The 63417-nt window shown below is 35.3% G+C and overlaps 2 protein-coding genes across 3 annotated transcripts; both read left to right on the top strand.

Moving 5' to 3' along the window:
* Positions 1–357: 357 nt before the first annotated feature.
* On the top strand, positions 358–27200 carry LOC115631424 (calmodulin-lysine N-methyltransferase). Of its 2 annotated transcripts, none has more exons than XM_030528152.1 (2): positions 358–606; positions 25014–27200. In XM_030528152.1, exon 2 carries the CDS (start codon positions 25083–25085, stop codon positions 26562–26564), a length of 1482 nt encoding a protein of 493 aa, XP_030384012.1. In that variant the 5' UTR covers positions 358–606; positions 25014–25082; the 3' UTR covers positions 26565–27200. The 2 variants fall into 2 exon arrangements, with proteins under 2 accessions (XP_030384012.1, XP_030384013.1); XM_030528153.1 differs by lacking the exon at positions 358–606 and adding an exon at positions 737–945.
* Positions 27201–35047: 7847 nt separating this feature from the next.
* On the top strand, positions 35048–45841 carry LOC115631268. The gene is given in 7 exon segments (XM_030527980.1): positions 35048–35297; positions 40813–40885; positions 40997–41236; positions 42737–42957; positions 43065–43320; positions 43430–43989; positions 45579–45841. Coding segments are annotated over 7 exon segments (1863 nt in total).
* The last annotated feature ends 17576 nt before the right edge of the window (positions 45842–63417 follow it).

The raw sequence follows: 63417 nt of genomic DNA on the forward strand, positions 1-63417 counted from the left end.
TTGTTTCATTTACGTTTGCAGCAGTGCCAGCATCCAACAATAACAGCAACAACAACAACAATATCGAGAATGCGTTGACGCCTTTGTCTTAATTTCTTGTGATAAGCCAACGCAAAAACTCCCCCTCTCCGCCCACTCCTCCGCTCGCTCACACGCAATGCAAACGATGAACTTTGCGATCCCGTTGCTCGCCCCAGCAATACACCCGCACAATACTGGCTACAACATGTTGCAAGCGAACATGTTCGATTAAGTTTGCACACGTTTTGGTGCTTATTTGAATCGGCAGCACATATCTGCTCGTCAGTTTGTCGTCGTTACTCATACGCAACGTTGGCCGGCCGCGTCAAATTCTCTTCAGTTGCTTGCCGTCGCTTTACGCGTCGTCGTCGTCGTCGTCGTCATTGTCGTTGTTCTTCATTTGCGTGTGTGTGTGTGCGTGCAGCAAAAAAGTGTTTTTGAAAAGGTGGTATTATGGCAATTTTGAAATCTTCGGCAACCGCAGTGGCAGCAGCAGCAACAACAACAACATTAATAACAGTTCGAATTTGTGGCACTAATTTTTAAAAAAAATTGTAGAAACAATCGAAGACACACAACTCATATGTAAGTGGTTCATAAATTTTAAAATCAAAAACCTCGCTCGCACATCAATAATTCAAATGAAATTATGAAATTATGAATTAGAGGAAAAACGAAAAGAAAAATTGAAATATTTGTAGAAAAACGCGTCAAATCGCGCCAAACATTTAGCATTCATAAATAGGCAGAAGCTCATGTGCCATAAAAAAACCACAACAGCAACAGCACCAACAACAAACATAACCACATATCCATATCGTGCTCTTTGGCTCTTTTTGAGCTGCTTTGCACTTTGCCTCAATTTGGAGCGATAAAAAAATATAAAAAAATAACGTTTGCAGTTCATTTGCCGCCCAATTGCTGGTAAGCATGTTAACATATTTCTGTTGTTGTTGTAAGGCGTGTTGTAAACAAATTTCGTTTTTACGGTGTGTGGTGTGTGGAATTAAATTAATTTTTGCGTTTTCTTAAGTCTGCATTGAAAGCGATGATTGTGGCTTTTGATTTTTGTTTGTTTTTCTCGAAAAGTTTGTTTGTGGCTCAAAAAAATTGCATAACTTTTTGTGGTTAAAACTATGGGAAATATAATTAAATTAGCAAATTCAATTGAATAAGTGCAATAAAAATGAATGGTAGATGCACAAATTCAGAGCTACTGTTGAACGCTCTTTAGTTGTTTCTATAAATGGTATACAAGTATACCCCAAGTAGTAGTTATCGACGATGCTCATATTTATTATCATCTAGTCTTGCTTATTTAAGAATTCTTATAAACATTTAGCAGCGAGTATAAGCAATAACATTCTTTAACATTCCTGCGATGAGTAATGCAGAATGTGTAAGCAATCAATATTGTTTATGGCAATGCAATTATTGTTAAGTAGTTGTATACTTATGAATGGAACCAACAACCAATTATGAGTACAACAAATTCAGAATTCGAGTTTCTGTAAGGTAATTGTTAATTATTATAGAGGAAATAAACTATCTGTTTAGGTTGCTCTTACCACTAACATTTATGAATAGTAGCGAATATTCCGGCCAACGGTGGCATAACGAACTAAAGAAAAGGTAAATCTAATATTTATGTACAATTTAATCAATATTGTATTCCAATTACATTGCTATTTGTGTTTTTAAATCATGGAAATGAATCAATAGCTATAACAAGCAGTTATGTTTAATAATTAGCCTCAAAAGACAATGCAAATAATTTAAGATGTGCATTAAAGTTGGCAACCAAGATGAACGAAATTAATAGCTTTTAAGGTTTCACGCATGTTGCTGGCATTGACGGAATTGTAAATACAATCAAGTCACCATTTAGTGGGATTCGCTTGATTTCATGCATAGTCACCATAATTAGCTGAAACCTTTAAAGTATAGTAAGAAAATGTTAAAATCATTTAAAACTAAGCTAAGAGTTTAAACCCTCAAACTGATTTGTGCTTTTACTGAAATAATACTCGATAAACTAGATTAAAAATATTTGTCTACATATTTTTTCTCATTCTCTTTTGATTATAAAATCCTTTAAACTTGCGGCCCCCTAAGCTAACCCAGAAACGTCAATATTATTTTTGCTTTTTGTTCGAGCTTGAAATCAGTGCTCAGCTATTTCTTATTTTAAGCTCCTGAAGCACACAAAATGGCCTGCAAAACTTCTGCACTTTTATCCAATTATCTCTGCCTTTTCTTTTTAACACCAAACAGTGCATCAATCTATTTGAACTCTGCACTAATTACTGTTAAAGCTTTTCTCGCTTTCCAATTTGCTGCATTGTCACTCGCAAATGATCGCCCGAAGATGCAATTACATTACAATAAAGCAATGCAATGCAATTTATTAAAAAAAAAAAAAAAATAAAGAGAGAGAGTGAAACAAAAAATGCTTTGAGCCAATTGAGTAATTATGCAATCTTTTCCAGTGACAATTTTCTCAAGAACAAAAGCAGGGCAGCAACACAAATTTTTGATAAGATTCACGAAAATAATTAAAGTTTTTGTCGGTGATATGAAAATAGCTGAATTAATTGTATTTAATCAAAGTAGGGTAGTGATAAAAGCAAATATCTGTGGAGCTTAGCTTATCAGAATATACTTATATAGAATGACAGCGAATATTTATCATATTGAAGACAATATTTACATTTAAACATGTGGCATTGTGGCTTCAAAAACTCTGTACGCAACTCATTAGTTTGGGCAATTCTTTATAGAATCAATAAGCATAAGGCCACTAAACAAATTCGATAGTAATTTCCTACTCTATACTTGTTTTTTGTGGCTGTCAGGACCGCAAGATATTGGGGGAAACCGTACTGCACACAAGCATGCATAATTATTTCTGAGAAGACCACAATGGGCATGTTTCTGGTGATCACATAAGTAAGTAAGGAATCGAAATGAGAACCCTGAGGAAAATTACGTATGCCACGACTCAGCTCAGGTGGCCCATCCTCAACAATAAGTACACAGCAATGTTCTTCCAAAAGAAATTGGCAAACAAAGCCCTAATGTGACACTTATAGTCAGACATGCAGCAAGACTAGAGTATAATTAAATGCAATGAAAAGACACAAAAGCCAAATTTGACTTTCAGTTGACAATACGGACAAACATATTTCGACGACTTTCTAAATACTTATTTCTAAAAAGCAGCGGCAAATTGTAACTGTTCCCTTTTTGTTTTATAAAATATAAATTAAAGGTGTTTCCCCCTTCAATGCTCGAGAAAACAATTGCATTTGCTTAAAACATTTATTTCCGTGGAACTCCAAGGTCAACAAAACCAATAATTTTACGCTTTAAAATGCGGTCTTATTCGGAAATGGGATTTGGAGTAATGGCCTTTGTCTGCAGTTATAAGAATGTTGTGAATATAAAACAAAAAAATTGGACAAGGGAAACAATATCAAATCACAAATCAGATAAGTTGAATTCGTTGGGAGCCACTTCAAGGTTAGAAACAAATAGTTTCAATTTTCCAGTGTGCGACTTTTTCCAATTCATAAACTTTTTAGCTTGTCATCCAATAGCTGATTATTTTCCAATTACGTAAATATATTTATACTAACGACCCATTCAATTATATATTGTTTCATATTAACTAAGTCTTAGTGCAGATATCCTACAAAATTTTTATGAACATGCAAAACAACTGCAAAAGTGCTCAACTGTTATATTCTTTTGCAACTTAGAAGTAGAGAACTTTATAGCCTTAGGACCTTTAAGTCTTCAAAATAAATAATAAAATACATATATACAAGTATACATGTAAGCATGGCTTTTGAATGATTCTTAATCTTATAAACAGACATTGAAACTCATTGTTTAATTATTTGCTGCCAAATGTGGCAATCCCAAGTCAATTGGCTGCTGTTAAAAAGCATGCAGGGAAAAGTATTGATTAAAATATTGCAGCAACTAATAACTTATCGGAGATTATTTATTGATATCAGTATTGCTCATTTTGTCAGCAGAACCGTACGAAATATAATAGCGAATTCAATTTAAATTAGTAAATAAATTTAAATTAGTATTTAAATGTATTCTATGCAGATTTTTTTTTTTTGCTTTTTGTAAGCGATAATTTAAATACTTTAAAAGCAACATATTTCTATAAGTTCTTGATGTTCATTTTAAAGACAATTGTTTCCAAATGTATTCTATGCAGAAATTATATTATTTGCTTATTATTATTATAATCTGGTTAGTTGTTAGTAATTATTTGAAAGCGATTATTTAAATACTTTAAAGACAACATATTTCTCATAAGTTCTTGCTGTGCAACATTTTAATTCTAGGATAATTGTGTGTGTGTGTTTTTTCTCCTCGCCCCAGCACTCGGCTTCATTAAAAAGTTTGTAAGTCGCTTAACAATGTGAAAGCTCTCACACTTTAGTTTAGTTATTGTTTATCTGCTGTGAAAGAAAACAAAAACAATTAGCAAACATGCATATTTATTGCCTACAGACGCGACCTTTCCACCATTTGAAAATTATCATAAAAACAAATACAGTCTATGGAATACAAAGGAATTGTAATTCGAACAGCTTGACCTTTTGCCCATTGTTTTAAATGCTTTTATGCTGCAAACAATTTAATCAAGTGATCAGAAATCTGCCCAAAGCCTCACATACATAATACCCACCATTCCCATTGTTCACAGTTTGTTAACCCATGACAAGGGGTCAACGAAAAATAAAAGAGTCCGGCAAAGAGTTGCAACAACCCAGCATTTAATTTGTTCTACACGGATCGTCGACTTTCAATTTATATTGCTCCACTACCCATCGTACCCCATAGATTGTACATTCATTCGTTGGCCGGCTATATATTTATTTTATTTCTAATAAACCGTGACGACAATTTAATTTATTTTTACTAGCCATTATAGTTCATTGTTGCCGTTGCTCGCCTCTTTTTTGTTTTGGGTATGCGAATATATTTTTACGAGCAAATTAAAGTCAAATGTCGCAGTCTATTCCTCTTTTTTGAACTTCTGCCTCGACTTTCTGCGTTCCTGTATCACAAAGTGCCATAAAAGATGCATATAAATTTTTATTTATTTATTTTAAAGTTGAAACGATTTATTGTGCCAACTTTGTAGCAACCTGGGAACAGAATTTGTTGCTTTTTTCGTTGTTGCCGTCGCATGCTGCTGACACTGGCAATTTATGAGCAATTTATTGATAAAAGCCGGCACCAAAGGCTCAGGCAATGAGCAAATGGCTTTGATTATGCACAATGAAGTGGCGCCTATGGGAAGGGGGTGTGTCAGGGCTACGTTGGGGGCGTTGTCAATGAGTTCATGTGGGGAGGCGAAACAATTGGTCGTGTGCACGTGTCGTCCTCAACGGCATCGCTCGTGCCTTGAGCCTTGACAGACGCTAGAAATAAATGACACTAATGTCACACTGATGAGTATTAATTGAGTACGCCCAAAGACACTCACACTCACATATATATATATATACACATATGCATTCAGACTTGTATATTGAATGCTTTAGCCACTCAACCACCTGCAACACACCACAAGCTATCCAAAATGGATTCCCACACGTACCCTCTCAAGTCCATATCTTTATGCCATAAATCTAACAAACACTAAGCTGGCCCAAAACAGAACGATTCTCCAATACTGGTATGGACTCGGCTTCGACGCAGTTCTGATGCGCTTCAGAAGCTAAGCAGTTCACATTTGTTCTTACATTTGATAATGCTTTATTTTTCAATTTTCTTTTGAGTTGTCTCATGCTTTATTCTTGTTTTAAGTCATATTTATTTATTCATTTACTTTTAGGTGTTTTATCTTATTTGTATTATACTCCAAAAGACTTCTCAAAGCATATGAAATGGTGGTTTTTGAGTCGTCCTTTCTATTTGCTCTTAGCCTAAATTCATTTGGACCATTTGGGTTCAGTTTTTTATTTATTTTGTGTTTAAAATACCTTTAAAGCATGGTTTATTAAACAAAAATGTACTATCTAGTTCCTCAGTAGGTTGATTTCTACGCTTCCAAGAAAAGAATTTTTTAATCTTCTAGGAACATCATAGACAACCGACATTTTCATGACATTTTTATAAAAAATCTGCTCATTAGCTAATTTCCTCTTATTACCCTACAGGCAAATTGTTTAAGTCATTTAGAGCACCTAAAGCAATAACTTAAGCTACCAATTAGTCTATAAGTTGAAGCGAGATTAAGTAATTCACAAGCTAAAACCATACCCCCTAGGCTGTTAAGTCCTGAAGAGAGATTTCCCTCCTGTTTGTGTGCCGTGCTCTTTTGCCTTGAAACTATTTTACTTTTCAAAGATTCTTCTCTGCTATCCAAATTGTTATTTTCATGACAACATCAAAAAGTAGAGACTATTATTTTTCATTTATGGGGTAAAACCCAGGAAAGCAATTACTCAGAAACCCAAGCAGTTCGATTTACATATATAATTATTTAAGCTTTTAATGAACTATTTAAAACGTAACAATTCCTAAAATTTACGATTTGTAATTGAATTAAATGGTTCTTAAAGAGCATTTAAAAAGCATAGCTGGCCGCTTGGCAAATAAAATTCCTCCACCGTGTCGGATTCGTTATTAGATATTTTTGTCATTTTTATAGGCTTTTTTATTTCTTTGGTTTAAGTTCTCTATTTAATTTTTTATATATTTTTTTCTTTTTTCTTTTACATAAAATAAAAATAGATATATTTGTTACTTTAGCAACAATTCGAAGAGTAGAGCTCAAGGCAAGCTAATGAGTTAGTTTATCAATTTGTCGATTATATAGTAAACACAATCGAGCAAAGTAAGTAGTTGAAAGACAGATTTACCCATCAAGAAGTGAGGAAATTGCTTTACAATGTGGAATATTGTACTGCGAGTTATATATATATATATATATTTCAATGTAGCGATGTCAATTCAGTTGCCAAATATAACTACATGCTTTTCTAAAGGGGATCAGCTTGAACCACACACCTCATCGCCTAGCCCCAGCTACTCTACTGCCCTCACATGGCCGACACACTTGGCTAAACTTTGCGTATGTCTTTGGTTCTGTTTGAGGTTCTGTGACTTATGTTGCTGGGTAGGTGAGTGTGTGCTGGCCATTGTCCTTTGTCCAGCACAGCTCACATGTCACACAACCATAAGCACACACACACCTACACACACACACACTCACACACAATGACATGGACATAGACATATGGCTCGGGGGTTAGAGAATAGACGCCCACACTTATTCACATGTTGGTCGGGTCTGCTTTCTATTCTCCTTTTTCGTTGTTTTTTTTCGTATGTATATATATGTGTGTGTGTGTATTGTACATAATTAGTGCAAGCACAGCTGAGCACATGTACATATGTATTTAAACAGTTGGCGTCAAAATTATAATTGAAATGTGCATCAAAGTCATAACAGCCGCACAGCATGTCATAATAATGTGCTTGTGATTGCTGTTGATGTTCGTTTTGTTGTAATTGTTGTAACTGTTGTTGTTGTCATTGCAACTACTGTTGTTATACATGTTGTTGTTTTTGTTGGCATTTCTGCCGCCTAGTGCGTACATGCCATCTACTTTTTGATTTATCAGGCATATCCACTAGAAGGCGACCCTCTCCCTCTTCCTCTTGCACTTTCTGGCCAAAAACCCAACCAACTGCCAGCCACCAGCCACCAGCCGCCCATTTTGACAGCGCGTCCTTGTAACTTAATTGAATTTTTATTGCCAAGTTTGCATAATGTGCCAGTGCCTGGCCTGGCTATGAAGATGGTGGTGTTGCTGGGGCACCATGCGGCGTATACGTAATGCAAAAATGTTGCCATATTACGCATACGTTGTCGCGTCAGCATTTTGACACCAAAATGCATTGCCGATAGCCCACAACCACACATATATACACACGTATGTACATATGTGTACATTCATAAAGTAGCGTGCAGGACTCACTGCAAAATGAGTATTAATTTTCCTCTTTTGTTGCTATTGGGGTTGTTTATGCGATTGACAGATAAGCATGCATGAGGTGCGGTTCCTTTTGCTGTAGTTGTTTCTATTGTTGTTGTTGTTGTTGCTACTGCAGTTGTGGTATCCACATCGCTCTCTATCAAGCAGCAAAATCTATCTAAGGGCTTAACAGTCGACAGCACTTGTTGTTGAATGAGCTACAAAGAGGAACCTGAAACAGCTTTGGAACTTTCAATTTATCAATTCGAGATTGACATCGAAAAACTTTTCATTTCAGAAAGATTGTTATTAACCGTTTTCCAGCATGGACTTTTCAATTGAGTTCACTCTTTTATAAAATCAAGATGATAAGCAAGAAAGGGAATTTTTATGAAACAAAAGAACTAATTTTCCATAAAACAATGTGAATATATTTAAGTTAGGTAAAGGTAATGAATGGAAACACTGTGCTGAATTAAAGGAACTGTTTTCTTTGGCAAACTCGTCTCCCTCTCTAACCCATACAAAGTCTAAGAACTTCAGCTTTGTTGTAGAAAGGAATGAGAATATTCGGAATAGATGGAAAACTTTTTTTAAAAATTATCTTATTGCTATATTTAATTTCATTTTGGTTTAGAAAATGAATCTATTAGTAATCTATAAGCTAAATAAACTGAATTGATTGAAAAGCTGTTTTGAACGTGCTTCTTAATATATATACATGACCTTCGATTGGAAAGAAAACTTAGTATATGAACTTTGGAGTTTTTGCACTGTCATTCAATTTAAGACTATAGTTCATCGAAAATTCAGTTGAAAAACAATTTCAGAATTCCACCCTAGTTAAGCGCCAAGGCTTGTTTCACCAACCCACCAACATGATATCTAACAACCTAACTATAATTTCAATAAGAAAATAAGTTTATATGGAATGGATGACTAACTGTTTTCTGTATGAACATTACTTTGTGTTTGAGTAAGCAGGGTGGATGTTTAAAATGGTGCATGAAATTTAATTGCTGTTTCCAATTGGTCCAAAAGAAACATTTGGATAACTTAACAAATTTTATATTCAGACTTGCAGATAAGAGTATTTACAAGTTTAAAGCTTCACTGAAAGTCGTCTTTAAAACTTGCCTAAAACCAATAATAAGATCTGGCATATTTCTTACAAAAAATGTAGTTTCATGTATTTGCTAATTCAATTTATTTATATTCTTTGAGGCCTCGTAAAAAAGGCACTTCAATCAATGCTCTAAGCTCTGCCAATAAAAAATCCATTTGAAATATTAGTTATACTTATGTATCAAAATATTTTAGTATTCGATTTATATGCATATGACACAACAGCACTACAATAACAATAACAATAAAACGCAAACAATTCAATTCAATAAAAAAAATACACCATGACAACAAATCTAAGCGCAGTCTGGCGAAAAAGGAAAAAATACCATTTGCTAAATGGCAATCGTGCTGCAGTCGCACCATTGCCGGCACCCATCAGCATTTCGAACAATATTTCTAATGAACTTTGACACGTGCATGCCTTCTGCAACATGCAATGCCGTCCCACCCTCCAAACTGACCCACTCTTGCCGCATAGACTCGCGTGTGGCTGTCAAGCTCGAGTGCAGAGTGCGATACGAAAAAGCGCAGCACCAGAAATAGAAACGAAAACAACAACAATTGTGGCAAATGCGTTGCCACTGCAACTAGTACTGGCACTGCTGTTGCAGAAAACAACAAAAAAGAATGAGAAACCAAAAAACCCAATGCTACAATGAATGAGAAATCAGCTTGACGCATGCAATTCCAAATGCCCATTGCGTCCAACTAGGCGTATGAGCAACGGACTGGTTGACGAACAACCGACTCGTTGACGTATGAAGGCAGCAATATTGTGAGTGTTTTTTGTTGCTGATGAGGGATTTCACAATTTGTTTAAGCCTTTCCTCTGCAAACTAAAAACCAATTTAACAAATCAAGCCAGGGATTTTTTTTAAGTACATTGTTAAAAACAAGCTTCTTTTTGGCAAACAAACTTTGCTTTGGCCGATATTTCATAGATTTATAAAACTGTACAATATGGTGTGTCAATATAAGAAATTATAATAACCAATAAATAAATAAATAAATAAATAAATGAATTCACATTTTATCAATTGAAAAGCTAATTCATTATATTTAAGAGAAAAATCCAGGATTAAGTCACCAGAAAAAAACATGGAGCCACTGAGTACAATGAATTTGTTTAAAACAATACAAGCAAATAAATATTATTTCATTAATATTTTCATTATTACATTTCATTTCATTATTACATTGCTAAGCAATTAACTAGTCGATCCTTACTTAATTTGAAAGAAAAGCAATGAAAGGAAAGCCAAATATTGTTAAATACGTTTTATTATTTTTAATAAATGGGAGCTGATACTTTAAATATTAATAATTATTTATCTGTAACATTCAATACCTTACCTAAGGTCAAAGGAAAAGTATTTCCTTGGGGATAAAAGTATTTCAATTGAAATTTATATTATATTCTATTTAGATTTATATAATATTGTTAAATTGTGTTTTTAGTTGGGAGAAACATTGAATTGAAATTTATATTATATTCCATTTAAATTTATAAAATATTGTTAAATTGTGTTTTTAGTTGGAAGAAACACATTCACTTTTTATTGCTCTTTTAAAGAAGGAAAATTATTTTTCTATGACTCTCCTTCCCTTAAGACTTATTTTATTAGAGTCTTCTCCCAACTTAATGCCATATTTTGCAAGCTTTCGTAAAATTCTGTAAGCCTTTTTTTTGGTGCCATATTTTGAACTCTATATACGAGTATTTTTACATCTCATTGCATGCCCAACAAACTCGGCAACTTTTGCTTTTAACCCAACGCCATCAGCGCGCGACAAATTGTAAAAGTTAAGAAATATGTAAAATATTTTGCTGAAATTTGCTTTAACAGGTTGATGGTGGGATCGGGGAGGCTTTGCGTGATATGCCAGCAGCCAAATTATGTATATCATATGCATAAATAAAACAAAACTGACCTTTTTAGCAAAACACGCATACATACTTAACTGGCAGAGCGAAGAAGAGAAAGAATTTCTATAAACCCACTGCTGAGCTTCACTCTTAATCATATCCATGTATCTAGCCAAGAATTTAAAGCTGGCAATATGGACGCCCTGGCGAGGCATTAGCATTAACAAATCCATATGCCAAAATACAGAGCTCTCGGCCAACAGCAGAGTGTTTGCATGGAAAAAAAATCAAATAACACAGCAAAGAAAATGCTAAGCACACCAAAAGAAACAAACAAAAACAAAAAGCAAATGAAAAGAAAATATTGTACATAATACGAAACATTTTCTCTAATCCACTTTCCTAATATGCGCCAAGCAACCGAGCAGACAGACACCCCCAAAAAAGGCATTTCCCGCCCAAAAAAAAAAAAAAAAAAAAAAAAAAAAATAGAAGAGAGACCGGCACGTGGCGTTTTTAAACCAATTAGTCTACCTGTATGGCAAAATATTTCACTGCGGCTTCATAATAGACAAATATTTAATGACACATTCGACTGCACTGCGAACAGCTGTGGAAAATGCAGGAAACTCCGCGAGCGACGCGTGCCTAATGCAAATAAATAAATTGGCATGCCTATAAATAAATAAATAATTGGAAAACTAGTTCCACAAAGAGGTGGACGTGGGCCGTGCTCACGACCGGGTCTATTTTAAACAGCTTAAAGAAGCAAGCTGTTCAAACCGCATTCATTCACAGACCGATTTGTTCGCTTATTAATCAATGCATTTAAACTTGTACACAAGTTTTTATTTATTTTTATTTAAGCTGAAACATTTAAACCGCAATTAGGTGTGCACTCAAAATAATAATTAGTAATTGCTTAACTTACCTTTGAGTTGTGGCAGGTTTTGATTAGTAACCATGGTCGGCTTATTGTTAAAAGCATTAAGGTTTGCAGGGGTGATAAAAATAAGTATACATGAAGGAGCTTAAAACAGCAAACTGCTCGAAACGCAATCATTAATCTATTAATCTATTAATTAATTGTGGACATAGTTCACATTTTGTGGTAAAAGTGCGAATTAAGTTGGTTGCGATCAGCAAAAAAGATTAACTTATACTGTCGAGAGCAAATGAGTATAGAGAAATAATTGTGGAGTAATAGTTTTTTGCAAGACAGTAAAGTGATTTAAACGCTTCAAATTGTATTAAACAATATTTCTTTAAAAGTGCGCTCACTAAATATTTCATTAGTTTTGTTAGACAATACAAGCAATTTATTTTTATTTTATTATTAAATCATGAAAGCCGTTGATATAGATTTCAATAAATATATATTATAATAGAACGTTATATTTTCAACTTAAAAGATAAGAAAACCTCAAATAAAAATGAACAATAATGTCTTATAGCGCCTTTAAGGTTTGATTTAAAAGCGTAACTTTTTCATATCATAGCTTTCTGAAGTGCTTAATCGAGAGTCAAAGGAATGTTCTTTTATCTGATTATTCTTTCTTCTTTTTTTTTGAAAATTTAATTTATAAATTTATAATAAAATGCTATCTCATTTGAATATTTCAGTTGATTTTGAAAACTTAAAGGCAACAAAGCTGTAGCGATTTAATGGTTTCGATTGATATTTATATTTGCAATAATAAATGAATGAAATAATGAAATAAATCCTTTTGGACAAGAAATAAGCACTTGAAATCAAACATACGTAAGCCCCGTTAATTGAAACTAATCCAGTAGAAGGTCGGTAGTAATTGGCATTTTCCGCGTGTCACGCGCGCAGCTCTAGTGGTAAGGACACACAGATTTATTAGACCCAAACAAGTCAGTAATGCCAGCAGGAAGATATCGACTATACTCCAGTGCTTGTCATCTATAAATAGTCACCAGTTTGCTTTCGCTTTGCTGTTCCTCGAATGGCATCGATGTCGCCTTTGGTGTGTAAATAATCTCAGGTATGCTTGAGCGCTCCACGGGTATAGCATGTTGTTGTTGTAGTTGTTGTTACCAGAGGGTTACCAGAGCAACGAACTAAGCAGTCCAGCTCTGTTTTAGCAAAGAAATTTCGAGTGGAGGAGTGGAGGAAACTGCTGCGTGCCACATACATAAGTGGTCCTTTGCCTCAAATAAAGCTGCTATATTCGTATTATGGCAAGAGACGCAGACATCGCAATAAAACGCAAAATAAAATCATATATATAGTACATACATACTTACAAGTATATATACACACACTTGTGTATATGTGGGTGTTGTAATGGGGGTTGTATGTTAGTGTGTCTGCTGCTTAAATGCTTTCATCATTGAGTTGGAAACGCACGCCGAAAAAGTGAAGCACACACACACACACATATATAGACTAAACCCGTATACTAGTACGTATACACCCCGGTGTGTGGAAGTACCTTCAAGTTCCATACGGTTGGGCTGCCTAAATAAATATCAATCTACAGGCACCAGTTTATTAAAGGCTTGCCCTTTTTCTTTTGAGGTTTTGCAAGTCAATTCTGGAGTGGTTGCTACCTTCCCCAAATTCTTGTTTACATTATATATTTTGCATAGCATTTGATTGATCGTAAATATTTGCCAAATACATATCTACATTCGAGTATAGTATATATGTACTTTGTATGTACGTATGTATGTGAGAGCCCCAGCTTATGGCTTATCAATTTTTGTTTCACTTTTGAGTGCCTCGTCGGTTTTATTTTCGTGGCATTATTGAAAACGAGGAATTTTTATGTTTTTATGACTGTCATCATTATAAATGATTGTTGTGGGCATGAATGAAAAGTTCTCCTTGGTCAAAAATCATAATGGGAAGGTAAGTGGTATATATAAAATGTTTGTAATCAATCAAAACGTCACGGCGCTGCGCGTAAATATGGCTCATGGCCGTTGACCATTCAAATGGACTTGTTAATGGGTGTAACGTAATACAAGAACAGTGTACATACATTTATGTAAGTGCGAGCTGCTTTTATCAATATTGTTAAGGCCAATTATTAAATTGGTTTTCATTTCTTGTGAATTTAAAAAAAAAAAATTACATAAAAGTTTTGCTGAAGCACTGAGATTCTCAATATCCGCTTATTTTTTATAAGCAGAAGTGTTGAATAAATAATTTTAATAAAACTTTAATCAAAAATGGAAAAATTCATTAACATTTTAAGATAATACAAATTTTGAAGAATAATTTATTAAGTAAAGTACTATTGAAAAGCAATCAACTGTATTCAAGACTTGCATCAAAATATAAAGCTCAGTAAAGTTTTTTTTAAAGTTTTATGTAAATGATTTATTTTCGAAGCAAGAAACAAATAAGTAAAATAAATGGAACCAAATATTTCCAATAGTCTATTACATTATTTTATATTTAAATCACGACCATGTCGGGCAAAGGGAGGGTTCGCTTGGGCCATAGAAAACCACAATAAAAGAGTCTAAACAAATATTCTGTTTGGGTTTCGAACCATTTTCAATCGGAATCTAAGTCAAGCATTACAACATTAAAACTCATTAAATTGTTACAACTTTTGAATGGATTGTACAATTCGTTTTCTCCAATCCAAAAATGTCAAAGATAAGCAATAAATCAATGCTATGCTATCAAAATGAGCATTCCGATTAATCTGTTTTATATCGTTTGACTATAAAGGAGTTTTTTTTTTCTATTCTTAATATTCTAATTTCAATTTGTTCACATTTCTTACAAACATTATGAATTAACAAGTGAGGTAAGGACAGCTTAACCTTTTCTACTAAAATGTTCAACAACAATCGACAGTGTTAAGCGGGAAGAATAAAAAAAAAAGATAAAGCTTAATAACTTAAACCTAACTTAATACAAAACTAACTTATACAAGTTCTTTAATATTTATAAATTATATATTATTTATATGCAAGTATGTAGAGTACATACATCGATTATTGAATCTAACGTTTAGACGAGCAATCCTTTCTGCAACTAATTTCTATTCCAATTTTTGCATAGATATTACGTTATGCTAAACAGCTTTTGTAATTTCGTTTAATCAATTGCTTATTCCTCTTTCAAACTTACACAATGCGCGAAAATTGTTCGCAAGTGCCAAGGCATTTTGTTCATACGATCACGCACACACACACACACACACACACACACACACACACACACACACACACACACACACACAAACACCCACACAAACAACAACCACCTCAGCGACAACACCGCACTTCCTTGAACTTTGTGTGAATGTCAATGAAAGTTTTCTTACCCCAAATGACAAAGCCACTGCGCTAAGCACATTTCCCATTTTCATTCCCCAACGTCTAATATTATCTTAAGGCACCAACTATGAAGTGACAAGCAATAAAATCGCGCACAGTGGGCCGCCGGGTGACACACATACACATACATACATATACTTGTAGTATGTACAAGCATTCCACCTATGTATGTGGCTGTAACCTGTAACTTCCGGTTGCTCACACGTTGGCTGCGCCGGAAGGAAGTGGAGAGCACAGGATGGCAAGTGAAAAAAGCCGGAGAATCAAATTGGAATGAAATGAAACAAAAGCAATATAACTGTGCGAGTTGCTATGTAAATACATAATTTAATTAATATTTCATTTATTTCGGCAATGGGCAGCGACAAGACAGTCAGACAAGCGAACACATGCTCGCATATACATCTATGAGACTGTATATATATACTCGTATATATAAAATGCAATGTCACATAAGCTTCTGAGTTGGCACGTGAAATTCATCAGTCGAATAAAAGCGTTGACTTATTTTCTTGCACTTGCTTGAACTTTGGCAGCACAATATACAAAAAAAGCTTCGATTGTGCTGCGCTGTTTGGTAAATAAATGAATATAATCTGATGCATATAGAATGTATATATATATATTTATATATATATATACCTACGTATCTATACAGGGTAATACGCCCAGACCACTTCTGACCTTAATGGATTGAGGTGTGTAAATATTTCGTGCAAACTTTAAGTTGAATTACAGGTACAATAGATGCAAGCATAACTAAAAAAGTAACTAATTTTTTTAAAGCAATAATAATAATAATGGGTTGGTGGTACACTGATAGAAAATATGGTTGATTTCATATCTGGCCTTAATGGATTGAGGTGTGTAAATATTTCGTGCAAACTTTAAGTTGAATTACAGGTACAATAGATGCAAGCATAACTAAAAAAGTAACTAATTTTTTTTAAGCAATAATAATAATAATGGGTTGGTGGTACACTGATAGAAAATATGCTTGATTTCATATCAAAGCGTACTTTAAATTTAAAGTACGACATCTGTTCGATCGTGCCAATACGGGCGTATTATTCTCTAAATAAATCCCAAAAGATAGAGGAATTTTGATATTGATTTTACTATTTAAAAGACAATTTAACTGTGCAATCTGAACAATTCAAATGTTGATTTTAGTGTCAATGAATAACCTGAATGTATTGCATTTTTTTTAGTCGCTATATAGTATGTTAACCCAGAAGCTGCCAAACGTCGACCTTGAATTTTCATTCAAAGGCCAATCTTAGCTTAATATCAATACCATATACTAATATTAGCTTAGTTGTCGATATTTTAGTAAATTAAAAAAGGTCCGTATGGGTGGGACATTATTATTTCTACTACACTACTACAATCAAGGGCGTACACAGGATGGAATAGGGGGGGGGGGGGGGCAGAGATTGGGCAGGGGGGCCCTTACCCCCTACAAAAAATTTTTCTATATAAAGTCGTCCACACGTTCATTATTATGATGCACTATTTTCCCTTAAAATGGAACTGAGTTGGATTTGTTGAAGTTTTTTCATTTTATTTATTTTTTATTAAGTTAGCTCTTAAATAAATAAATATTTTTTAAATGCATCGTGCATTATTTAATCAAAATTTTAATTTTTTGGCTCCCCTTTGGTAAAAGTTAAGTACGCCTCCGACTAAAATAATTTAAAAAGATTTTAAGACCTTGAGAAAGACTTTTAACAAGTTGTGCTATGACCTGAAGCCATTATTTTTTCATAATAATTTTTTTGTCAATATATTATTAATAAAAAGTATTATTTTGTTCGAATTCATTTATTTAACTGCTGCTGTATGTTGAATTGATGACAACTTTGACTAATGTTGCATCATTTGTACGGTTTTTGCGCCTATTTCAAGTGTTTTTATTCTGTCAATTCAGTTGCATTTAAATACAAAATTGCAACCACAAACGCGTCACCCTGTTTATGCAAGCGCTGGCGTTTTGGCGCCCACTGCACTCATCGAGGAATACAGAAAAAAAAGAGGGAAAATACGAAATCAAAATACATAATGAAAAGTTCAGCAGACATCAGCTTATTACGCTTGTAAATCTGCGTGAATGTTTAGTAAACAGTAAACAAATCGTCATTTTTTTTGAAATGCTGTACACTTACCCACACAGACGCACATAGGCGCGCGCACACACACACACACACACACGCAGACTAGTGTATGGATAGACGCCCACGCCGATGCTGCTGCTTTGCTACTTCTTCTTCTTTTTTTCCGTGCTGTAGGGTTTTTTTTATTTTTGTTTTTTTGGGTAAGGTCATAAATTGATGCGGATTATGTGTACTAATAAAAGTTTAAGACGCCGGCGGCGGTACAACGTGAAAAATGTGCGCATTAATTCAAAGATTACGCATACGCAGTGTATGCAAATAAACGTGCTGCTGTCTGTTGAGTTGCTTACCATGTTTATACATGAACTGGAATTCATAACGCTGTGCAAATTAGAACATAAAGATGTCAAATTTTCTTTTTGCAATTAAAAAGGTACAACAAATTTGAATTAAAATGTTGTTTCATTCTGGTATATTTATGGTCAGCATGATGGGATGAATTCAATTCTTCTATTCTTTCTAAGGAGCTGCCGTAACTTTTCAACAGAACGGTTAGAGACACTTATTGTGAAAACTTGTGGTAATCACTCTAAGAAGAATACATTGTTCATATATGAAGATATTAATTTATTTCGCATAGGGCCTGAAGCTTCAACAAAAACGGGAAACTACGGGATACTATATAAATGATTGGCACAACAAAGTTTTCAGCGTATCCAAGAGTCGGGCTGGCACGGCTTTAACGTTTTACTCGTTTTAGATAAGTTTGGGAGGAGTATTTAATAAACAACTTTTTATTGAAATTACATCTAACCCTCATTTGTTGCAAATCCAGGCCACGACTACTTCAATCAATGCATATTTTCTCCTAAAAGGCGAACTTCGAACCAACTTTTATAAGTTTTTTTTATTAAAAAGGGAAAAGCAAGCTTAAAGACTATTCAGACTATTCAACTCTTTTTTGATTTGACAAAATATGCTTTAGGGGAGCAGTGACTTGGTTAAAAATTGGGCGACCCATTAACATTGGACACTACCAAAAGACTTTTTCAAAAGCTACTTCCCACCTCTTACTGAGAAGATTAAAATATAACACTTAAAAATATCACAGACTGGCTATCTTACATCGATTTAATTATACAATTACTACATTATTAATAAAAATTACCTATTTGGTTTTTTTTAAAGGCAAACAAGCTGTTGTTCACAGAACTGCATTCGTATTTGATAGATTCGCGAAAATTTGTCACAAACTTGTTATATTTTCAGAAAGATTTTTCATAGATGCGTTTGTTGGTTTTTAAGATCGATAAATAAAATTCATAAAATTCATTGTTTAACAGCTTCATAAATTAAAGAGATATACATGGAGAAAAGTATGGCCAAAGTATTAAAATATTAATTTATTTAATGAATGTTTCATCACTTTTATAATTTTTGATCCCATTTGAATTATTATTGCAAATAAAAAGCACAGTGCACAGCCGATATAGTGAACTCAATAGTAAGTAGATAGATATAGTATAGTAGTAGTATAATAGTAGTACAGTATAATAGTAGAGTAGTATTAGTAGTATAGTACCAATATTATCGCTAGCTATTTATTAGTTATTTTTATTAGCTTGCTAATCAAAATTTTGAATCTGAAAACATTGAATGAATAATAATGGTTTGAATTGTCTTAGAATTCAGGTGTAAACTGGATTATATTACAATTGCCTTTTAAAATAAATAAAAAGTATAAAAGATATAAAAGATAAAAAAATTTGCAATAAATTGCAGAGTATATATCTCTGGCTGAGCATTGACTGAATAATAATGGCTCCGTTTGTTATAGAATTCAGGTGTAAACTGGGTTATATTACAATTGCTTTTTTAAATAAATAAAAAGTAAAAGTAAAAAATATATAAATAAATTTACAATAAATTGCATTTAATTACATTTATTATAAAAACTGATATGAAGAGTATATACAAGTATAACTGCCTGAGCTGCCAATCTCTGTTGTTCATAGAACCCAAACAACTTTGCTTTTTTTTACAAAATAGCTCGCCTCTAATTTGTTATTTATTTACAGTAATTATTTAAAAACAAAGTTGAATCTAATCTGACGAGGTTTCATTTAGACGAGGATTGACTTTTTATAGCCCGGGCACTTTAACCTTCGTGTAAACCTTCTGTCTCTATGTGTGTGCTTATTCTTAAGCCTTTGTTTATTAATAATTAAGTTACGTTTTATTATCTAAGTGGCGGGCTAACCGACTGACTGGCTGAGTGTCTGGAATTATTGTAGTAGGTGCCTAAATATTTAACCCTTGCCGGTTGCTTATCTGGCAGCTTGTCTATGGCCACAAAGCACGCACATATGTACATACATTTGTTCATCTGCAGATACATATGTATACATACGAGTATTTATGTATATGGAAGAGATATGTATGTGTTGACAATATGTCTTCAAGGTTAAAAGCGTCAGCACAGCGAAAATTGCGAAAAATTTCGTTGTCAAAATATAATAAATAATAAATTATAAGAGTTTTTATACTCGCAATGAGGCGCGCGGCAAGGCATGTAAATAAAAGTGTGTAAATACATACAAACATATGTGTATGTGCATATACATGTGCGCGACAGCTTTGCGTGATTCTTTGCCGTTGAAATGTATACATACATACGTGTGTAAACACACACACACACACACACAAAGACACACATCGCCACGCACAACAATTGACGAGTTACTTGCCAACTGTGCGTCACGTACGTCACTACAAAGGACAAAGCTGGTGAGACGCTAGAGTGGAAATAGGGCAGCCAACCAGTCAGCCAGTCAGTCAGTCAGAACAACCCACGCATTTAGCAACTTTTTTGGCAAAAAAAAAAAATATATATATATATAAAAATGTGTAGGAAAAGCCTTAGTTGTTGTTGCTTTGCCGCAACTTTTTGCGCTGACGATGCTGCTTGCGCCAACTTTTTTCAAGTGATTGAATTGAATGGCTAAATTGTTAAAGAATAAAACTTTAAATTACAATCAGTGGCTGGCAGCACGCAACTTCCACGCCCACAATTCGTTGCTCACCTGGCCCTGCGGCCACACTTTGTGCCCACAAGATTGTGGGCATGCTGTTGCATACTTTAAGGCGCTCACTAATCGAGCGAGCCCGAGCCTGAGCCTTAGTCGGAGCCAGTGAGCTTGGCTCCAGCATTGAGCTGCAGAGGTCAAAAGTTTGCGCCCTGTATTATGCAAACATTTTCGGTTTTATTGTAGTTGTTCGGCGCGGCATTTAAAGTTTATACGAAATTCTGGCGCTTGTTTGCCGTGGGACTTAGTGGATTTGTTTTCTTAGGCTTTTTGGATGAAATTGCGGCTCATGGCGTTTTTGCGTTGGTGTTGGTGGGGGGGTCGGTGTTGGTATTGGTGCGGCGGTTCACGTGCCTCAACAACTTCAGCTGACTGCTCAATATTCATGTTTTTAATATGCAAATCAGTTGTGGGCCCAGCCAGCGGTTTCCTCGGCATTAGGCACAAGCAAGTTGAGTCTGGAGAGACTGTCGAATGTCGAATAGTTTCTCAAGTTGGTCAACTTGTAGGCTTAAGTGTTAACAAATACGAAGGCTAAGCACAGCTTAAGAACAGACAGAGCTGTTGGCCAATTTGTGGTACAAGGAATAAAACAGAAGACAGAAAGTGGGAAAAAGTTGCACAAACTATGAGTTGAGCTGTTCCTTTTGGTGTGGGAAATAGTACAGCGTTCAGTTTTAATCAGAATTGTTTGTCAGCACTACAAACAACCTTAAAATTAATTTATATCTGAGTTTAAATAAATATTCGACTAATTAAGTGCAAAGCATGAAAATAAGAATAAAAATAAAAATGAACATTAAACGAGCTTAGACAGCTTTAATCAGGTTGAGCTTTAGATGTTATTAGATATTTTTGTCATTTTTATATGCTTTTTTATTTCTTTATTTTTTTTTATTTAGTATATAATAATATTTTAGTATATATAATATAAATATAGTATAATATAATAAATAAATAAAAAAGCACAATTTGGATCATTTATAGTCCTTTATCCTTGAATCTTGAATCTGGTTTTCTAATCCGTATATATAAATAGTATGCCGAATTAAAAACTAATTTTCCGGTCAATCTTTTAACAAATTCCATATAGAAATAGGCATCTTGTACGAGCAGATGATTGTTTTAATAGTCGAATACAGTTATTTTTATAAAAAGAACACTAATTATAACCCAATATTTTGCATGTTAATGTTAAGAGCAATGGGAAGAAACAAATGAATTTATTAACAGTTATATCTCTTCATTTATTAAAGACTTATTAAAAAGAAATATTGGTTAATATTATTCTTTAAAAACAGAAATTAAGCTATGCAAAAAAAAAATACAACTGTGATAACCTGATTTAATGTAATTTTAATTAAAGACCAATTAATTATTTCTGTTAATAAATTAATTGTGAATTTGTGCAGAAAAGAAAACCACCCACAATATGAGTATAAGCGACCAATAAAAGGGATTTTCTTTTTGACTTGATTTATAAGTCACTGAAATATTCAAAATCATTTTAAAATTAATTTTCAATTTTCTTTTGCATATTGAATACATGATCTAAAAAAATAATTATAAATAAAGTCAGTTAAATGAAAAAAATAATTATAGCCCACGAACTAATCTTAATTGACGAACTATTATATTTAATACGTTAATCACAGTTGTTGCTTTTTTTGAGAAGACTACACAGCACATTCATTTGGCCATATTAGGCAAAAAAAAAAAAACTATAAAAACCTTTTGACTCACATCGGCAATTTACTTGCCTGTTTCTCCACATGAAACCATTTTAAGTAACCATTTATCGGTCGTAAAAATATAATAAAATAGTTTTCTTTGCACATATAAAAAGGAAGGTGCCAAAAAAATGTTGGTACCTCCATCAAGGTAACGCCCAATGATTGACGTTCAATTACTTTGCATTCCCACTCCCCTCGCCTGCCAGCAAGCAATAAAGACACAACCAATAAAGTTTTATTCGGTAACAAAGCTCTCATTGCATGAACCAAAAAAAAATTCATGAAGAGCATGTCAATACGAACATTTTGAGGCCCCTGCCCCCCTCCACCCATTGTGATATGTGGGCTGTCTAATGTGGTCGTGATTTGCTGGCATTGTGGTTTTGAATGCCTGACATTCTTCTACGAAGTCATGACCGCATTGCGCCTCCACATCGATTCAGCAGAATTTAATTACGAGCCTTTGATTACGCACGCATGCCAACAACAAATAGACCGCCCACTCCCACCAAATACAGAGACAGAGACCCTCCATGCGCCTACGCAGGATAAGGAGGACATACAAAGGCAGCATATGTGCGCTGTCTCTTCGCCTCATCGCCTCTTCGTCCTACTCTCTCTTGTTCTCTACCCCTCTGTGCCGGCCTATGTTTAAGGCGTCCTGGGTCGTCTGAAGTTTGCTTAAAAGCCCCTGAGCGTAAAATACTCATACAAATTGCCAGCACCTGCCCACATTTACAGTCGAAAATACATACACACTTACATACATACAAGTGCACACATACATACATACATGTATGGCTGGATGAGGAGAGTGGCATGTAAGTGTGTGTTTGTATGCGCTGCCTGTCTGTTTATATTTACACGTCAGCACAATTAACATTTTTATGAGCTGTAAAATTTCTTAATTTTGATGAATTTATACGTTAAGGCCAAGCCAAGCCAAAAGAAAAAAAAACAACAAAAACAAACATAATATACAAACAACAACAACAGCGGCAAGAAAAACAAACAAGGCGGAAGATGTGAAAATTTTTAATAATTTTTATTATAAACGCGTCGCTTGGTGTTTTTAAAATGTAATTAGCAAACCAAACACACACACACACACGCACACACACACACAGATTAGCTGGGAATATAATCATTTTTAAAACACATATCCAACGATAATTGCTTTATAATGATCGCTGTTGTTTAACAAAGTAGCGGGCCTCATTTAAATAGTTTATTTCAAAAGTTTAATGCTTGTGGTTAAGGTTTTTTAAGGCAGCCACAGGAAAGTGGGGATTGTTCATTAAAAAATTATGAATGTAAATATTAATAACAAATGTATTTACGAAAGAACTTGTTATTGCTGTTTATATAATAGAACTAGAATTTGTAATGTAATGGAAAAAGCTTTTTCTGGACATGCTTTCGATAATTATATGTTGATTCTTTAGATTGTTGTTTTTATTGTTCTGAAAACATTATCCTCACATTCCCAAATCTGCAAACACAAAGCCATTTCAGTTTTCAATTGTCATTGCCCCATAGATCGAAGTGATGGCGAAATATTTTAAAATTCCGACAAGTTATTAAATATTATTTATATTAACAAATGCATACTCTACCTATTATGTTGAGCAACCATTTGTTGTGATTTTTTTCCTGCTTTCAGAATTGAATTATCTTAATGGCTAATAGTTTTTTATTTTAATGTCTTTAAGTAAACAGCGAGGTAATTTGAACTTCTACTTTTATTAATATTTATAAAAAAAAAATGGTTCGAGACCTTAAAGAAAATTCACAAGCGTGTAGTTATTATTTTGTCAATATTTTTAGTAATTATTGCAGAACTATTTGGCAGATAACAGAAAATTTTTTCTCAATAAAAAATATGTTTTTTTTAACCCCTTAAGGATCACATTTCGCAAGGCCACTTTTTTAATATTTTAGTTCCCTTGCGCTCAGCAATAATTGAAAGGTGATCCTGATAGCATAAGTTTAAGAATATTTAAAAGAAAAAGAAGTATGCTCCCATTTCCCACATTTCGGGTTTGCCTTTTTTTTGAACCCATGTGAACTAATCTTTGGCTGTTCCAACCACCGCTAAATGTTATTATTTACAATCAGAATGATTATTTTTTCTTTTTCGAAAAACTTTTACCATTATGCAAACGGCTTCGAAGAAACTCTACAGCAATTAATTAAGCACAATTTGTGAAATTATGAAGGACATAGTTTAAGGTTTTGAGTTTTGTCCTACGAATTATCGATACTCTGTTTGGTAATAATGTTAGCAGATGGATCGACTGATATACTAAAAAAGTAAAAGTTGCTTTGAAATTTATGACCTGATCCACTTAAAATTGATATTATTTAAAAGTAATCGAACATGTTCCTAACTTATGAATGTAATTTATAAGAACTATCTTTCTCCAATGGGTATTAAAGAAGTTTTATTAAAATAAAGAATATCTTTGCTCTGCGGTATACGCTCCTTTAATTTGTAAAAACAATTACAATTTGTTTGAAATTTAGCAACTAAGAGAATTCGAATTAAGCTATAGATTTTTTATCAAACAAGAATTTGAGTTAACAAATTTGCTTGTTGCTACTGCAACATATTAAAAGTTATGTATCTACATGATCGTCTTTTTTAGCATTTTTTCGTAGCTTTAAAGCCAACTAATTTCTCTCTCTTTCTTTCTTTTCTCTCTCTGTTTTTTCCACAGCGCCTGCAAATCTGAAATGCTATAAATACTGAAACAAAAAAGAGAAATTGAAAGAAAACTAAGGAGAAAATGTCAGCCACATTAGTACAAAAATCGACAGATACTACACTCAATTCCGATACACAGCAGAAGCGGCAGAAGCAGCAACAAAGACGTGAGGCTACTGGGAGCGCGACAGCTGGGCTCTCAGCGGATTTGGAGGATAACGCGACAATAGAAGCAGGAGCGACAGCGGCAGCGGCAGCAGGACACTTGGCGACCATTTCGCTGCTGCTGCAATACGATATCGACAACACGCTGAATGCGTTCAAGGAGCACAGTCGGGCGCAATTGATGAAGCAGAATGCGCTAATGGAGACGGCACAGGCCGGGACGGATGCGGCAGCAGAGGAGCAGAGCGCAACAACATGTGTCAGCGGCGGAAACGGAAACTGCAGCGGCAAGGACAACCACAGCTCGGGCGCGGTCATGCAAGCGGATGTGGAGAGCAGTTGTACGAGACAAGCTGCCAATAAGCAGTTGCTGCAAACGCAAACAAGCGGCGAGATATTGGAACTGGAGGTGGCCGATATTGTGGCAAAAGGGGGGCAATTATCAGCGGGTGGTGGTTGTTGCATAATGCCGCCCACGCCACCGGCCACGCCCAATTTGCAGAATACAGCGCAAAAGCGTTGGCGCATTCTGGCCAAGGTGTTGCGCAAGGACTCTGAGGAGACGGTGAGCTCGTCCAGCGATGAGTTCAGCGAGGAACAAACAGCGTCGGTGCGTAGATTTAAGAGCTTTGATTTGCTGCGTCAGGACAGCTTCGAGGATCATGTGAGTCTCAATTGTCTGGGCAAGACAGAGAACTGGTACAAATATTGCATGCAGCTGCACAACGATGTCGAATACTCGGTGAATATTCATCATATGGAACGCCAGCTGACAGCCAACGATCTCATGGGCTTTAACAACACGGGCAACATATGCGTGTGGCCCTCCGAGGAGGCTCTGACCGCCCTCGTGCTGTCCGATTTGGGCGCCTATCGGGGCAAGTGGATTCTGGAGCTGGGAGGCGGCTTCACCTCACTGGCCGGCCTCATGCTGGCCAAATACGCCAAACCCTATGCCGTACACCTGACCGATGGCAACGAGGTCTCGGTGGAGAATGTGAAGAAGACTGTCTGCCTCAACGAGCTGAGCTGCTATACGAAATGCTCGGTCTTAAAGTGGCAGGAGGTGACCAACCGTTCGCCTGCCGAGCAGGCCAAGTTCGAGTTCATACTCTGTGCCGACTGTTTGTTCTTCGATGAGGCACGGTCGGCCCTGGTCGATACCATCTGGTATTATTTGGCCCCTCATGGCATGGCTCTGATAATGGCGCCTCGTCGGGGACGCACCTTGAATGTGTTTCGTGAGGAGTGCATGGCCCGTGGCTTCCATGTGGAGCTGGCCATTCGTTACAATGAAACCATCTGGCAGCGTCATCTGCAGCTTAAAGTCGATTCGGCACTATACGACGAGGATCTGCACTATCCGTTGCTGTTGCGCCTATTTAAGGTGCGCAGCTAGAAGTCCCCGCAGTGATTTCAATTAGAATTTAGTCTATTTTTTTAGTTCGTAGCAAGCAAATTCCAGTTTACACAAACACACATCAACACACCTCAACCAACACACCACACACAAACACACACATTTTTTCAAAACGAGGCCATTTTGTTTGCTTAAAACAAAGCAAAACGAAAATAATCTAATACCAACAAAAGCTGCTTCACGTGCCTGGGTAGCCACAGACAACTGCCAGAATGTGGCTGCATGCAGCAAGGATAACCAGAATGCAAAGAAAAGGCCTCACCAAAATTCCTTTTCCCACTTTGCAACCATGTAGCAACATTTTGTTACCTAGGCTGGTGCTTAAAACTAGCGGTTGAAGCAACTCAATTGGAAAAACACAAAAAAGTAATTCAGCACTGAGAATATGTTGTTTAAATCTTTAATTCTCTTAAATCTCATGATAAATCAAGCATTCGAATTTTTCGCTATTTAACGTCCCTGCAAACATTTCAAAATTTTTACTAACAATATCGATTCCATCTCAGTGTATTTCTATTTTATTTTGAGCCACAAAATTCCAATACCATGAATGAGACGAAAGACAAACCACTTCTAACTAGTTTTGAATAAAATTCGGTTGTTTCTACATTTAAAGTCAATATATTGCTATCCAATAACGATTTAATGAATTGTTTTTAAAAATATTTTCGCACATAAATCGCATCAATTCCGATAATGTTCCCTAAACCTAATTCTAGAATTTTTCCTTTTGTTGAGAATGGAAATGAAAGGAACTTAAAAAACTGATTATTTCATGATATTTTGCATACATTTTTTATTTCATTTTTTCCATGCTCGCGACTTTAATGACAAATATTTTTGAGCACACAATAACTTAAAAATTTTAAAATATCAATATAATTTGTAAACGAGAGAACTAAATAGAAAACTATTTTAGTTTCGCTTTATTTTGAATTTCAAAAAATGTTTAATTTTTATTATGATTTAAATTTTTAAATAGTATAAGAAATAAAATCATCACCAAGCAGCAAGGCCATTTAATTTTAAGCACCAGCCTAATACTGAAATTGTGAATCGTGTGTTGTTGAGTTACAAATTCCTTATATGTAAATTTTATTTGCGTTAATTCCAAAGTTTTTTAAACTATAAAAATACTCCTTCTACTATTTAAAGCTACCTATATGTATATGTATATGTGTATATCCAATGTATGTGCAAATGTTTGTTATTCACACACACACACACACACAAGTATTATTTAAATTTAATTTACATGCTGTAGCATACTTTTAGGCTGCTTGTTTTAGACAACCAACAACAATTTCCTTATACAACTTTAGTCAGAATTTACCAAAATGGAAATGAAAAACAAATAAATATAACGTTGCCAGCGCTCGACCAATTAATTATAGTTAATTAAATTTAGTTTAAGTTTGGAGCACGTCTGTTAATAGTTAAACGAATAAAAAGATATAAACACAGTATCCAATGCACACATACTTATATAAGCCTGTATAAATGTATGTAATTGTTTACCTATGTCACCAACAATTAAGACACAAGACAAGCGAGGAGGAAGAGGAAGAGAGAGAAAGGACAGTAACAACAACAACAGAAACAGAGCTGGGTAATTATATACATATACGAGTATGTGAAATGTGAGCGAACACTACTATACACTATGTTTGTCATCCATAATTAACGGTCGAATACTATACATACTATGCACATAGTCAACAGTTATTGTTCTAGTTATATATTAGCAAATACAGTGAGCGATAAGTGTGTATTAAAGAGTAATGAGCGATTTTATAATGACACTGTGTGGCATTAATTACTTAAATTATGGGTTGGCCAGCAAACGGTTGAAGGACATGCGATACATGTGTGCCTGCACTTGAAAAATATTTGTAGCGCACATTTAAGATATTTGCATTCAAATTGAAATTGAAGTTTAGGTTCGTTTTCCTTGAAATGGTATTGCCACAAAGAATGCAACTAACTAGCAAACACTTTGCAGGCGCTTGGGAAAGTGGACGTGATTGTGATGTATTGTTGAAACGTACGAATTATTCGGTTCATATATATATTTATATATATACAGTGAAAACTCTCTGGGTCGGACACACGCTGTCAGCCAACTTTTGTGCGCCTAAGAGGATACTTAAATGTATAGATATTAAATGATTTATTTTGTTGAAGAAATAAAATGGGCTCTTTACAAATTTGAGGAATTAAGAATTATCCTTTTAGGCTTTTTACAAATATTAAAAAAAAACAAGCTATAGGAGCTTGAGCTCTTGAAATAAAATAACACTTCTTAATATTATCTTTTTGTTCAACTAGTACCAGATTATCTTAAAATTAAAACAATGTCTAAAGAAAATAAAAACAAATTGAGAAAGAGCAACAGAAACAATGAAAAAATACAAAACATAATCTGATAGAAATCTTTTAAAAAACAGTTGGAAAAATAAAGAAAAATATAAAATGGAAAAAATAGATTTATTTTGCGTCTTATAGAAAATGTTTCTGGGCTGAACTGGCAATTCTTAATTGAATTTATAAACTTACGAAAACTTAGCGAGAGTTTCATAAACAGGTAGCTATCGTTGTTCAAATATTGCATTCAAATCATTGGAAATTACTATATTTATTTCTTGGAGTGTACAATTCTGACGTCGTCAGTGTCCGCCGGTGCCTTTGTCATTGTCATGTTTGTTTGTTGAAAAATCAAAAATAAAAATAAATCTGATAAGCGCAAATTACAAGGCAAGCAAACTCAATCGCGCACAAGTTCAGGAACACAGACGCTCGCCCTTTTTAACTGCCTACTTGTATATGTATTTGTGGGTGTGCGTAAGGATGTTTGTGAGCGTGCGTGCGTCATTAACGAGGTCATCGGTAAGTAAAGCTTGTTTGATGTGCTCGAGACATGTAATCCGTGCGCCAAGTTAAACAAACGAAGCCTGACAGGCAGCCAGGCAGCCGGAAAGTCAGTCGATAGGAATGTTGCGTATACGCCACGTTGAGCATACGCCTACATTGTCAGCGTTTGAATGTAAATTTTGTGGCAGAATGCTGACAGCGGTTCTTGGCACTTGCCTGTTAGTGACATGTGCCGTCTGTTAGGTAAATCTGCGACTGACAACAGAGACTAGAGCGCCTCTGACAGTTTCGACACGTCGACAATGGCCGCACGAACAAAAGGAACTCACGAAACGACCAAAGTGCCTGCCCTCCTGCCTTCCCAAAACTACAAACTTACAGAAACATATGCAAATTAGCTTACTTAGCAACAACAATAACGATGAAAGTGTCGAGCCACTCAATTATGCGAGCAAACGTTGTGATAAGATGCTTAGATGCGTTTACATGCCGATGAGCTCACAACACACCTTAAACCGCTACGTAAAATACAATATTAATATTTATTGTACTTTCAATTACTTAAAAATAGAATAAGCACACAGAGCAGTTGAAAAGCTAAACAGGTTTTACATAAATTGTCATTTAACGTTTAGTTTTTATTAAATAAAGGATCTGCACTCGCTCGATTATCTGGTTGTCTGTCCTGAGTGCGAGTATTAAGTGTCTTTTATAGTTATATAGTATCTGGAGCTGGTTCAGAATCAGATAGATCTATTATATTCAGTTCTTAATTCTCAGTTCTCGACTCGAACTCAAAGATTATTTTATTTCTTTCTCCTGTTGCCTAAGGTTTAATGCTCAGCAGTTTAGTGAAATTGTATATAAATGCAATTCAAATGCGAGCATATAGCTGAAGTTCGAACAGAACACAAAAAAGTTACAGAAACAATAGTCTCAATTCTTGCATATTTAATAAAAATAAATACATTAAAATAACATAAGAGACAAGTTTGATTTGTTGCATTAAAATTTAAACTATTGGTCCATGTGAGAGTTATGGGGAATCGATGCCTTACCACCTTCTGCCTGCAACTCTAAATAAATAACTGCAGATTGATAATCGGCCTACTCAGAGGCTAATGGAAAGGCCCAGAAGTGGGGCATTACAATAGACGACAGATTCAGGGAATGCTAGGTACAAAAAGCGGTCGCAAAAAAATAAACTATCGAACACAGGCTTACCTAAAATTCAGCCATATTTTCAGATGAAATCAAGTTCATAATAGGGTTGTAAAAAAATCTCGTTTTTTTGACGTCGTCGATGTTTTTTGAACGCGATGCATCGACGCTCATGTTTAGGCCAAAACATCCAAATATTAATTTTAAAAGCAATTTAAAAGGAAACGCAATCTTGTTGGAGACTCAAGGGCTGATACTAAATAAAAATTTCACATAATTACCGCAAAATAAGTAAATCGATGCATCGATGTTTTGTCGCAATTTATCGAACTACAATCGATGGCACTTGACGATAGATCGATTGTGTGAAACATCGACTCAAGACTCAAGGGTTAAAACTAAATATAAATTTCACATAATTACCGAAAAATAAATGGACCGATGCTTTGTACTTTTTTTCCAACCCTAGTTCACACTACGTTATGCCAAATTTTTTTTTTTTATAAAAACATTGTTTACAATTTATTAAACTAGTATTCTGCTACCAATATGGCAGCTTAAGCTAGTTAAAAATTAAATTAAATTAAATTAAATTAAATTAAATACAAAAATTGTCCATATATCAATTGTTATATATCAATAGCACATACTTAAATCTAATATGCCATATAGTGGTTGAATTCCAATTCATTTTGTCAATTGCCGTGCAAACGCACCTTAATGTAAAAGACCGCTGCCTACTTTCAGGCGCACACTAAAAATTCACGCGTCACCAGGCACTTGGGGAAACTCAGCAAGTCTAAGGCGACAACAAAAAAGGAATGAAAATTAACGCGAAACATACATAAATAAAACCAACGAAATCGAGCCGTGTGAAATCGCATTCCGTTTTGTTATTTGTGGCTCTGCTCGGAGGTTGACCTTTGGACAAAAGCATTGTATAACTGGCTGAGTGACGTTTTATTTTTATTCCTTTCCTTGGCCTGCTGGGTGTGTCAACTGATTTGCGAGCGCGAACACAATTCAATTTCCACTTTGTTTGCGTCGCTGGCCTTTGCTCGTTTTGGTCGATTTGGGGCGGCTATCCTTAAAGCCTCCTGGGAAACTTGCCAAAGAGTTACATTGCGCTAACAGGTGTTCCAATGCGATGCCCTTTTGTGCTGTGGGTGCGTGACAGGGTTCTCGTTATTTTTAGTTGAAAGCCTCATTAAATTTTTAATTAGTAAAATTATAAGAATGTGTTTTGAGTGCACGAAACGGCTGTGCATGTCAAGGGATTTGCCGCCGTTATCCATTGGGGAAACAACAACAATAAAAAACACAAGTGGATGGTCTCTTCGCCTCGATGTTCGAGTAAGTGGCGGCAGTTGAGCCTTCGATTCCACTCGTCGCTTTCATCGCATAGCTGAAATTTTAATGGATTGTGCCGGCATGCGGCTGTGTTTGCACTCATCCGTATATATTATATAGCTTTATATATATGCTGGTGTGTGTATGTGTTTGTGTTGCTTGCGGTCAGTGTCCTTTGGGCTGTGAGGGTATGTGAGGGCATGTAAACCAGAAGTATTTGCTTGAGCCCTTGGTTTGGGTCAGTTGCCTTTAATTACAGAGGCACCTGAAGCTAATTATATAATGCTCGAACTGCTGACGCAATTAACGTGCAATATTGTACAGAAAGATTGAAATACATATATTTAGTTGGCATATAAATGAGCAAAAACAATAAAAGGACCCTAATTATGCCACAGGAAATAACATGCTGTTTGATAAATTAGCAAACTGGCAGGGAATTATCCAAACGGAAATGATATAATGCTCATAATATTGTAATGGAGGGTAGAGTTGTAAGCACAAAATTGCCTTGCTTACGTCATCAACATATTAAACGTAATTTGACATTGAAAAAAATGCAAATGAAGGTTCCTAATTGCAAAGCTAACTCCCTTTATGGTCATTAGTTCCATTCTGTAACCCGCTGGAGAACTTGTTGTGCTTTTGCTTATAATAGCTTGATTCCTTTTTATAATAAATGAGGGAATTGCGCTAAATTGTATATTAAATTCGACGCAAGGTCTCGTTTTAAATTAGCATTTAAGATATTATGTGACTAAATAGTTTAATATTCTCGAGGAAAATAGATTATTTCCCAATTCTAATTTCCCGCTTCTAATTGTTTTTTTTCCAAACGTAGTTTAATTCAATTTTTATTTTGAATGGACATATGTATATGTAATGTAGAGGGTCCTTGTTTGAATATTTCCTGGAATCCGTTAATATTAATAATCGATATAGTAATAAGCATTTCCGCTTCGAATCGGATTCGCTTTAAAATATTATTGTAATTATTTAAACGTATTTAGACTTTTACTTTTTAAGCTCCCTTTGTATTTCGAAAGCTATATTTGCTGATAAATAAATATAGAAAATGTAATCGATGTTAGTATTAGCTGTACATGGTGAGTGTTTAAGAACAAACACGTTTTAATTATACGTTTATTTGTGATATACACATATTTTTCAAATCGAATAAAATAAAACCTAAAAACAATATATTCTAATTACAACACCAAAATGGAAATATACTCGTACTGGCTTATAACTTTTGTACGGATCGGAACGGACTTTTCTGAAAACTTAATTTTCCAAAAACCCAAAATTGACCATCTCGATAGGTGCAGTCAATCAAATACTCAAATTTAGCTGGAATATTACATTATATTATATATTACTTTAATATGAAGTATGTAAATTTTAATAGTTTCATGAAAATATTTTCCTATTTATAATTTCCACCATATCGCATACAAATAAAATATTTGATCAGCTACCCATTCCTCTTTTTGACAAGAAGAATAGGAAGCTAAATTTGGTACGAGCTTATAAAATAAACAGATTTAAATTCTACAGTGGCGTTTGGTTAAACATTAAATGTGATATAACATGTTTTATTCCCTTAGCTACTTGAATAAATTCAATGTTTATGTTAAGTTGCCTTTTTGTTTGCAAATAGGCGTGTAAATATTTTCACCTTTTTGCCACAGCTCCAACACATATTTATATGTTTTTTAATAAGGTAACTGCCATTTTAATTGTATTCCATTGTTGTCAACAAAAACGTTTTAATTATTGACACCTTCGAGCAAGGAGAGCAATAACATGTTGTGTATCAGCATCGTAAAAATAGTTTTATTGCGCAATTCTCTGCTACGTTATATTTTTATTGCCAACATCATTATTATTCGAGATCTTTGTGATTCAAAGCCACTGCACCAAATTTCTTTATTACACTTTTTTGTGGCCATTGATGAAGTGAAACGCATTGTATTATTTCTAATTGGTTGTTTAAAAGCGACGAGGGAATACTATTTGCTATAATGGCTGAAATTCGAATCATGAATAATGCAGTACAATATTTGCCGCTATACGAATACAACCACAACAACAACAACGGCAATATAATAATAACAACAATAATATACTTGCTGATTAAGCATTAATCAAAGACAAAAGCAACAACAAACGCAATGGGAAAAACAATAAGTGGCCAGTGCCAAAAGGGAAAGTGATGTGTTGTTGTTGCTGCTGCTGCTGCTGTTGCTGTAAAATATAACGGCCAAACGGTAGCAGGCAAGAAGAAAAGCCAATCAATGCAAAACTATTGAAAACGCATTAAAAATCCGTGGGGTCGCCTTTAATTATATAAAAAGGTTTCTTTATTTTCTCATGAGGCGTGTGCGCGCGCTTATTTATGGATTTTTAATTCAGTTTTCTATAGCATTCAAATAAACATTTTCCAAATGGCCAACAATAGATAAGCGACGCCTGATAAGCCACTAAACATTTTCAAGGCGCACATATTACAACAACAACAACAACACAACGACGCTGACCAAACATTGTCTAACATATGGCCAAGCCGCCAGAGAGATAGCGCAAGAGAGTGAGAGAGTAAGAGAGAGAGCGAGCTTTTTTGAGACCAATGTTAAAAGCTCGCGGCCTTGGCATTGCACTGACGTCGACGAACAGCTGTTCTCGCCAAGTTGGTTGAGGCTGGCTGCCACATGCGATTGCTGCCGTTGCCGCTGCTGTTTTTAGTTGTGCGGCGCAGTTGCACGCGTGCGGTTCGCAGTAACGGTTAACTAACAATAGAGTGCGATGTTTTCATCTATTATTTATATTATTTAAAGCCTAATATCTAAATCGGAGTGACTACAAAGCTCATTTGTGCTGATTTAAATGGAAATTATAATACTAATGTGTTAAACAAAAGGCTGACCACAAATGAAAATAAATAAACAAAAACTTAACAACATTAAAATAGAGTAACTTAATCAAAGGATATTTAAAAGATTTTTAAATAAATCACCTTATTAGTGTTTACACACAATTACGATTTCAATATGTTTTCCAAATCAATGCAATTTTGCGGCATGCTGCTACTGTTGCCATTGTTGCTGCCGTTGCATGAGGCAGCCACACCAGGCGCAGGACTAAATCGACGCGCTAGAATAACAGCCAAAAACAACAATAACAACAACACATACAGCCTGCAGCAAAACTTGACACAAACGGAGGCCAAATCGCTGCCAGCAACTAGCAGTGGCATCAATGCCGTTGTGGACAGCACATCAAAGGCAACCAAATTGAAAACATCTGCAGCCAATGTTGCAAGCAAATATGGTAAGTAGTAGTAGTGGTTGTTGTTGTTACTGATGCTGCATGTACAACAAGCCTGGCAACAAAAACCAACAGCGCTTTGTGCTGTACATAAGCATTGTTAGCGCCTAAGAGATACCCTAAAGAAAAGTTTGGCGACACCAGAGTGCAGCAGTGAATGAACAAAAAAATATTTTGATAAAAACATTAAACTATTAAAGATGTAATCAAAGTCTGATATTTCGCTACAAAATAATATATAAATAAATATCTAGAAAATATAACTTTAGTTCGTAAATAAAGCAGGAAAAATGTCGTTTCAAGACACCCTCTCAAATAATAGCAGTTCTATATCACGTGTTTACCAGATTAAGACTGCCCTTAGACATCGACATGGAAATCTTGACAACATTTTGGGGCAAATAATAGATTTATAAGTGTCACTAAATCGAATAGACTCTGGGATATCAAAAAGACAGAAGATCAGGTTGCTAGAAAAGGATCATTTAATCCATGGTTTTTTCAAAATAGTCCTTACAGTTTACAAACCATATCTTGGATAGATTTAATTGATAGCTTACATTGTTAATGGAATAAATCCACCAAGCTGTTTTTAGTAAGGTTCATAGCCAGTTCTAAGTAGTTAGTCGTATAGCGGTTGCTGTTGAAAATAAAGATAGACGACCAGCTACATATACGCAAGTTTCATTTTTCACAGTGACCTTGAGCCCTCTCTTGACATTCGAGTGGGCCAAAAGAAAATTTTTTTGTCGCTACACACTGTCTCTAATGATAGCTCCCTTGCGACATACCCGTTTACCCTTTTATAGAGCATTCAGCATTTTACAGACAAGCTTGTGGTTTGAGTTGTCTGGCAGTTATTCCTTAGCTGCGTCTGTTCAGATACTTGTTAGCTCCCCCAATGCAGTTTTTTGTTGTTGTTGTTCTGCTTCTTCTTCTGCCCAAGCTACTGCTACCTAATTGCATTCAGTCACGATTTTTGCTTTTCAACGTGTGCACTTTGTTTTTGTCCCAGGCCTCGTTTCATTTTGCAAAAAAGGGCGGCTGCAGTATTGCCCTTGGCAGCAAAATTGTTTCACGCTCGGCTCACAAAATGTGCCACACATACACTCACACATACATTGAGTGGCAAACAAAAGACTTAGGCAACGAACTAGCGGTTGAGACTAGGTTGGACGACAGTAAGTGCCAACCGTGTTCGTGTGTCTATAGTACTAATTTTTCGCCATTTAAAGCCAATCAAATGCATGAGGGAAATGTGCAGACATTTCCTGCCACAGTCAGGATGGTGGCACCGGTGGTGAGGCCATCCCCTGCAGTAACCGCAAAACCAATCACATCTGTGTGGCCAAGAACCAGAACCGCAACGGAAATTATTACCAGCGTAATGCATTTCGTTTCAGCTGCCATTTGAGGTCGCTGCTGAGAGCAAAAGTGTCATTAAGATATGCAAAATGTCTATGCCTCGACTGCTGCTCGGTGTTCTAAAAGCAGAAGAAACAGGTTGAATCAGACAACAACACTGTGCAACAGGACATTGTTTGATGGGAAAGATGGATGTCCATTCTGAAGTCAATTTGTTGTATTTCATGTAACTTTTTAAGTATATTTCAAAATGTGCTTCCCTAAGGCCTATACCTTCCTAGTGGGCAAATGCTTGTAGATACAATAAGAAGTTTACCGACTGGTTTCTACAATTATCAGGCAGGATTTCCAATAGTACCGACAATTCGGGTAAACACTTTTTTGGTTTTTCCTAATTCTCTTTTAATACAAAAAAAAAAAGAATGCAAGTTAATATTAGTTTGTGACAGACTATTAATTTTTGCAAGTTAATTTTTTTATTTAAATAAATTAATAAAAAGTATTCCTTATAAAAAATGTACCAAAAAATATCACAAACAGCAAACGCCAGACGATTCTTTGCTTGTACATATATTTTTATAAGCATGCGGATTCTAAGCCCAAACTAAATATTTGGTTGCTTCTGCCCGAACAAGATTAAATTTAATCAATTATATAATACATAGTATTGTGTAATTAATAGGAGAAAGCTGGTGATCAATTCACTTCTCTTGTTAGTCCTCTAAAGGCAATTTAAAAAGTCTCATAAATTTATTATTTGAATTTAGTTTCCATTACAGCTCAAAGAAATACTCGTAAATCATACTTTTTATGAGATCATATCAGCTTTTTTTGTAAACATTTACATATGTATGTATGTTATCATAAGACCAAGTCACTACAGCTAGGTTCACCTTTTGTTTAATTAAAATTTTGCTTAATTAAATATTTAAATTGTATATTTTGTCGGATACAACCAATTGTATCACAGTCCTCTTTGTTTTAAATTAAAACTTTCAATTAAGGCTTAAACGTACCATTGGAAAAGTATTATTTATTTATTTATTTATTATTAGTACCTAGTGCGACAAGAAAGATTCACTAGTCACAAAAATGTAATTTCCTTAGATAATAAAATGAGAAGTAATTTGAATAGCCTACTTAATAATACAAATGAATACCATAATACAAAATTCACTAATATTACTGAATTAAAAAAAGCATCAGCTATCCTTAATAATATTTCAAGATTATTCAATAATATTTTGAAGTCTGAATTTTGTGTTGGAAAAAGATATTTCACAGGCAACAAATATTATTTTATTGCATCATTCCATCATTCTTATTAAAAAATCAAATGATGCTCAAATATCATTTCTTTGCTGTACAGTGTTATAATTGCGCTTGAATGTCGGTCAGTGCTACCGATATTGGAAGTTCTAATGAAATTTGTAAACCGTGCTAATAACTGACCATTACATAACATATAATGACCATTTACACTGGAACACAAAAGCCGCACACAATTGAACAAATGTTGGCTTTACTTTTTTGTTTCTTGGTTTTGTTCAAATGATGCGCTGTCATCAGCTTTTCCAATTCCTCGGCCCCACAGTCCGTCAGACTCAATCGCTACTGGCTAGAGTAAAAGCATTTGGCCATTGCATGCCGCAAGTGAAATGTCATTAATCATGCGATTTATTTCTTGATTTCTCAACATGCTACTTCCCCGTCCACCGACCCCATCTAGAAGCCTGTCGAATTTACTGCCATTTTCGTATCAGTTTTTGGCGCGCGGCAGTCTTTGGGGGGCTGTCATTAGAGGCGACGCCTAATGAAAATGCCAAAGACGCCTCGACTTGTCTGTTTGTCTGACTCGGACTCTGGCTCTGGCTCTGACTCTGACTCGACTGCTGATCTTGCTGTTCTAATGACCTCAGCATCATTTTCATCTTCATCTTCATCTCTCTTGGCTTAAGAATTGTGCCAAGTGCTGGCTGTGTGTGTGTTTTCCGTTGAAATATGGCAGAATTTTCACTTTTTCATGTTTCGCTGTGAAATTCGCCTAAAAATGCTAGCATGACTCTGGCTTGGTAAAAACAACAACAAAATCAGAAATTGCGGCCTGCCAGTCCAAATCGGTGTCAATGATTTCAACATGGGAAAATCAGCAGTTGTTGTTGTTGTTGTCTTTGTTGTTATTGCTGCTGCTCCTTAGCACAACAAATGGCATTTCTAATTGAAGATTATGCAAGGTTGGCTGTGCAGTGGAAGAAATCCACAATGACAGGCGCTAAAAAATGCACTTGATGAGCCGTGGGTTGAAGCCGAATCGCGCCTCAGCCATGGCCAACAAATCTGCAAATGCATTTGGGTCATTCCACTCAGAAAACAACTCTTAATTTCGTATGTCATTGAAGCATGATGCGGAAATTTTCAAAAAGTAATTATTATTATTATGATTGCAATTGTGAATTCAATTTCACTTCGCCATAGCACATGTCAATAAAAATATTAAAAACAATCAATATATCTTGACATACCTTAGTTCATTTTTTGCAGCTGACATACATTTAAGTTTCGTTTCTGAATAGGACTATAGTTAATTGATTTATAGTTAAGCGTTTTATCGTAGATTTTTGTATTTAAAATACAAAAGAAAGGTAAATCAGCAATTATATTGTAACACAAAAAGCCATTAAAGTTCTTAGTAGAGCACCGTCGCTGCCATTTTAAAGCTTTACACACAAATTTGGTTGAATAGGTAAAGTTTGAAGCCCGATTAGCTGCTGATAAGTCAGGCAGACAGCTACATATAAATACATACTTATATAGAATATATGTAGCTATGAATAGTTTTAAAGAAACACCGAAAAAAAATAGTGGAATAAAGTAATGAAATTACACAAATTATTCTATTGCTGCGGAGTTATGAGAATAAGGCAGTCAGCCAGAATTAATCTCAGCACGTCGCATATATATACAACTATATATAGTTATGAATTTTGCAAACATTGCAAATCTGCTCAATTTTGTTATTTGGTCTGTCAAACCAACTAAATATTTTTCAAAAACATGTGAGGCACAAACTAAGGATTCAGATGCCAGTTCTTAGTTTGTTCGACCGCTGCTATAGTCTTCTATATGTATTTATATCGTAGCTCATATCTCAAGTAACATAGCAATTTTTATCTAAAGTTAGTTATGCTTTAAATGTAATCTTCTTATATGGCAATCAATGGATTAACCTTTCTAGTCTATTGAGTACTCCTTCGATTGTTTCTTTCAATTAGTATTTTTATTTATTTTTTTTATTTTACGTAGTCTTCAGACTCTTTCAATAGTATTGCCCCTTATTATAGAGCTTTTACAGGCCATTTCCGTAAGCTCTGAAGCATTTCATTTATGTTTTTCACTTAACATAACGAGGAAAATAAATCAAATTTGAGACTGCCCCTCATCACAACCTTTTCTGTTGTACCCTTAAAAAATACAACTATATTTAACTATCAACTAGTCCTTTCCATAAACTCAAATACGAAAAGTTCTTAAGCTCGTTCGTAAAATTTTTCTTTATATTTTAAAGTACCTCCAAAATTCATGGACTAAATCACTTATAGTGTAAGCTTAAAATAGATCTCATGGAGCACAAAACTAATCATATAGCGTATAATCTCCTTCATACACTTAAGCACTTAACAGCCTTCTCCCCTTTAGGCGCCTGCTTCTTCTTTCATTTTCATGCCTGACTAACTGTTGTTAGTCTCGTTGCTTTTTCACACCACACTCTTCTACAAATCCTTTATCACCTGATCACGTAGTGCAGAGCACAACAACACAAGTCTGACAACAACACAACAACCGTAAACACTAAAAAAGTAACTCAGAAGCGTGTGTAGACTACTTACTTAGACCGCATCGACAAGGCTGGGAAACAAGTTTGTTGTTGTTGTTGTTGTTGTTATTATTGTTGTTTTAGTTTTTTCCTGTCCATAGTTAGCCCAACGATTTTTATGGTTTTTATTGTTGTTGTTGGTGTTGTTTGCTGGTGATTTGCATGCGACATGCCTTCCTTCATTGAACTGAACTGCACACGAACGAGCCTCTGTGTTAACCCATTTTCGCATGCTTCTACTCTCATTTGACTCTCTTTGGCTCTTTGGCTACTTGGCAGAGATACGCGGCGTCTCCGGTGAACCAAATTACAAATCGGTGAATCTGACCTGGGAAGTTGAATTCGTGCCTGCGCCAATGCCCGTGCCAGTTACAGCAGAACGGGAACGGGAACGCGAACAAGGCAATGGCAATGGCACAAATGTCAGTGCCAATGGAGGAAGCAATGAGACCGCCACTGGCAGTGGCAGTGGCAGTGGCAATGGGACTGGCAGTGGCAGTGGAAACGATGGCGACGGCGTGACAAATATGAGCGTCGATGTGGAACCGCCCAAAGCATTTCAGATTTTCTATTGTGAAATGCAGAATTATGGGCCGCAGCGTTGCCGCGTCAAGCTGGTGAATGGCACGGCGGTGCAAAGCAACGAAGTCACCTCCGAACAGACGGGGTAAGTTAAAAGATCATCTCAACACCATTGCCATACATGCTTGGGAGAAAATCAGGTCACTTGCTCAACTAAAGGTTAACAATTTTGAAGAAATTTAAGTAAGTATGGGGAATTATAGTGGAGGCTACCAGCAGTTAACACCTAACGACTGTTATTAAGTAAATAGATAAAAATATCAGTTAAGAAAATTCAATCAGCGATTTATAGATGTTGGCAGAATCTCCAAGCAAGGCAGCTTCAATACATTCACAATTCTCCAGGAAATTTAATTTTGTAGACTCAACTTTTCGAATTGCAAAACATAATTAATAATAACTACATCGTTTAAAATTATTTCATACTTTTGAATCCCTTTAAAAAAAAAGTTTAACATGAAAATCTGAATTGATTTATAACATTCAAATAAAGTACTTAGAACTGATAAAAATGTTTTGTGAAGTTCTTAAAAACCATTGTAAAAATTTGTAGAAACAGTAAGTTAATTTATTTTATTGAGCCAAATATCTTGATGAAGAAAGAAAAATAAATCAGTCGAATACATTTTTAGTGTGGATTAATGGGGATTTTCAAGACAACTTATTAAGATCCCTCTTTAAAAATCTGGAAGCAAATTAGGTATAAAAGAACAATAGCTATAAAAGATCAATATTTGACAGGAACTGCCCCAGCAATTAAAGGTAGTTTAGTTTATAACGAATAGAAACTTTTCCAATGTTGAATTTTAATAGCAATTGATTAAGAATTTATAGAATATATTAATTATTTGGTTTATTGTTAAGATCTCTAATTTTTCACATATTTTTAATTTGTTATTTGAAGATGTCTGTTCCACCTTCCGTTCGGAATTTCAATCTTATATTTAAAACCAGTGCAAGTTATAAAACCTTATTAACTTAATTATATATAAAGTGTGTTTGTCCGTTCACTCATAAACTGTAAAAACACTCTTTATATATAATTAAGTTGATAAGGTTTTATAACCAGTACTCTTTATGATTAAATAATTATAGATACACAACAATTTATGAGCCAATTTTTTTGAATAAATGAAATGAAATTCCATCAAATAATGTCTTCAAATGAAGCAGATCAATTTGAATTGTTAAGTGGAAATGAAAAGCGACAGCACACTTTTAGTTAAAACTTTTTATAAATAAATTTAAGAAATTAATTAAGAGGCTATTTAAGTACCTGAAATTCAGAAATTCATTAAATGAGCTTTGAATACGAATATTTCAAAACAAGTAAACTAGAGAACTTTTTAAACTAACTTGCTTTCAACTGTCCTCCTTAGGATAGATCTTAAATAAAAAATATTGATAAAGATAATAATCAAGATTTAAAAAAAAAAACGAACTTTAAAAGTTAGAATCAAACGAGCGTTCTTCAATTTACATTTTCGTTCCCTCCAAATTATTGCAACTACTGATCGTCCAGCACTTAGTTAAGTCTACTAAACTAAACTAAGGTTTAAGTATTTTGGAATACTACTTAGTATAGCAAGTTCTGCTTGTTGGCATTCACTGTACCCGCAACTCTTTCTGGCAGCCCTCTTCGTGTGCAACACTTTGCGGCATTGGTGGAGAATCTGCGCATGGCCACAAAGTACAGCTTCCACATACGTCCGGCCGCGCAGAGGCGGGCGAGCATGCGGACGAGCAGCGCACGCGCGGAGCTCTTCAATGAGAACGAAATCGAGAGTGAGCTGAGCCGCGGCCATCTGGCTGGGCAGAGCATCGTGATACCCACGAAGGGCTGTAAGTATGCCACGGATGGCTGTGCCACGGGCTGATGGCAACCTAAATAGAAATGGGCATTCATTGTGCTTGTATTGTATTGTATTGTTTGTTAATAATGTTGATAGTTTCGGCGCATGCCACACAATGCCTGCCGCATGCCTCAGAGATTGAGGTGGAGACGGGCCCCTACTTTGGCGGTCGCATTGTTGTCGATGGCGGCAATTGTGGCGTCAAAGGTGATGCCTCGGATGCCGCAGACAAGTACACAATGCGCATTGATCACAAGCAATGCGGCAGCATGGTTAAGCCCGAGACGAACACAGTCGAGACTTTCATCACAGTACAGGAGAATCTAGGAATTTTTACTCACAGCACTAGGCGGTAAGTTGTGGAAAATTGAGGGCGGCCCTAACATTTGTGCAGTGTCTTTGAAATCCTCACATACTATATGTATGTCGTATATTTTCCCCCCTCCTCCTCTCCTATTCAGCTTTGTGGTGGTCTGCAGCTATCAGTCGGGCATGCAAACGGTGCGGGCCAGCTTTACAGTTCCTGGCAAGCAAGGAGTGGCCGCTGCCATTGAGCCAAACGATCCCTTCGAGCCCGACGAACTGCGCCTGGGCCGAGAAATGCGTCACATGCGCTATGTGAACAAGAGTGAGCTGGTGCTGAAGGACTCCTCCTTGAATCTAGAAGAAATAGCTCCATCTAGCTCCAGCGAGGAGCAGCCCGCAATGGTTGTGGAGACCCAAGCACCAGAACAGCAGCAGTCCTCATTGAATGCCAGTCGCCAGCAGGGTCGCGCCCTCAGTCTGGCCAGTCTCAGTGAAGTCAATAACATGGCACAGCAGCTCGCGGAGCTCGAGGTGGTGGAGGGGGAGGAGGCGCCAGCACAGAAACAAAGGCTGGAGCATTTAAACACAAAATATGCCAAACTGGTTGTCGATCAGCCAGCGCATGGCTACAAGACCTGGACGACGGCACAGGCCGTAAAGCTGAAGCAACCACATATGATGGCCGCTTCTGCTGCAGATGATGCCAACGATGAGGGTAAGTTCAAGTTCTACACTAAGAAATGAAAATTAACTTAATACAGGCAGGTCCACGAATTTCGCTAAAAGACAATTTACAGGGGCTGGATAAAAGAGAGTTAATTAGTGCATAAAAATGCATTTTGAAGAATTTAAACAACAGTCTCAGAACTGAACAGGATTCTTTGATTCTTCTTAATAAAGACAAGAACAAATAAGGAGTTTCTTGAACGAAAAATTAATCTTATTTCTTTTCAATTGAAATGACATTTTGTAGTTTCTTTAAATCTGTTCCATTTAAAAATGCATTTTGAAGAATTGAAACAGCAGTCTCAGAACTGAACAGAATTCTTGGATTCTTCTTAATGCTAAGTTTATTCATCAAAAAAAAAGAAAAAAAGAGGAGATTCTTGAATGAAAAATCTCCCTTATTTCTATTCAGTTGAAATGACATTTTGTAGTTTCTTTAAATCTATTCAATTTATAAATGCATTTTGAAGAATTGAAACAACAGTCTCAAAACTGAAAAGGATTCTTGGAGTCTTCTAAATGCTAAGTTTATTCATCAATAAAAAACAAGAACAAACAAGGAGTCTTTAAACGAAAATCACCCTTATTTCTTTTCAATTCGATATGGCATTTTGATGAGTCTTTAAATCTATTCAATTTAAAAACCAGCGATTCCAGTAGAATTAGCAAACTACGAAAACCATCAATTAAACATCTAGAACCATAAAGAAGATTGGACTGAGTCTGCATGCTTAAGTTCCAGATTTAAATCATTATTATTATTATTATTTTTTTACAATTTATTTATTTACAATCTGTTTTTGGACAATAAGTAAATTTAGGTAGCTTTATTTAAAATTAACAGGAATAGAGGCTTTCCTGTGAAACCATTTATTATATTTTACTTATTTTCTTGTCAGGCTGATATTTTTTCATCATCTTTTCGGGAGAAGATTTAAATTATTGCATGAAAAATATGCTGATTAGATATTAGAGATGTTTTGAATTGATTTGATAGAAAAATTCCAATAAAAGTTAGTCAGATTTTAAGAAACGCTTTAAATTAGGTGGGAAAAATGATAGATACAGAAACAGAAATGCGTGAACTGGATTCGCAAATAAAGGCATAATAAACTGTATATTCTTAGATGTAGCTATCTATTCTTTGGGTTCTTAAATTATTGTTCGCCTTTGTATTGCCAATAAAAATCATTGGAGTATTGTTAAAGGCATGTCTGTCACTGTAGTTCATGAGTCATGCGTTCTTATAACAGTTTGGATTAGCCATTATCTCTTCTTGTCATGTTTCTACACATCTTTTTTATTTCTTTAAATAATCTTATTTAAATTTCTAAAAGCAGGTAACTCACAATTAAGTTGATTTGTCTAAGAGATCATCTGACTTGAGAAATTTCCCTCTTGACTTATCAATATTTAATCACCTTATATGAAACTAAATGACAAAAAAAATAACTAAAGGAAGAAGACCTTTATTTGTTGAGTGTGTTGTTTGTTGTTGTTGTTGTGAGTTAGCTACTTGTGTACTTTTCTACAATCGTGCCTCATTCTCTTCCGCCTTCTGGCTTGCTTTTGTTACAGTCTATGCCGCCACGCTGCATTACATAAGCGCCAATCTGGGCAGCGTGCTCGTAACTGTTTCCATATCTGTGATAATCATCAGCATTTGCATCATTGTCGTACATCGGCTGGCGTCGCAGCGTGAGCGTCTGCGCCTCAAATCGAATATGGCTCTGCACAAGACGTCTTCGTCGTCTTCAGCGTCAACGTCGGCGCCGTCCTCCCATTTGCCGCACAAAACGCTGCCGCGTGCGCTCCAGCAACAGTACCAGTGCACCTTGTAGGTTGCAAGTGGATTCCAGCCCAGCCTCCAGTCTCCGGTCTCCGGTCTCTTGCAATGAGGCGCACAGCTGACTATGCGCACTTGTCTTGCTGAATGTGCGGCAACGTGCAACTTGCAACTGCAACTGCAACAACTCTGCTTAACCCATTTAGCTAAAGACGACTTCGCATAGCTGGCAACGGCACCAGCGCTGAGCCCAAGCGCAGATTTCGCCCCGCAGAGTGCAACATGCTTCAGATATTAAGACGTAATCTATAACATTTACATAATTTTAGTTCCACCATCTTACCCTGCTCTATACTTACTTTAGTTCTACGACTAGCTATGCAATTCTCTGTAACGATCATTAGCGAGTAACTTTTTTTTAACGGCAGTTGAAGACAGTGTAATTAAGTTCTAGTGCTAAGTTTTTGTATAAACTATTTATGATGTCAAATATATATATATATTTATATTCTTTATGTATACATAAAAATGCGTTACTTCATTTCAGTGAAAGGTAGTAAGTATTTGGTAAATCTTTATAAGCTTAACACAGAAGCGAGCAAGTTAGTAATAGTTGGATGACTAACAAAATTTAGCTAAAGGTTCTATTATATTCATTATTGTTATTTTATTTTACTTTTATTATTATTTTTATTCCATTATTTTATTTTGCTGTTTGTGGGTGTTTAAAATAGTTGTATTACACTTGCTACTCTTCCGTTGACTTACAATTTATTAATGTTTCTTCATTCCTTAACTTACTCCTAACACTTTTTTTTGGGCATCAATCGGAGCTTCTGAGAATCGCCAATAATTTCCTGTCGTAGTAAACTTAAGATCAAGATAAGCTTGAATTAAGTGCAATTTGAAAATTTAAGCGAAATGCAAACAAATAAGATGCTATTTTATGATTTTCTTAATACGAATCGAAGTCTTTTAAGTATAGCTTGAGAAAACAGAAGACATGTACTGGCATTTCTGGTTTCCAATTGGAGATAGATTTCTGTATATGATGAAATATTCAACACAAATCATAATAAAAAGAAAAAAAAGGCAATAAAAACACGCTAAAGAGAAAACATAAAATAATTGAGTTTTATTATATTTTATTTTATTTTTTTATTATATTATTATAGAAATGAAGAATGACAGGAGCTGTTGGCTGATTCAAACAGATATAAGAACTTATAACTTAACACAAACTCTTATAAGGAAAAACAGCACAAATATGAAAAATCTAAAAAGAAAACACATAATAAATTTAGTTTATATTATTAAACAGAAACAAGACCTTAATAACTCGCAGACATAACACAACACAACGATGTTTACAGAAATCCAGACATAATTCTCACTTATGTCACAAAAAAATGTTAAGTTGAAAATTAAAAACAATTTATTATCAAAGTTTTGTAAATATATTTTTTAAAGTAAAAAATAGCTTTTCCATTTTTATTATTGGTTTTTTAATACTTTAACACAAGCTCAAAACACAACTCAAAAAATCTATAACCTAAAAATAGAAAATGCCTAACAAATGACATGCATCTAAAAATATTTTCAATTGGTTTGAAATTGCGAATAAGAAGCTTTTAATAACTAGCAAGAATTTTTTTGAGTTTAGAACTAAATAATGGCTCTTTATAATACTATAATTCCGCATTAAGTTAACAAAAAAACTTAATTCCCGTTTTCCTATTTCTTTACCCATTTTGCTTAACCATAATTATTGCTACAGTTTGTGAAAGCCCGTTAGTGTTAATTGGAAATTCTCAGCTCCAAAAATGGAAGAATCTATAATAATTTGGAATTAAATAGATTAAATAATGGCACTTTATATTAATTCCGCACTAATTTAACAAAAAAGCACTCTAGTTAAAGTTCGTTTCCTATTTCTTAACCCATTTTGCTTAACCATAATTATTGCTATAGTTTCTGAAAACCCGTTAGTGTTAATTGGAAATCCTAAGCTCCAAAAAGGTAAGAATCTATAATAATTTCGAATTAAAGCATACAAGCTGCGGGAGCTACAACCTCTTTAAAAATAACCAACATTTCCCACCAATAGGAAGCATTTAAGCTCGACTCATTTCCTTTCGGCGCACAGGCTGCCACTTTACTGTAACTTGCAACTCCCATTCGTCATCATCTTGTTCTTCATTATCGGCGTCAATAGCATTACTATATAACTGCACATTTGGCCAAACACACTCTTTTCTTTAATTTGGAAATGGGTTTTTTAATGATTCCATCAAGAGCATGAATGTTGTGTTTGGTCATCGTTGGTCGTTGGTTGTTGTGTCTTACGACAACAACAAATTACGAAATTATGCTAAGAGCAGCAACTACAACAGGGGCCGTGGCAAGGCAACACAATTTGCATGAAAGTGGCACAAACGACACTGTCAACGTGCAGCACATAAACATTGTTCTTCTGTTTTGTTTTGTTTTGCTTCTGAGTTGCCGCGCGTTCTTGAATGAAAGATAAAACAACATACCGCCAACATCGGACATATAGTATATATAGTGCGGGTATATGAGTAGTGACAGTTGCCCAATATGGACAAATGGCCGGCAATGGTACGTGCTTCCTACTTGAAGCGAAAGGCGGGAGGGCGGTCCACTCACAACTTTCTGATTGAAGTGGGAAGTAGTTTTTGCATATAAAAGCCATTAACAATTTTCATCATTTTACCGATATGAATTCAAGATTATAAATAGTAAGTCTGTGTGTTCGCATACTACATACTAGTAAGAAGCTTAACAAAACGCTTATTGTCTAGAGGCGTCTTTTGTTGTTATTAGAACACAAAAACCAAGTGAGCGTTAAGATCGCAGCCAAATGAAAAACTTTCTCATAAGCCCAACAAACAGCAACCTGCTTTGCTGGCTGGCTGACTGGCTGCTGGTTACTTTCCTAAATGACTAGATGAGTGCTACCTTCACCCATTTTTAAATCGCCCCTGCAACATCTCAAATTTCACCCACTGTGCGTCTTCTAATGCTGCTCAGCATTTACGAATGGCATTCATAAATCTTAGACCTTGACGTTGAATGTTTGAGCGTGGCAGCGCACTGTGGGGTGTACTTGCCACTCGGGGCACTACTGATCGCATAGATTAAGTTGCAAAAACTCATTAAAATTTATTATATACTATGTACATATATACATACTCGTACATATTCATGCACCAAATGGAAAGACACTAGCGAGCAACATCCACAGAACATTAAACAGAGAAGATTGCCTCGCTCATAAATGAAGAAGTGCACAGCCACAGCCTGATTAAAATATATAGCTTTGGGTGGGAAATGTAGATCTATAGAATTGCAAACCAGATTACATTAAAGATATTTGAATAGTTATTCTCCAATTTCAAGAGGCAGACATAAGCTTAAATATTTGTAAAATGGCGAGTAAATTTATGTAAGTAAAGATATTTAAATGAGTTTTATTGAATTTCAAGGAATCAGATATTTGTAAAATGGCGAACAACAATTGCTAAAATTAAACGAGTTACTTATTGCGACACTAAGTATTAACTGTTTATAGTATATGTAATTAAAAGTTGTTAATTAAAGGCTTATCTATTTGAAAAATCGTTTCCTACCTAACACTTAAGATATCGAACATCAGCTTTTATCTTGTAGCTTTAAAAAGTACGTAATATATAGGATGGTTTTGATTTTTGTTTTAAGCTGAATTCATTGGTAGACTAGAAATTTATGTAGTATGAATTATTATGAATTGTTAATAGTATATATAATTAAAAGTTGTTAATTAAAGGCTTATCTATTTGAAAAATTGGTTTCTACCTAACACTTAAGATATCGAACGTCAGCTTAGATTTTATCTGCTTTTATTTTGAAGCTTTAAAAAGCACGAAATATATAGGAAGGTTTTGATATATTTTTTGTATTTAAGCCAAATTCATTGAAATGTGCAGAAAAGAGCAAAAAGTCGGACATATTGCTTTAGCTATACTTATTTTAAATACATTTTACCCTTTACTTAAAATCTGTTTAGTACCATAACAGAGGAAATTATTTATAATACTTATGGAAATTTGAATCATATAGAAGTTTTTTAAAAAAAGTCATACCACAACCAAGTTCTTCAACTATTCTGATCTGCACTTCAAGGAAGTTACCTCTTTATGGGGCTAAATGCGATGAAGGGCGCCGATGTAGCTTTGACTAGATTAAGTGATTTGCATGGACCTTTAACTATGAAAAAAATTAAGCGACATATAATGGGTCTGCGTGTTCTCAGGCGAGAGGCTGTTCCACGTAAATATCAACTGATAGTCAGAATATCTATTTACATCAATATACCTCTTACCTCAAATACAAGTATTAAGGAGGTGTACTTTTTTTTTTTTGTTATTGCAGAAGAATTCATTAGAAGAAGTACGTATTTGAAATTACCAGACAGTGTATAATATTCCATTGTTAAAAAGATCTTCAATTATTCAATATTCTAAATTCATATTCGCTTACCATTTTTTATCTGATATAAAATGAACTTGTATTTCAGTAAGTGCTGTGCTAGATCTGTTAAATACATAAATCGAATCATGAATGTTGAAAAAATAGTGTAATTTTTTTTATTATTATTTAACATTATTTAATTTTTGTATTTTTTATATACCTGCTAGATAAAGTAAAAATTGGAGATTGTAACAAGAGGTTTCCCAAGGGACAAATGGTTTGATATATTGCGACCAAATACAATTAAATACAATTGAATTTATGACAATTTATGCTAATTTATGGCCATACAAGGGCGTACGCAAGGGGGGGGGGGGGGGGGCAGGGAGTGGTTGTCCCCCCCTAAAAAAAATGTTGCCACACATTCATTATAATGACGAATTATCGAATATATCTTTTTCATTTTTAATAAAAATAAATATATTTTATACAATAAGGCTTCATGTCAGATACGTTGTCCGAAGATAAAGCTCACTTAGAACCCACATCTCTACATCTACCTAGCTACCCACATAAATTCACTGTAAAACCATAAAATTTCTTTTAAATTTAAAGTGGTTTCCTTTTGAGCCAAGCCCCAGCTACTTACTATATATAAAATAATAAATAAATAAAAATTAATAATGCACATTTTAATGAAAAATATTTGCATTTGCACCACAGTGCAGTGGCGTTGGGCTTGCATTTCCTTTTGGAACGCACCGCCGCAACTTCTACTGCTGTTAAAGCCACTGCTACTGCCACTGCTACTGCTGCTGCTGTTTATCAAGCATAACGTCTGCTCTGCATTGCATTTATTAAGCGAACGTGTTGTTGTTGTTGTTGCTGGACTTGGCAGTTAGTTGGCGTTAGTCTGCTTTATGCATAATGAGGCCAACGATCTTAGGCATTACATACATACTTGTATATAGTATTCGAGCATAAGAAGCAGCCAAACAACTTAATGAGCGACGTTCGATGTGCATGTTGCTGTTGCTGTTGCTCTTTTGTTGCCCGGCCTTAGAATGTGAACCTAACAGCAACAACAATAGCAATAACAACAATAAGAACAACAATAAGAGCGATGACTACAACGGCGACGAAAGTAAAAATTGTGAAAGTTAGTGATTTTTTCTTTTCTAAACACAAAGAGCCGCAGACTAAATGTTTAAGAGCTGAAACGCGTCGCTTGCAAAAAAACAATACGCATTTCGAGCGGTGCGAGCGAAATCATCGTCATCATCATTATTTATTTTCGTTTGGGTTTGGTTTGGTAAATCAACGGTCATCAGCATTACAATTGAAATTATCTGAACTTGCGCTCGTTGTGCACTCACTCGCGCCTCACTAACCTTCCACCTCAGCGCCCTTCCATCTGCACCCCCACCAACATCACCAGCACCACCACTAGCACCACCACCAGCACCACCTCTCAGCCACATCAGCAGCAAATCAAAGCTGAACTGAAACCGAAACTCAGTGCTGCTCCAAAACGCAGCGTGAAAATGTTCATGCGCAATTAGTTGTAAATGCTTTCGGACGCCCTCAGGCGCTGCTTGATCTCTATACCCTACAACCGAAGGCTATACTGCTGTTGTGATTGTGTATGTAACATTTTAATTTAAAAAACATCAGCGGTGCCGCAATTATTAGCTTTAAGGGTTCAGTGTGTTCGTCTGTGTGAACACCTCGCTCTTGATAACTGCAGAGTCTAGAGATAACGAAATTTATCAGAGTATTTCTATAACATTTCCAAAACTCATGTGCTCTGTTTTACACTTTTATCTATTTACTTTTTATAGCCTGTACCCAAAGGGTGAAAGGCTATACTAGTTTTGTGCGCATGTATGTAACACACAGAAGGAGGCGTGGCAGACCCCACAAAGTATATATATTCTTGATCAGGATGAGAAGACGAGTCGATATAGCCATGTCCGTCTGTCCGTCTGTCCGTCTGTCCGTCTGACCGTCTGTCCGTCTGTCCGTCTGTCCGTCTGTCCGTCTGTCTGTATGAGCGCAAGGATCTCAGTAAGTACAAGAGCTAGGATAACCAAAATTGGTATCAAGGTTCCTATAAGCCCTAGGCAGAACGAGTTTGTTTATTTTTTCTGATACACCCCCCCACTCCCCCGCAATTCGTATTTTTTCTTATAACTTCCGTAATTCTCGGAATTTAAAAATCAATTTTGGTAGGTACATCCAGTTAGTACTAATGTGTCCGTGTGCCAAATTTCATCATGATAGGACAATTCTGAAGAAAGTTATAGCCATAAGTAAAATCGCTGCTCATGCGCTGCCTGCAGCTCTGTCGGCAGCTCTGCCCGCAGCTGTTGTTGTTGTTGCTGCTTCTGTTCAACTTTGTGCTGCATACATACACGCATATGAACACGCATAGGTACGTGATGTAAATGTATGCTGTTTAAACTGAACATAAACATGTATTCTAATTTAATTAAATTAATTATTTTAATTAATTAATTCATTCATTTTTTTTTAATAATTTAATTTTTTTTTAATTTTTTTTTTTTTAATTTTTCCTTTTTGTGGAGAGTACAGGCTATTTTACTGTCGGGCTTGCTCGACTGTAGCGTTCTATCTTGTTTTTTTTAAATTATTAATTTAAAACAATGATTGGATTTATTTGTTTCCTAATGTCTCTTTAATAACTATACAACTTTTGTACACTTATATTTATTTTAAAATTCTATTAAAATTCTTCTAGCATTCCCATAAGAATTGTGCATATCAAGATTTTTTAATAAACAAAGTTTTTATTGGATTAAAAGAACGTAATAATTAAGTGAATTTTGAAAATAATTCTGGATTTTTGTCTTGACTCATTAAATTCAGCAAAATGAATTGAATTTGTTTCTTAATGATTCTTCAATAACCATAAAACTTTTGACATTTATATTTATTTTTAAAATTATAATCAATTTCTATTTAATGTCTTACTCATTAAATTCAGCAAAATGAATTGAATTTGTTTCTTAATGATTCTTCAATAACTATAAAACTTTTGACATTTAATGACTGTATAATGACTGTAAAGATTATAGAACAACCAACATTTGTTATAAAAAATCCTCTTACATTTCTACAATTCATTGTCTTAATAATATAAAAATTTATAAGCTTGAAAAATTCTTTGTTTGCTGGACAGTCTTCTTCTTGGAGAGTAGCATTCCCATAAGAATTGTGCGTAACAATTTCTTTTATAATAAATACAGTTTTTATTGGATTATAAGAACGTAATAATTAGCAAATTTTTTTTCTCGCCTCATTATAACCAGAAAAAGAATTGAATTTGTTTCTTAATGATTCTTCAACAACTATAAAACTTTTGCATACCTTTATTTATTTAAAAATTATAATCAATTTTTATGTAATGCCTTAATGACTTTAAAGATTATAGAACAACCATTTCCAAAATTCATTCTCTAAATAATAAATAAAAATGTACAAGTATAAGCTGAAGAATTGTTTCTTTGCTAGAGAGTCTTCTTCTTGGAGAGTAGCATTCCCATAAGAATTAAGCATATCAAGTTTTTTATTAATCAACAAAGTTTTTATTGGATTATAAGAACGTAATAATCAGCGAATTTCTAAAATACTTCTGGATTTTTTCCTTCAGCATTAGGAGTCACAATAATGCCTGTTTGAAGAATTTATGACTTACAGACCTCAAAATTATTGTCAACATTCCTGCATGATGGACGTGTGTTTTAAATATTTGGATTACAGAGCATTTCATAGTTATACACACTTTACAATAACATTCTACCTTTTATATCTCTTTGTTTTCTGTTTGCTGCGGTCGCGCCATTTGCTTCTAATTATTGCGATTTGAACCTCAGATTTGTGTCAGCGCCAGCCTCAAAGTGGCCCATTGTGCCTGCAATCGGGTGCGGAAAGTTCTGCGGGGCTGCACATCAACCAAATGTCGTATGTTGACGCTCAAAACTGGGTTACTTATCAGCCACATCTACCAGATGGCGATGCAATGGCAAATGCATGATATATTTTGGGAACCACACACCGCTTCTAGCTGAGAATGATGCTAGGCCAGAAGTACTCGTACTTGGTAGTCTTGGTAGCTGTAGCCGAATGCTTGGGTTTTATACCGTTTTTATTGCCAAAGATCGGTGTCAACATGAAAATTGTTGTAGTTCTGAGAATTTAGTGTGTGTGTGTGTGCCTGCACTCTGACCTAGAAAGATTTCAGAGATAGCGCCTGCACAACTCTGATCTTTTGCTCCATTAGGCCAAATTGAATCTATTTTTGATTATGCAAGATGTGTGAAAAAACTGCAGAAATTTAAATCACTTAAACACACAAAGAACTGTAAATTACACAAATTAATGCGCCTTCATAGCTCTGGTTTATTTATTTATTAATTATTTTGTTTCGTACTTTATTTATCGTTAATATTTTTAAGGGTATAACTCTAACTATACTAATTTTATACAAAACTAAAGTAATGATATAATTTTGTGATATTTGCAGCAAACACGCCTGCTTATCGTAATCTTTAACAAGTGCTTCGAGAAATTAAATGCAAGCTAATGTTTTATACGAGAAAGCAAAATTTAAAAGCCAGAATAAAACTCACCGAACTGTCCAAGCAGTGAAAAATTTCTATAATTTAAACCAAAATTAATAATTAATAAGTTACTCAAATTGTAAATATATCCCCAAATTATTCTAGAGATTGATTTAAAATGTCTATTGGTTTATTAGAAAAGTGTTATGAAACCAAAGGCAGTCCAAAGATGTTCTACCTTTTTAGCAAAGAATCTGCATTCTTCAGATTAAACACTTTCTTCTTGATTCATCGGATAACATTGACAGAACAGAATTGATCAAATAAAACAGTTTAGGGTATTCACCTTTGAATCGCTTGATTTTTCATATTTTTAAAATACATTTTGGGAATTTGATTTGTAATTTAGAAATATAAATATATCCCAAACTATTCTAGAGACTGATTTAAAAAGTCCTAATTGGCTTATAAGAAAAGTGTTATGAAACCAAAGCCAGTTCAAATATGTTCTACCTTTTTAGCAAAGATTCTGCATTCTTCAGATTAAACACTTTCTTCTTGACTCATCGGATAACATTGAGAGAATTGTTTAAATAAAACAGTTCACGCAATTCACACACATTCACATTTGAATAGCTTGCTTTTTTTAAAAAAATTTGATTTGTAATTTAGAAAATTTATAATTGTAATTAAAATTCGTATTCGCTTTTCGCGTTTACAATTTTCTTTACAGTTTTCCTGCTAATAGCCGTTAATACTGAACTCTCAGCACTCATTTATTTGTTTTCCGCACTCATCAAGCTAATTTTATTTGCATAATTTAATACCTAATTATTATTTCTTATTGCATTTATAATGGCTTTTCATTAATACATCTATTAACTGTTATCTAACTACATTTGTTTAGAAAATCTCCACCATTTCCTATTTGTTTCTTTTTATTGAAGCTCGTTGATAGCTTTTAGGGTAAGCTCAATTTTAAATTAGAGATACTTTTAAAAATGAAGACATTTCTATACGCCCTAATGTAATGTTTTTAAATGTACCCCTTATGGCCGAAAATTCCGCTCGACTAATCATTTCTCATCTATTTAATGTTCACTTTTTAACTACATTTTTTTTGGAATCATGTACTAACACGCTAGCAATTACAAAAATATTTAAATTAATGATCCGTTAAGAACTGTTTTGGGCAACTTTCGTTCGCTGAGTGCTGACATTAAAACAATATTTTGATTGGAGCTTCAATTTCTAGATCAAACGATGAGATTTTTAGCATCATTCGACATCATGCCACACTTTCGCTCTGCACCCACAAAAAAAAAAAAATAAATAAAAAAAAATCACATACATTTACCGCTTTTTTGCACAATTATTTTGGTCAAGAGAAAAGCAAGGCAAGAATAACCCACAAATAAAAATAAAATTAGTAAGTGCGCGCCATTTGGGACGAAATGCCCAAACGTAATTGTGTGGGAATTTGGAGCAATGAGAAAATGACTTAATGTGCGCCGACTTGGGTTTGTAGTCGCAGATGAAGCTGGCACTGGAGTTGGAGTTCGGGTCAGAGTCGGAGTCGTCTGCAGAGATATCAAGACACCAAAAGTTGAAGCTCAGAACCATTACAGAAATGGCTCAGAAGGCCAGAAAGCGTATTGTTCTGCGTTCTCTGCAGCAGTCTTCAATGGTGTCTTCATTATTATCTCACCATCATAATCATCATGATTGTCGTCTCCCACAATTTGCAGAATCAGCCCAAGCCCAAGCGGAGAATGTTGCTGCTGGTGCTGGTGGCAATAATAAGCCAAACATAACGGCGTCGCATAAAAATCGGAATTAACTAAAGTACCAACTGAGAAGTGCTGATTGCGGCTGAAAGAAGACAAACTTAGTTGCTTACTTTCTAGCCAAAAACTCGTAACGGTAAATTGAAAATAAGCAACTGCCAAAAGCACTTGATTAGGCAAAAATGGGGCGTGGCTCACCAACTGCGCCTCTCTGTGTAGGCAGTGCCAGGCATGTCACTCAGAAAAGAAAACCAAAACAAAGAAGAGAAGAAAAGGCAAACAGAATTTTTATTTCGTTTTCATCTCTCCATTTTATTATTAGCCGTGGCATAGTAACGCAGCCCAAAACGCACATAGCCACTAATTTTAAAGGCAAGCGCGTCAAGAACAGTTATGAGCAGCGCTCCCAGGCGAGCTGCCAAGCCAAAGAAAAAGATACTTTAAAATACGCTTAAAAATGTGCGACGTGCGACGCTTGTCCGAAAAAAAAAAGAAAAAAACAACAGACAAATACAAACAAGATAGAACGCTACAGTCGAGCAAGCCCGACAGTAAAATAGCCTGTACTCTCCACAAAAAAAGAAAAATTAAAAAAAAAAATTAAAAAAAAAAATTAAATTATTAAAAAAAATTAATGAATTAATTAATTAAATTAAATTAGAATATATGTTTATGTTTAGTTTTAACAGCATACATTTACATCACGTACCTATGCGTGTTTATATGCGTGTATGTATGCAGCACAAAGTTGAACCAAAGCAGCAACAACAACAACAGCTGCGGGCAGCGCTGCCGACAGAGGCAGCGCATGAGCAGCGATTTTACTTATGGCTATAACTTTCTTCAGAATTGACCTATCATGATGAAATTTGGCACACGGACACATTAGTACTAACTGGATGTACCTACCAAAATTGATTTTAAAATTCCGAGAATTACGGAAGTTATAAGAAAAAACACGAATTGCGGGGGAGTGGGGGGGGTGCATCGAAAAAAAACTCAAACTCGTACTTTCTCGGTCTTAGGAGAATATGGAAACCAAGTTTGGTTATTCTAGCTCTTATACTTTCTGAGATCCTTGCGTTCATACGGACAGACGGACAGACGGACAGACGGACAGACGGACAGACAGACGGACAGACGGACGGACGGACGGACAAGGCTATATCGACTCGGCTTCTCATCCTGATCAAGAATATATATACTTTGTGGGGTCTGCCACGCCTCCTTCTGTGTGTTACATACATGCGCACAAAACTAGTATAGCCTTTCACCCTTTGGGTACAGGCTATAAAAACAGAACCAACGAGACAAACAAGGCTTCGTTGTTGTTGTTGTTCTTCTTCTTCTTGTTGTGTGCTACGCAATGTTCTAACAAGTAACCGTTGCGCCTTAACTGCGGCCATACATCAAGATCAAGACCTGAATGTGGAAGCAGCAGATACGCGCTGGCATCAGCATGCGTGGCGAATTCTGCAGACGGTGCGCCGTCAAGATACAAATACACGCCGCTAGATGAAGACATAACTAAGTGCCAAGCCAAGCCAAGCGAAGCCAAGCATCGAATCCCCAGCAGGAAATCAACAACAACAACAACAGCAGCGGCAGGTGCTATAGATAGATCTATGGAAAATCGTTTTGGGCAAGGCATGCATTTGTCTTTGGCCAAAGCAGCCGAACTTTGAATCAGACTTCCGACCGCAGTCGCCAACTAAAATTGTTGAAGAGCACAACATTCTTAAGGCCGTCATTGCAGAGATACAAGTAGAGAGAGGGAGAGAGGGAGAGGGGGTGAGGGAGGGGGGGAGGGGTAAGGGACAATTGGTTAACTCTAAGCACCATTCAACCGACCAAATAAGCGAATGCCGAAAGTTATTTTTTCAATGTTTTCTATATTTCTTGCGTCATGCTGATCATCTATCTATCTTCTATATACTTGTATGTATATAAAAATAAAAGTATGTACTATATGTATGTATATATTTATATACATATATGTTCCGTATAGACTCCGAAACCGCTCAACCGATGCTGATCATATTTTATCAATATTCAAACTAGTCCAGTGGGTAATCGTGTGAAGTTTCGCGGCGATTCGTCAACGCAATTAACCATCGTTTTCTGTTCCTTTTAATATGTAACTTTTTACTTTTACATTCGTAAATAAATAAAATTGTAAAATCGAATTCAAAAAAATGCAGCTGAAAATGCCGAAGAACGCGAATAATGTTTGCAAGATCTTTGCGAAAGGGCATCCACATCTAGAGCCATCAAAGCGAAACAAGAACGGCAGTCGAGGCTTAGGCAAATGCGCGAAAGGGCATCCACTTCTGATCCAAGAAACGCCAACAGGGGCCGATGGACATCCTTTGTAGAAACGACGATAGGTGAACGACAGTGGGCTCTCAATCAAACGCTAGTATATGTACGTATATATTTCCCTATGCCACGCCTCCATCTATCTGCTGCTTACATTCATTATTTAGTATAGATTATACTTCTTAATATATAATCTTTTACCCTTTCTGCTTGTTCTCTCTTTTACATCCCATCTACCGTTGCTACTCTTTTGTAGCCTAATTAATGTTTACTTTTATACATAAAACTTTTCCGATCACAATAAATATTTACGAATGTTCTTGAATAACTCCCCCAAGAAATTTAAAGCAGTACGAACTGATGTGTAGCCGTGTTTACTTTTTTATTTAAGTCAACAAACATATGACTTTCGACTTAGGATGAAATTATATAAAAATTATCAAAAGCATCCTATAAGCTAGAAAAGCCTAAGAAGAAGAAATCTAATCAAATTACAATAATATCTTATTAACGCCTCCGACCCGGTGGGGGAATATTATTTGCCTGGCGTCAATGGATCTACCGATATATAAAAAGAACAACTTAGCAGATAGAAGAAGCTAAGAATTACTTAAAAGCTAATTTTAAAAAAGAAATAATATTAAAAAAAAATAGAATCTCAGACCCGGTGGGAGAAGATTTCAATAGCTTCTTTTTTGTTTGCTGGGCTTTTCAAAGTTGATTATTTTATCGCGCATTAAAACCGAGCTTCTTCAGACAGGAAAGACCTACTTACTATCATTTTCCTTTATTCAGGTTGATACATTGGCTTAAAGATATTTGCCTTAAAGGTACAGCGCCTTAAAACTGACCTAGGAACATTGGAATTCCAGAAAAAGTCGCGTAAAAAAGCCGTGTATTGATCGTATGTTATTTTAAATCGTGCTAAATGGAATAATGTCATATATAATATTATATATATATTTTATAGTTTTTTTATATTTTTTTAATTTTTAAATCTAAACCGTGTAAAAACAGAATTAGGTGTATATGGAACTCCATTGCATCACCGAAAATTAGTTGCAGCTTTACTATAGGATTGAGGTTTATTTTGAGAGTAATTTCAAAATTTTTAAAGGTTTACTGATTTTAGGTATAACATTCGCTTTTAAATCCGAAAAATTGCCTTTTAATAAATACTTAATTTTAGTAATAAACATGAATCAAATCCGTAACTAGAGTAACCGCTGGTGTTACTGCAGATAGAAAAGGAATTAGCTTTATCTCCCAAAAATCGATTGAGGAGAAACATTTATCCATAATTATGTACTAATCAAAACTATCATAGACTATTTTCTTGAGTGATTTGGTTTTTTTTTTATTAAAACTAATGCCCTTTGTTCCAACATTTTTAATTATTTCATTATAGGAAATCGTACGCTTCAAATTATATCCATTGGTTGTCTTGAGATTGCCGTTAAAAAGTTACGCTTAGTTTATTTCTTTATTTACTTTTCACATTAGTCCCATTACATTTAATTAAAAATATAGAAAATAGAGAATTCTTTCATATTCATATTTAGAGATTTAGAGGCTCGTCTGCCATTAATGTCACTTCAGTTGACTTTTGTGGAACGCAACATCATTTGGAAGAAGCTAAGCTGTTCAGTTCTTAGTTGCAGAATAATGTCAATAGATTTGAAATGGGCTTCTATTATTTCAAATTTATTTAAAAATTAATATGATTAAGTTAGATTTAATCTTTTTGAAACGCCTCACATTTTAATGTTAATATGTATTTGCAATTGACGCTTGCAATTTCTCAAATAATAAAGGTTATGATTCCAAAAATGTTAATAGGCTTTCAAAATAGAAAGGCAGCCCTATAAATAGCAATGCAATCGAATTTTCTTAACCTTAGAAAATGTTTAAATATTTATAATATTTATTTATGAATACTTTCAGCGACACAAATGCTACCTATGGCTTAACAAACTATTGTTAAAAGGTAGAAAAAGCCAAACATTTTGTGAAAAGCGGAACTGCTGACCAAATCATATGCAACAATTTTTCATTAAAGCCTACACTTTTTCTCTCTACTCGAATTGTAAAACAAATAGAGCTTTTCTTCGTGATTCTCTTCAGTAATTTCCACCACATGGGAAAAATGACAGTAACTGGTTTTTATTTACGCCACATTACGAGTGTGTTTTCGTTTTAAATAAGTTACGTTTTATGTGTCATAGCTAGTTAAGTCGATTTTGTAATGCCTCCCAGTCTCAAATTAGGGAAGGGCAAGAGGCGTGAAGTCATCAAGAAAAGGCTAACGATGTTGAAACCTACTACCGAGCAACCAGTTTATGTTTTATGTGTCATGTACATGCATATCTAAGTAGGTTTGAATTCGCCTTTAAGCTTGGATTTGGCCCAGAACTTTGAGTTATGGGAGTTAGTTAGAGAAATTGAGAGTTCAAGATCGTGGCTAACAACAGATGTTAAAAGAAGACTTGCTTAGGCCGACAACTTTTAAATCGTTATTGGTGATACGAAGGTACTTTTTAATTTTACAATCTTTCATAATTTGATCGATTGATATACGCTTTCTGTTATATATAAAGTAGCTGGTTAAAAATAAAATAAATAAAAAATGTATTATATTTAATGAGAAGCAGCTGTGTTTTTAGAAAAAGTAAGCATTGATTCTTAAATATTGCAATTGAATAAAAATGAAAATATAATTTCATTAAATTGTTACTCATTTGAAGATATATTTTTCTAATTCTAAGCGCTGACTTCTTTTTGAAAATAAAACATTTAAAAGGGCAAAATTCGTAGCAATCAGAGAAAAAAAATTGTAAAACATATTTGATTATCAGACGATTCGAAATAGGTAGCTTGTTAAGTGTTTGACAATCTAAATATAATTTCATTAAATTGTTACCCAATTGAAGATATATTTTTCTAACCTTAGGCGCTGAATTCGTTTTAACAGTAAACGGTTTTAAAGGAAAAAATTTGCAGCAATCAAAGAAAAAGAGTGGGAAAACATATTTGATAGTGAGACGAATCGATATAGGTAGCTATTTAAGTGCTTGACTATCTTCTAGCACTGTCTTTCTTGTAGAGTCCAAAATCTTCTGCGCTTTAGCTGAAGACCTGTCTATTTGCATATCTCTAGAAAGTAGAAGCCCATTTTTGAACTAAGCCATTTATTCAAGAACCCATTAAGCATCGTCAATACCATGCCTTACTTCATTAGTATTACTATAGTATTACTAAGCATTTCATTATATTCGCATCTCAATCATTCGCATCGAGCCTCTTCACACATACTGCGGTCGTTGGAAGCTCTTTCTAAAGGCAGCCCAAGGACTGAGCGGGGCATAGGAGGTCGTCGTAGGTGTCCAGCGACGTCGCGAGCCAAATAGATTTGAATTCATTAAGTTGTCAGCGGCTCCTGTTCCATCAACTTCAGCGCTGGGTGTCTCAGCCTCGAATCCCTCCGAGTCCGGTTCGCGCTTGGGAATTGGCGCCTGTTGTGCGGCCGCTGCGGCTAAGACAACCAAATTAAGCGGCACATAGGCCACCTGATTGTTTCCCAGGGAGACGGGCACCAATGGCTCTCTGGGTCCATTGCCTGCCCAGTTCGCATTGCCTGCGGGTGAGCTGTAGGCTTGCGGGGTAGCTCCATCCTGACGTTGCCTGAAGAACTCATACGGCTGGGGTTGTCGATAGAGATTTGAGGGTGAATCGAGAAAAACGCTACGCGTGCCTGCGGCCGCAGCTGGCAGAATATTAGTGATATTGTTGTTGTTTGTGTTGGTCATGTTGCCGGAGCCGTTGCCGCCGCCTCCCATCATAATTAGATATACGGCCGGCTGCTTGAACATGCGACCCTCATTCCCGGCACCCGTGTGTAGTTGACGGCCCAGCAATAGCTGCGAATTGAGAGAGGCTAGGGCGGGAGGAGGCAGTTGAGTTGGAACTGGCACCACGCTCTGTGCAAGCAATAGTTGGGATCCCACATCGGATGCTCGGCCGGCTCCAAAGTCCAGATAACTGTCTTCATTTACTCTGTCTCCGCGACGTGATTCGATGTCTTCAAGATTCTCAGTCATGACGTCCTTCTCATCTGCTAAAATATCCGTATGCCTGTGTCGCGGCTGTAGCTCTGGATGGTAAGGATGCTCAATGGCCGCTTCAATGTATTCGTCATTGCTGGCAAAGACCGCATTCCAGAAGGGTAGGACGAACGGCGATCGTGCGGTCCCTCTCGCAGTGGCACTCGTCTGGACGCGTCGTTGGCGGCCCAAACTGTGTGCCGAAACGGAGCTCAGCACAAGGAGGCTAAACACAAGATTCCAAACACTACTCCAATGACTCATGATCTCTGCACGGCTGAGTCTAGCAATTCAATCTATGCTGTTCATTGGAGCTCTGCATCATTTTATAGTCTGAAGATGCTCCAGTTCCACGACTAAAAACTAATGAGC

The sequence above is a fragment of the Scaptodrosophila lebanonensis genome, unplaced genomic scaffold (assembly GCF_003285725.1).
Source record: "Scaptodrosophila lebanonensis strain 11010-0011.00,11010-0021.00 unplaced genomic scaffold, SlebRS2 tig00001412-arrow-pilon, whole genome shotgun sequence".
Classification (NCBI taxonomy): Eukaryota; Metazoa; Arthropoda; class Insecta; order Diptera; family Drosophilidae; genus Scaptodrosophila; species Scaptodrosophila lebanonensis.

Bases quoted from the DNA above. Each gene is read 5' to 3' on its own strand.
- LOC115631424 (XM_030528152.1), top strand. From the start codon at position 25,083: ATGTCAGCCACATTAGTACAAAAATCGACAGATACTACACTCAATTCC.